Consider the following 72,089-nt stretch of genomic DNA (forward strand, 5'->3'; position numbering starts at 1 on the left):
TTGTTCTAGTATCAATCTGTATTCTTTCGCTTTTCACTGAGTGTTTCATGGTATCCTTTTGTCCTCCTTTACGTACTCTCTTCCTTGATACAATCTTTTCCTTCTTGAAAAGACTAATCTTTGGGAAAACATCAAAATGTCCTTGAGGTGACTGACAAAGGAAGGGTTGCATGTTGCGAAAGTAGTAATAGTACCAATACTCAAGTACCACAACCATGCCAACTAAATTCGTACCTTGGTTGACCAATGGTCGAGATATTTATAGGTATTACCTAATGAAGCTAGACCCCAATCATACTCCCCAACTCTATCTAAATCAGCCAATAACAGAACCCAACGTTTATCTACTTTTCCAGTAGAATGCGCTAGAAGAAAATGACCAAAACACCACATAAAGAATGTTCGTGTCAATGTCACTGCACATTCAATATTATTCTGGCCTTCTCTACTTTCAATGTATTTTTTCAAGACAATTAAGGAAAATGTATTAGTCTTAGAGTCCCATGGACCATAAGTTTTGATATCCGAAAATACAAATCATCCAAAGCAGTATATGTTAGATCACTACCCAACTGCGGCATAACTACTGGTCGTTTACTAGGGTCACCAGTGGGAATTCCCGTTAACATGTACCAATTTAAAGGAAGGAGGCCAATTTCAAACTCCCGAAAATGAAAGCTCCTAGTACTTTTCCACCATCTCTTAGCTATGGCTTCAACTAAGCCTTTATCCCCACTGGAAAAATCAAACTCAAAAACTGAGGAAAAGCCACAATTATCACAAAATCGTTGTGCTACCGGATTATCTTGAACTACAATTTTATAATACTTTTCAACATCTTTCAAACTACCTTTAAAGGTCACACTGCGAGAGTCTTTCATAACATCTTGACATACATGTCTATCACAATTCTTTGACGAAACTATATCCAACCGGTCTAGCAATTCATCCATACTCGTACTACAATCAATAACAAAGATGAAAAAAAAAATCATTATCATTCATTTTCATCCATACAAACTAAATTATCACATTACCAATTCATCCATACAAACTAAATCATCATTATCATTCATTTTAATCATACAAATTATCATTATCATTCATAATCATATAAATTTACCTACAAACAAACTAATCATACAAATTAATTCATTTTTATCACAAAAAAAAACCATTTTTTGTTCATCACACATAATCAAATTAAATCCCCAAAAAATAAAAATCATCACAAATAATCAATTTAAATCATACACATATCATCTACATCATCTAAAATACCAAGTATCAATCATAAATTTGAATGAAATCGTATCAAAAATCAAAAACCCTAAAAATTCAACCTAATACTTGAATTTCTTACCTCGGATGATTTCGTGGATGGAATCGCGCAAAACCACCTTCAATCGATCACAAATCTAATGAAGCACAAACCCATGGAAGGAATTTGAGAAACAAATTTTAGAACTCAAGATCTTTGAGAACCATTTTCGGGAGAGAAAGAAACCATTTTTGTGAAGAAATGAAAATGGAAGAAAGGTCGAGCTTCTGTTGAATGTATCGACTCTCCTCCACGCCGAACAGAGCGGCGCGTCAAATTTGTTGACTAAGGTCAAACGCCGGTTGGTTCGGCGTTGGGATAACGCTTCATTGTTCGGCGTTCAACGCCGAACTGTTAGGCGTTTCGCTGCTAGATTCGCCACCCCATAGGGGTTAGGAGGTTGCCCAATCTGACGTGGATGACCAATCTAGTGGCTAAATATCTAGCCCATAGGACTTAGCCTTAAGGTAACAAGTTCTATCCCTTCTAGTACACACTTATTCTTCGCTGGCGACTGTCTTATACTCATTAGATCTAGATCTAGATAAGCGATACATCTTGCTAGTATTATGGAATAATTTAGTCAATTCTCAGGGCAAGCTGTAAACTTTGAAAAATCAGCTTTAGCTTTCAGTCCAAAAGTGCCATGTCATATTAAAAATGAAATATCCAATATTCTACAGATTAGGAGAATGGCTCTCCAAGAAAAGTATCTAGGTGTTCCATTACTACTTCAAACTGGTAAAATAGAGCCCTTTAAACCTCTTCTAAAAAAGTTTAAAGATAGGCTAGCTATTTTGAAACCCAAACTTCTGAACTCACTTTGTAGGACAATTATGAACCAAAGTGTTTTAGGGGCTCTTGAAACCCATCATACGTTTGTCTTTCTTATACCAAATGATTTGACGGATAAGATGGAGGCTTTCTAAAAAGACTTTTTGTGGGGAAAAATGAAAGAAAGGGTGTCTACCTTAAGGGTTTGAGTGATATTAATCTCCCAAAAAACTCAGGTGGGATGAATATAAAAAAGAACATAAATCTTCAATCAAGCTCTCCTCGCTAAACTAGCATAAAGAATGATAAATTAATCTACTTATCTTAGGGCTCAAATTCTTGAATCGAAGTATTTTGCTAATCCTAACTGTATATTCATATTATTGTTAGCAAACGGGGGTCTTGGATTTGGAATGAGATCAGCAAAGGACTTAACATCATAAGAAAACACTTTATTTAGGTAATAGTCAATGGCAAGTCTATCTCTTTTTGGAAAGACATCTGGATTCAAGCTAGAGATAGTCCTCCTCTGTCTCAATATTATTCCTCTAGTTATAAAATTGTAGACCAGTTTTATTGACCATGTCAATAAAATTAAGAAGACTGAAATTCTGGAATGTCTTTTTCTATACTGATATGGTTAGGCAAATCACTAGAGTTACTCGTACTGAGAAGCTAACTAAGGAATGGTCTGATAATCCACCAGGTTGTATCATGAACCAACTCCACATTGAGATGGAGGGTTTATCTGTTTAAGTATGGAATGAATTTTTGCACGTATCAAAAAAAAAAATTGTTAGGAAAATCACTAGTATTAGAATCCCTCTTTTGGGTGAAGAAAAAATTAGGTGGAAACATACTAAAAATGGTGAATTCAGTGTTAAAAGTGCAACCTTCCAAAAATATGGCCAATGTAGATAGTAAATACTTTTGGAAACGTGGTTTACCTCGTAATGTCAAAACACTTCTTATCGAAATGTATTCACGGGTGTGTGGCCACTATGGACAGACTATATAGATACACCAAGCACAAAAATAATTTGTGTTCTTTCTGTGGGAACCATCCTGAAACAATTCAACATCTATTTTAGGCTAGATCTGAGTATTTTTGTTTCCTTTTTCTTGTTTTCTTAAATAGCTAGTAATTTAGGCGAAAGTTGCTTAAGTTTTGCTTCAATCTCCATTGTGTTTAGGAGATTTTTATGGTTCTCTTATGGGTATTTTTCCTTTTCTGTTTGCGTCTTTTTCTTTAAAGAGATTCTTTATATGCTCTCATGGCATTTTTTTGTGATTCTAATGGAGATTTTGGGTGGCAGTTCAAGTGTGGTGATCAGGATTCAAGACTTTTGGAATATTATTCTCATATTTTTATGAGAAGATCTCATTTTTAAGAAGAAAAAACCCTATCAAAATGGTTGGATTATAACCCGAAACCATTCTCTCAATCTTCGGATTGCTTGGTACTCTTGTTGGTAGTTTGTCACTTCTCTTCGCAAATTACTCTTTGTTAGTACATTTAAATTATATTTCCATCTTTGATCTTGATGTTCTTGAAGTCCATGTAATTTCTATTTTATTATGAATGAAACTTTATGAGATTTATTAAAAAAAAAATAATTAAGGACATTGTAGAAGGAAGGAGGACAACAAAACATCGGCCTTAAGGTTGAGTCAGAATAACACAAATAAAGTTCTCCCCACCTTGGACAGTGCCACAACCTGATTTCATAAAATTAAATTTTGATGCATCAGTTTATAAGGAAACTAAATATATGGGGTCTGGACTAATTGCGGTTAATAGCGCAGGCGAATTCCAAAGAGCCTGGTGTATCCCGCAATAGCAGAGGATGAAAAACGAGTAGAAACATTAACGAAATATGCTATCTAGCCAGGAGGAAGCAAATATCAAATTTACAGTTGGAAGGTGATAGTTTAAATGTTGTTAATCTATTAAAGAGAAAGGAAGGGTCTACTAAATGGACGACTAACTCTTTTATAATGGATTGTCTTGAACTTCTTAAAGCTTTTAATAAGTGGTCAATTTCTCATGTTCGTATAGAAAAAAATAGTATAGCACATGGACTAGCTAAAGAAGCCAGTAGTTGCTACAATATTATTTATTGGAAGTCTTGCACCATGATCAAAAGTCAAAAGTCGCTTTTCTCTCACTTTTCAAGAACTAGACCCATCAATTTCTTCTTCTTCCACTATAAAGATTTCTTGTGTTTAATTATTTTTGTTATTTTCAGTAATTTCTTCGCTATTAGAGCGATTTTTATCTTTGTTATCTGGGAAATTTTATCTACACTTTTATAGTGTTTTTGTCTATCGATTTGTCCGTGTTTGGTTTTCTTGATAAAAATACATCGACGAAGATCAATTTCTTATTCATCATAGAAATAGATCTAGGGTGGGTTAGTCATTGCATATGAAGAATTTTTGGGCATATCACTCCTCTGTCATAAGAGCATCTCTTTTCCAAGAAAAAGATCTATCAAAAAGGTCGAATTATGATTTCGAATACCATTTTTTCTCGAATATCAGATTACAAGATTTATGCGCTATCGTGGTAGATCGATCTTTCTCTTCGCGATTTATTTACGTTTTGTATCTTACTTTGTATTTGTTTCATGTTATGACGTAGTTGTTTCTCTTTAAAACCATCATGTAAACGTTTCTTGTGGAATGAAATACTTATGATTTGATGATAAAAAAAGAAAAAACAAAAAAAAACCTGTTGCACCTCATTGGGTCAGTATTATCAGTTAAAATCAGTATGAATTTCCTTTCTCATTAAAAAAAAAGAAAAGCTAAATTTAACTTTGGATTTGGGTATAATAGGTCACTGTTAGTAGTGGGATTTTTTTTTTTTTTTTTTTATCCAAAGCTATACTTGGGAAGGAGCATGATGCTAGACTAGTTATCAAAGCCGTCCTTGTAACGAAACTAACTCACAGAGTATCCCCAGACACCATGCCAGTTCTCAAACCTATCCTCGTCCTCAGGACAGTTCTCAAAACTAGTCCTCGTCATATTGTTAAATTTGGCTATTATTATTTGAAAAACGCTAAATTCATTTAGCATTCAACTATAACACATATACTATAATCTAGATTTTGCAAGGACCACCATGAGAAAAATTACAACATATATGCCTATAGATGGTGAAATTTGGATAAGGAGCAAAAGCGTCATCTCAAGCCCGTAGGAAAAATTCAATTCTCATGAGAGAGATTAAGCCCTTGGCCCTCAAGGCATTCTTAGCCACGATTTCTAGTATACGTCCCTACGAGACACTGTTGGTCGTGATGCCGTGACTCCTAACGCACATCCTCAACGAGATACTGTTGGTCACGTAGGTTCTGTAGAGCGTAAAACGTCCCCGACAGACTTATGAACCAGAACAACCACAATTCCAGCATGTCTTTGCAAGACGCAGCTGATTGTGATGCCATGATTCCTAGTATACGTCCTCAACGAGATGCTGCTGGTCATGTAGGCTTTGTAGATGCGTAAATACGTCCCCGACGGACTTATGACCCAGAGCGGAGATTTGCATGTCTCTTTTAAGAACGACTCACCCTATTTGAGATCAAAGACTGATTCCTAGTACATCATCGCAAGATACACTGGACATGTCTGCTCTAGGCTCTAACTCGACTTACTGAGGTTTCTGGTAACTCCTAGGACATCCCCGCGAGATACTCTGATTATTCTACCTCTGATCCATTTCAACAGACTCCTAGAACATCCTTTTGAGATACACTGGTCTTGTTGGCTCATCATATGGACACGCAATTGATTCCTAGCACATCTCTACAAGATACGCTGGTCAAAGACAAGTGAGCCAAAGTCTCGCATAGACATTAATCGGGCGTACAAAACCTTTTCTCTTTCTCTCCAGGTCGAGTCCCAGCTGACCGCAGACAGATACGGATCCGTTAAGAAAATCTTCGGAGAGATTTTGATCCGTCCGCAAAAATCTCGGAGAGATTCAAATCTCTCTGCAAAAATCACAGAGAGATTTTTAAGCCGTCCGCAAAAATATCTGAGAGATTCAAAATCTCTTTGCAAAAATCTCTGAGAGATTTTTGAGCCGTCTGCAAAATCTCGGAGGGATTCAAATCCCTTCACAAAATCTCGAAGAGATTCGAATATCTCCTCAAAATCTCGGATAGATTCACATGATAGGCACACACCTTACCTAGTGCTCAAGCCTATTTCTCAGCCTCTCAAATACACTCACGGCTAGTAAATTGAGCTTGAATTATACATGGCTATCCAAAAATGTGGATAAGCTCTCTTGAGCACCGCATGCTCAACAAAGGGACCTACAAACAATAATACGGTTTTTGCATAACATGTGTGACCGACCATGGAGAGAGGGAGATCAGCCTCAACTCCTCTCACACTCTGCACACGATTCCAGAGGAATTCCATTCCTTTTCACGTCACTCATCCTAGTCATTCTCACAAATCAGAGAATATCTCTCTATCTTTGCCAACTCTGGTAAAGAGAATATTTTTCTCTCAAACACTTCATCACAAAGGCTGACTCAACTTCACACAAATGGGGGTATATCAATTAGGGTTATGGTCTGGCGGTCTACGGCACGTGTGAGATATATCCGGCTTATTTTTCACCGTAGAAGAGAATAAAGGCGGTGGAATAATGAAATAAACTCAACCTAGTTTATCCATATTCCTGAAGAGACGGGAGATTGTTTCGCACGGCTCGGAAAACAATCCTTATCTTCACTGACTTGAGATTAGAGAACCCAGCTATAAATAGGTCATCTATTTTCCAAGTTACGATCATCTTTCTCATAACCTCTTAGAGCAAAAACTTGTTCTCTGATCTCTCTCTTCATCTGCTTCCCTCCATAAGACCAGCCCTAATCCTTCTTCCATGTGACTGAAGCAGCCTTTGAACGGCCACTGTGCGTGGTTTAGGCGAAGACTGTTCGTGCTCAACCTCCCGTAAATCACTTTCAGAAGCCATAGATCCCATCTCTAGCCTCTCACCGATTTTAGGTAACTACATTTTGGCGACCACAGTGGGAGGTTGTTCACTCAATTATAGATATCAATCAAGGTCTCTTAGAAAGGAAGACGATTCCAACAATCCGATCACAAAAACGTTCCACTGATTCAGGCTTAATAAATGCATCACATATTTAGCCGAGAGAGTTATCCTTATCAGTAGTTTTCTCTCTTAGACGAATGTTTGACCTTATTGAATAGGTTAGTGCGTCCCGAATCACATGGATCTCTTCCTGCATAACAGAAGTGTTAGAGCATTGCTCGGTCGAACTCGCATGTGTTGATATCTCAAGCATGTTTGTCAATGTTAGTGATCAAAACTATAAGTCTTGATTTCTAGCCTACATAGCTAAAGGTCTCGGACTAGGATAGAAAGTGTAGTTGATCTCAAGAACTCCATGGCAATCATCATATAAGACGAAGGACTACTCAAGGAAATGGTGGATCTTCATCGACTAAAAGGTACGTGGAGACTTGAACTTATCTGTCACTCAAAAGTCTATCTATTCTATCTCCTACTCTTGAGACAAAAGTCGTTTTGATATATCGACTTTCATTATGCACATTTGCTATTTTGAGCCGAGGTTACCTCGCCTGTCGATTTCTCGAAATATGTGTTGGTAAGCTTTCGCTTTAGCCGAATTCATCTTTACCTGATGACGAAAGTCATGTTATGTTGCAATCACTTTGAAAATTGCTCTGACGAAAAATGGTCTGTGAATAACGGCTATATCCGTCCTCTCAGAATGTTTCAATGATTGAAATGAGAGTTTAGATTACATAACCATTGGTAGGATATAAGCATTGTTGTGGAAACACATATATGTATAAGTCCTTATTCCTTGAACCAAAGTTTGCGAACTTTGTTGATCAAGAGAAATGGAAGTGGCATGAGCCAAGTCCGTGAACTGGCGGAAGTTCTCGACCCGAGAATTTCTGATGGAGTTTGTCAACTCCTTCCATGAGCTTAAGTACGCGAACCCAGTCCACGAACTTGAGCAGGTTATATCTAAAACCGATTGTTCTTGAACTCATGTTTATTTAAACTAAGGAATGCTTTTGCAAACCGTGGCTATAAAGTTCATGAACCGATTCGAGTGAATCAAACCGTTTTTGATTCGATTGTGTCTTGTGTAGTTATATAAGATCTAAGCAATTGAACAACTCTCTAACTAGTTCATTTGAGTCATTTGAACTAGTTATGGTGAAGAAGAATATGGTTGATATGAAAGTAATCATATGGGTAACCATTTGGTTAACTATTGTTGAACCAACAAATGTTAATGTTTGGGAACGGTTCGTAAACCCAAAATTGGACATTTCCTTTGTGTGTAACAAGCTAAGTTTTCGATCCAACGGTTGAGAAATTTTAGCTTGAATCTAATCAGGTTTTCATCTAACGGTGAATATTGAATGCTTTTTTACCAAGCTAACATTGATTGCAAACCCGGATTTGAAAACTATACAAGGGAGAACTCTAGCAACTGGGAAACCTAATCCCCACACCTTACGTGTGATACTAGTTGCATAGCTAGAGTCGATTCTCCTTTAACCTTTGGTTTCTTCTTCTAAACCAGATTAACGACTTAAAGACTTCATTGGGATTGTGAAGCCATACCGATACCACTTTTCTTGTATTGTGTGATTTGATCTTTCATCTTCTATCATTATGAGTACGATTGTAATAATTTGCTCGAGATTTTATATCTCCGATAGGCAAGATAGAAAAGTAATCACAAACACTTCGTCTCATCGTTTGTGATTCCACAATATCTTTTTCGCTGCGTCGATTAAGATTATTGTGATGTGATCAAAAATACTAGGTTGTTCTTCGGGAATATAAAACCGGTTTATTGATTGGTTCCTGTTCACCTTGATTTGTCAAAAGACGGAACAAAACTTGTAGGTATATTCGTGGGAGTCGAATTTATCTATTACCGTAGACTTTTCTGGGTGATACAGATTTGTTTATTAAAGTCTTCGACTTTGGGTCTTAGCAACTCTTAGTTGTGGGTGAGATCAGCTAAGGGAATCAAGTACGTAGCATCCTGCTGGGATCAGAGGCGTAGGAGCATAACTGTACCTTGGATCAGTGTGAGATTGATTGGGGTTCAACTACAGTCCAGACCGAAGTTAATTTGGAGTAGGATAGTGTCTGTAGAGGATTAATACAATGTGTGTTCAATCTGGACTAGGTCCTGGGGTTGTTCTGCATTTACGATTTCCTCGTTAACAAAATTCTGGTGTTTGTGTTATTTCTTTTCCGCATTATATTTTGTTATATAATTGAAATATCACAGGTTTTGCGTTGTTCAATCAATTAGAATATCCGACCTTTTGGTTGTTGATTTAAATTGATTGACACTTGGATATTGGTCTTTGGTACCATCCAAGTTATCTCTCTAGTATTTGATAAAGACTCGCAGATTTCTATTTGCTTGAGTATATATCAAATCGAGAGATTTAGATATAAACTCTTTGATATACTTTTTATCTAGATTGAGTATGACTGTCTAGTTGATTCTCTAGAAAGTATATTGGAGTTTGTCCATACAGATTGCTAATCGAATTGTTGGGTGTGTTTGTTGCACCCCCACTTTTTCAATTGGTATCAGAGCAGGCAAACACGTTTAAGACCTTACAAGTGTGTGTTTGTAGCGATCTGAGGATGGACGATAGTATCTCTTATAAACGCGTCACCAGAAATAAAGGCTTTGTCTTGTCTAATTCTATTAAAGAGAAAAAATCCTCAATCTCGAATATAGACGAACCATGTGTTCCAACAAGACAAACAGGCTCCGACAAGAGTATTTTCGATGACCCTTCAAAAGAGTCTATTTCTCTAAATGAACGGGAAACAACTGAAGAGAGTGTCTTGATTATAAATCTTGCTAAAATCCATGCTGATATATTTAATCGGTTAAAACATCTTGTCGATGTTCTACTTGGTGTAATTAGAGAATGCAATTTCATAGAAAATACTGAAGATCATTCTTCACGTATGACTCTTGAGGCTAGCCTCAAAAAGATGCTTTGGAAATTGAACATCGGTTGAGTAAACTCTATATTCAAGGATTCTCTAAGCAGTATAATATACCAAGTACTTCTGCTAAGCCTAAAAACGTTCCAGCTCCAGAAGTAAAATTGGAATCCCTTCCTGTTGCAAAGAATGTGTCTGAATTACCTATTGATCAAGGATGTTCCACATCACATGGAAAGAAGAAATCTCCTAACGAGGTTGTTAAGACTGCTTTGTCTAATTACTTTTGTGATAAGAAATTATGCCTCTTTTGCAATGCAAAAGGCTCTGCTAAACAAAAGAGAAACTCTAGGTTGAATAAAACCTCCTTGGTTCAACTTCAACACACCTTAGACTTAATTCTCAAAGGTGTAACTGACATTCGTATGTCTAAACCAGTTGGTTTTCATATCTACCCTGGGTATGTTACCAGGAAGGTCAGTTCAATAAGTTCCTCAAATGCTCTAAAGCAGAATAGTAGTCTTAACAAGAATCGTCCAAGGAAGGATCAAGTCGTTTCCTCTGGAAATACCATTTCCCTTAATGTGAACGAAATTCCAGGAGAAAAAAGAAAAATTGATGATAACCTGATGGAGATAATCGAAGGATATAAAGAAATTGTCGACAGGTTGTCATCCTCCGTAAGTCAAAATTCTTCTGGTAAGAACTCTAACAATGTCTCGTATTTTGATGACAATAAGTTTTATGATAATTTGTCACACAAAAGGGAATCTCTCTTTAGATTCAGAAGGAAAAAGAGGCTCGATCATAAGCACAGTTCTTTTAATGAGCTCAGAGCTCATACTTGTGCTAATTAATCACAAGGGTTAAGAACTTGCTCATAAAAATCCTGTTGAGCAAGATATGTAAAAATCAGGTATACTATGGCAATTTGGTGTTCTGCTTAGTTGAGCTATCCTCTTATCGTTTATAGCTAAACTAGTGCCTGAAGACAATATTGCCTAGGATGTATTTTTGTTTTATCGTGTCTCTCTTTGCATTTCTTTTGCATCTTTGTGAGCTGCTACAAGTGTGCTCTAAATTTCTCCTATGGTAAGGAACTTGTTGAGCCATTTCTCATGCAGCAAAAGTTCTTTTGTTGTTTTAGTCTTCATGGGCCATATTGTATTCGTATGTGTACACGGGTTACCATCACGAGTCAACGGTTTGCAAACCCTAAAGGTCTTCTTCCCTAAGAAACCATATAAATACCAAACCTATGAGTCACGTTTGCATACTCTAGGTTATTTTGGTTTATCAAGAATGTCGTCCTCTTCACAAACGTCTGGTTTTGCTAAAGGCTTTCTTGATAAAGGTATTGGTTTTGAATCCGAAGGGAGGAAGAAAAGAACCCTTGTAGATGAAGATCATCCTAATGCCTCGTGTTACTATGCATATACTCATGAGAATGTTGAGAAGGATGATATGATTTCTGCTGAAGTGGTCCATGACTTTCTTAAGTATTTTGAGGAAGCAAAACTGCAGCTCGTTGTATTCTGAAAAATCTTGATGTGTTGAAAACTGAGTTGAAAAAGGTTTCAACTGACCTTGGTCTCATAAAATCTCACATCAATGATCTTCATAAAGAGAATCTCTTCTCTGAAGATGTAACTGATGCTGCTAATCACAAGCTCAAAGACGCCAAGACTCGTGAGGATCCTGAACCGTCTATTTGACCTTAGTTCGTGTTCGGACATGGCACTGGAGTCTGCTTTTGTTCCTTAGCTTTTTGATTTCTAATAAATCTTCTTTTTTTCTTATTTTTATTAGAAGAATAACTAGAGTTTGGAATATTCATTATTGTGATTACACATAGCTATGTCCAACGTTTTCATCTTCATGTTTTTAGATTTATTGGTTTAAATTCTAAACTTGTTTGGAAGATGATTGTTGCAGTATTAATCTTTATGGTTTTATATATTGCAATATTGTTATGGGATTTGTGTGTTTACGTCCATGAACTTGACCGTCCAATATCTTGTCAAAAGTAAAGTCTTTTGTATGTCGATATGCATGTATTGATAAAAGAATGAATGGAATTTTGACAAATACAAAAGTTAAGCCTATATTGTCAATTATTGATGGAAGATAGGTTAAAATATTTTGTTTGCAAGGATTATGTCTATTGTATGTCATTGTGCAAATAGTGATGGAAAATAGAATGAGTCCTTGTGTATTCCGCAGTAATTGATCTTCCCCGATCCATATTTTATGTATTACTGTGAGGCTCCGTAAAGTATCTTATGTTGAGCATTAAACAACCAAGTTGGTTATTTTTTATTAGCTATGTGGTTGTTCCGTAAGGTACTTTATGTCGAGCATTTTCAACTAAGTTAATTATCTTGTTTGGTTATTTAGTTGTTGCTCCGTAAGTTTTCTTATATCGAGCATGACCAATTAAATTGATTACTTTTGTGATTAATTTGATTGTGTATTTCAATTAGATTAATTATGGGTTCTCTTGTGATTAATCTAATTGTATCTTTTAAATCTCCATAAGTTCACTTATGTTTGTGCACTTGTCGATTAAATTAATCATGAGTTCTCTTGTGGTTAATTTAATTGAACTTTTTGGATTCAAATTCATACTTGTATGTGATTTTTTATGTCCAAATAAATCCTTCTTTTCTTTCGAAATTAAGGTCGCTCTTGTTGTTCTTTCGGGAATGACATTTAATGGGGGAGAGTTATTTTGAACTTGCCCTTAATTGCCATATCTTTGTGGGGAGTGCGGCTGTGGAATATTATAGGGGTTATCTTGTATCTTTATAAACTCCTTGATGAATGCATTTAGCTTCGGCTTTATGATTGCATCTGAAGAACAAGTTTACATTTTTGCTTTCTTTTGGTCAAGAAATGTCTCTTTCGGAAATTTCATTAGGATCATGTTCTTGTACCTTTGCCAATTTTATTGACAAAAAGGGGGAGAATTAATATGTAGTTCACACTACAAATACATATGGTTTTCGGATCATTATGTAAGGGGGAGTGGTTTCCATGTGAGATGGAGTATTGACTAAGGGGGAGTGATACATATCACCATAGTATTGTTGTTGAAGTTGTGATACAATTGGACTTTGACGCTGTGTAATGATACTATGACACTGTATAACAATGATTGAGAACTATTGTTTTCGTATTGTTATAGCTACGGATTTTCAACAACGATGATGCTAAACTTATAACCTTTGGGATCATTGGAGTACTTGGAAGTGACGAAGATTTTGAGTAATGTTGAAGACTGGCATGTGGAATAGGAGCTACAAAAGTTAATTTATTTATTTTTTTGTATTCCATATGTATTAATAGTTTTTCCACTAAAATTGACAAAGGGGGAGATTATTAGAGCATTGCTCGGTCGAACTCACATGCGTTGCTATCTCAAGCATGTTTGTCAATGTTAGTGATCAAAACTATAAGTCTTGATTTCTATCCTACATAGCTAAAGGTCTCGGACTAGGATAGAAAGTGTAGTTGAGCTCAAGAACTCCATGAAAATCATCATACAAGACGAAGGACTACTCAAGAAACTGGTGGATCTTCATCGACTAAAAGGTATGTGGAGACTTGAACTTATCTGTCACTCAAAAGTCTATCTATTTTATCTCCTATTCTTGAGACAAAAGTTGTTTTGATATATAGACTTCCATTATGCACATTTATTTCTCGAAATATGTGTTGGTAAGCTTTCTCTTTAGCCGAATTCATCTTTACCTGATGACGAAAGTCATGTTATGTTTCAATCACTTTGAAAATTGCTCTGACGAAAAATGGTCTGTGAATAAAGGCTATATCCGTCCTCTGAGAATGTTTCAATGATTGAAATGAGAGTTTAGATTACATAACCATTGGTAGGATATAAGCATTTTTATGGAAACACATATATGTATAAGTCCTCATTCCTTGAACCAAAGTTTGCGAACTTTGTTGATCAAGAGAAATGGAAGTGGCGTGAGCCAAGTCCGCGAACTGGCGGAAGTTCTCGACCCGAGAATTTCTTGTGGAGTTTGTGAACTCTTTCCATGAGCTTAATTCCTCGAACCCAGTCCGCGAACTTGAGCAGGTTATATCTAAAACCGGTTTTTATTGAACTCATGTTTATTTAAAATAAGGAATGCTTTTGCAAACCGTGGCTATAAAGTTCATGAACCGATTCGAGTGAATCAAACCGTTTTTGCTTCGATTGTGTCTTGTGTAGTTACATAAGATATAAACAATTGAACAACTCTCGAACTAGTTCATTTGATTCATTTGAACTAGTTATGGTGAAGAATAATATGGTTGATATGAAAGTAATTATATGGCTAACCATTTGGTTAACTATTGTTGAACCAACAAATGTTAATGTTTGGGAATGGTTCGTAAACCCAAAATTGGACATTTCATTTATGTGTAACAAGCTAAGTTTTCGATCCAATGGTTGAGAAATATTAGTTTGAATCTAATCAGGTTTTCATCTAACGGTGAATATTGAATGCTTTTTTACCAAGATAACATTGATTGCAAACCCTGATTTGAAAACTATATAAGGGAAAACTCTAGCAACTGGGAAACCTAATCCCCACACCTTACGTGTGATACTAGTTGCATATCTAGAGTCGATTAACCTTTGGTTTCTTCTTTTAAACCAGGTTAACGACTTAAAGAATTCATTGGGATTGTGAAGCCAGACCGATACTACTTTTCTTGTAGTTGTGTGATCTGATCTTGCATCTTCTACCGTTACGAGTACGATTGTAATAATTGGCTCGAGATTTTATATCTCTGATAGGCAAGATAGAAAAGTAATCACAAAGACTTCGTCTCATCGTTTGTGATTCCACAATATCTTTTTCGCTGCGTCGATTAAGATTATTGTGAGGTGATCAATAACACTAGGATGTTCTTCTGGAATATAAGACCGGTTTATTGATTGGTTCCTGTTCACCTTGATTTATCAAAAGACGGAACAAAACTCGTAGGTATATTCGTGGGAGACGGATTTATCTATTACTGTAGACTTTTCTGTGTGATGCAGATTTGTTTATTAAAGTCTTCGACTTTGTGTCGTAACAACTCTTAGTTGTGGGTGAGATCAGCTAAGGGAATCAAGTACGTAGCATCCTGCTGGGATCAGAGGCGTAGGAGCATAATTGTACCTTGGATCAGTGTGAGATTGATTGGGGTTCAACTACAGTCCAGACCGAAGTTAATTTGGAGTAGGCTAGTGTCTGTAGCGTCTTAATACAGTGTGTGTTCAATCTGGACTAGGTCCCGGGGTTTTTCTGCATTTGCGGTTTCCTCGTTAACAAAATTCTGGTGTATGTGTTATTTCTTTTCCACATTATATTTTGTTATATAATTGAAATATCACAGGTTGTGCGTTGTTCAATCAATTAGAATATCCGACCTTTTGGTTGTTGATTTAAATTGATTGACACTTGGATATTGGTCTTTGGTACCATCCAAGTTATCTCTCTAGTATTTGATAAATACTCGCAGATTTCTATTTGCTTGAGTATATATCAAATCGAGAGATTGAGATATAAACTCTTTGATATACTCTTTATATATATTGAGTCTGACTGTCTAGCTGATTCTCTAGAAAGTATATTGGAGTTTGTCCATACAGATTTCTAATCGAATTGTTGGGTGTGTTTTTTGTACCCCCACTTTTTCAAAAAGGCCCTAGTAACATATTTTCATAAAAATCTACTTCTAATCCTTGAAAACGTTGGATGCGGACCAAGGAGAACTCCCGGAGACTCAACAGAATCTTGCAAAATCTCAGATCGACATCCAGACTTATCTGAAAACGCCTTTTGAGTTACCAGTAGGGATAGATCCAACAAATCTAGATCGAGTACACGTTTCCTAAAGAAGGAGTACTAAAACTTTTGAGGATATCACTGACGGGATCTTGCCTGCAATCGAACTCACCGGAGAAGATAAAGCTCATTACGAACGTGACAGAGCAAAGGAGCAACCATCCAGCCGACCTTATCACTCTCAAGGACCTCAAGGACCAGATGACGCTCTAAACTTGGAGATTCTGACGAATATTTGTTCCAAATTATTTTAGGTCAAGGGCCCTCAACCTGATCACTGGGGACTCGGGAAGTTTACTTCAGTTTACTATTTTACTTATACCTCTTTAATTCTGTATCCGATTGACCTAGTTCTTTTTACATCGCATTTGTCTTTTCGTTGTCCACAGGATAAACTTGGCAGAAACTTGGAAAGGATCCAAGAAATTCTTGACCTAGTCAAAAGCGTTGCAGAGCCACGTAGGGTCATAAACCGCCAAGAAAGATACATGTTGTCTCCCTTCCTGCTCCAGAGGATCGTGACAAGAACACGACAAAGTATGAGGCGAAACTATATCCCAAGACGAGGCTCAACCAAAACTCAGCTTTATTCGAAGACGCAAGCCGCTGGTCGGTATGCTAACTCAACACCCGTCCTGTCAGAAAGAAAAGGAGTCCTAGCGATTTTATGACTAAGTATCGATGAGCCTCCATCTCGGCTACACCAACGATTATCAGTATCATTTTCCGATGGGACCTTAGTTCACCCAAGAAGGAAAAGGAGAACATATTCGCACTTGTACCTACCAAGGGAAATGAAATCTGAAGTGCCAACAATTCAGATAAAACTCCGTTACTGGACGTACAACTACACCCAGATACTGTCACTGAAGTAAAACAAGAAAATGATCCGAGACCATAGCTTCAGGATACACGTTACTCATTCAGGCGCGTACTAGCAGTTCCCTCGGTCAAAGTCTCTTATATCGAGAAGATCTAATTGACAAGTTATTCCATGAGTCATCCTCAGATGCAATGAGCAAAGAACAAGATATGACGATCACATACAATTTCCTCATGTCATAAAAACGACTCCTCCACGTAAAGAATTACCTAGCAGATTCCCAGAGAGTCCTTCCATCAATAAAACAAAGAAAAATCGACTGCGCAGTTAGACCTGAATGTATCTATTACCCTAATTGTACAAGAACGCATATATTACTCTCAAGTTCGGTTGAGCATCCTCCCAAAAGAAGAATAAATCTCAACGGATAATTTTCCTACAGAAGTTTACATGAATCCCTGTCAAGATACCTTGTAGAGGCGGAACAACAACTTCGTATTATCCATAAAACACACACGACAATATCTCGACATGACTCTCCACAGACATCTCCAGCCCACAGATTATCGTTTTCCCTCCTTGAAGACTCAATCTCGTACGTTACAAGGATATTGCTTCATTTTCCAAACATCCCGAGTCAGTGGGAATCCCTAATCTTATATCAAACTGGAGACTAACAGAGAATCGTGCGTCACATACCTTCATGGCCAACAAGAGGTGGCCCAAAATCCAATTTTCATATAACATATTTAGAAGTGATCAACGCAGGAGTCTTAAAAGATCGGGACACATCAAGACCATTCAACTCCCCAAACCCACATCACAACATATTATTACTTGGGATTAGGTGACTAGAGATCGGTCTTTAAAATCGCGAAGGGGACTTAGCTCGAGAAATCTTGGATCTGGTCTCGTCGAATTATTCTCCGTCAGCATCTGTACTCAATAATTGCAACCATATACCAGATCCTGACTGAAGATAAGGTGTTTTAGGGTTTTATACGCGTGCACCAGAACTATATCAAGTAGAAGAAGCATTCAAATTATGCCTTAATAATGAACGCAAGCAGGAGAAAATTAGGGGTCAAAATCGGTTTGAAGAGGAGTCTATAGTTTCCACTCTACTCAGACGCGACTCATACTTTAGTCATATGACTAGACGAACTAAGACAAATGGGTACAGAATTCGACAACACGCCATTAATATAGTATTCGTCCATGTCTCTCCTACCATGTGTTAAAAGGGCATGTTGTTTCAACACACGATCCAAGAGATATCATCAAAATACTCGAAGGAATTGCTGTTGAATCTTTGGATTCCCGAGTTCAACTTCACATGTGCTTAATACTGACTAAATAAGCTCAAAATCTATATTTTTCACTACTATATGAAAGTTGAGTCTCTTCTGTTCGATAGTTGGGGTCAATCACTAAAATCGGACGTCAAACAAAGAATCTACAATCTCCGGAGTGAAGATCGCGCAAGGAAGGACCTCCTACTACGAATTTTACTTAGGGTTTTCATTCACTCGCACAACAACAGAGCCAGCTAGGGTTTGCAAAAAATTAAGTACTCATGAGAGTCTTTTTCCTTTACAAGATGCATACAGAAAAGGTCCAGAGAGGGAAAATATCAACCTTGAAGAACAAAGGCCCCTAAAGAAAATCTCTTGCTTCATGTTCAGCTGCTTCACTTTGGCCTCTGCATCTCGAGCCAACTGCTTAGCATATACCATCTCTTCATATACTATGTTTCATTCCAGATTAATAAACTCTCTAAAATACGAGGACCTGAACTCAACTCATCTCAACGGACCCTGACAGAATCGAGCCATTCTCGCAACCACCTCATATTGAAAGCAGAGATTCTCACAGTTTGTCACCGAGTTTCCAGGTTTACAAGATCATCAGAATCAAGACTATTTGGAGTTATCATTCTCATGATATAATCCGTCGTCCGCCTCATCCGCATTCTACCAAGGTCGAACTCATTCTCACCATGAAGAGTACTATACAAACAAAGAGAAGATCAGTAATGATGCAAAGTTCAAACTACATAAGTTAAAATCAAGGGAAATACGTTTTCTTCACGAAAAAAGGATATTCAACAATATTTGATGGCTGTGCTCCGTCTCTTCGGGTTTCTTTTACGCGAGAATTACTGAAAGTTGGGGGCTGATGGGTGGCCGAAGCATCGTCAAGAGAAGATATTTTATTGTATTTCCAGCAATCATGAGTCTTTCCCACGTCATGAGTCTACAAAAACAAGATGGAATCAAACAAGGTATATTGAGATATGAAAGTAAAAAAAAACAAATATAGGTTTGGCGACTTCATTGGTTTCACAGGTGGGATTAGGGTTCACGGAGACCAAAGCCACGTCTTATACTAATATAAGGGAATTTAATGAAGTCATAATACCCCAGGAGGCATACTCAAGGCGTCACAACATGCAAAGGATCAAGGAATATGAGAATCCTCTTACAATTAGGATTTTTGTACACTTCCACGAGAAAACGCACTAACTGATGAAAATTCTTAAGGAATTTTGGGGTACTGTCTTGAGCATATATGTTTATATTTTTCTCTGGTACAACTTATCCAAAGGGCGCCTCAAACGGAAAACCGATGTAGTATATGTGGTCCCTACATCGAAGTAAGCGGAATCTGAAACGCTTCTGAAATTCTATACGGGATTCCTGATGACAAAAGTACATGACTGGTTTACTGACCTAAACAACTCCGAATTGGGTCATTCTTTTTGTGTTGAATAGATAATTATTTTCTATTTTCAGATTGGGGTGGGGATCTCAAATCCGACATCGTATGAAGATTTTACAGCCATTCTACGCAAGTCTCTCAAAACTGAAGTTTTGTGACGAACACCCAAACGAAGAGTTCTGATACAAACAAAACGTGTAAAAGAAGGATGGAACGACCTCCATACCTAGGTCACGCACAAAATAGGTGTAAAAGAGTTTTATTTTCAAGCTTAGCTCAAAAGAGAATCCATCAAGAAAAAGGAAAAGGAATTACAACAAAAAGAGGAAATTAAGGCAATTTGGCTCAGATAAGGAAACCTAGGCTTTTCCTCCTTCAAAAAATTCCTCCAAACCGTGGAAAAGACCTTCCCCACTCGTGTAAAAACACTTTCCAAGGACAATGGGACGTCATCCATTCCCTCAGAATTTTTCAGAAGAGAAATTTGAAAAGAGAATTAGGGTTTTTACCAAAAAGCAGTAATTTTAAGAGTTTTACAAAGAAAGGGATTTATCCAAAAGGAAATAGCCAAGCCCCTCACACGAGAAAGGATGCTTCTATAGAGTATTTGGACGTCAATTATTATCCCGGTATTTTTTTGAAAGAAAAAAAAAATTAAAAGAGAATTAGGGTTTTGACGAAATAACCCTAATTCTGGAAAGATGGATGAAAATTGGATTTTTCTTCTTATAACAGGGAGCCAAGCCTCTCCCCATTCTCTTGGAAGATTATCTACACCTACTTAAATCCCTTTTAGCTCATTGCTCTTCAACAAAAACAAGCTGACAAGGAATTTTGAACAAAATACCCTTATATTGTAGTTTTGAGTATTTTCAAAGGAGGAAGCCTTAATGCCGCTAGAGACCGACCAAGATCTCATCTACTCATTTCAAAGGCCTCATACAGGTGAATATTGATTTCTCTAAGTGCCCGAAGAAAAAAGGGATTGAAACAGAATCCAAAAAAGCAGAATGTCAGAGAAAATAAAAGGGAGTTTAGCTAAAACAAGGAAGTTGATCTTAACCAATTGTAAAACACTCACCTAACTATTGAATTTTCGGTATTGATCAGTCAACGACCTAATGCATCAATATTATATGATACAGACCCAAATACATCACGGGAAACGTCGAAAAATAATATAGAAGGGAAAGTTTACTCAAATGTAAAAAGATATAAAAGGATGAGAGCAATATAATTTTAACAGTATTATACCGTCAACGAACTCATGGTATAGGTGCTTTGCAAAATAAAAATAGTCAACTAACTAATTTTTATCGGATTTTGGTTAGTCTACGACCCTAAAGCATCAACTACATGTTTCACGACCAGATCCTAATTAAACAATAAAGTTGCGACCATTTTACATCACTTCTATTCATGGAAAATGAATTATACTGATCATTTTTTCTTCTATAAAGCTAAAAGTTCTGGTTTTGGTATAGATGTTGTGAAGTTCCTTATGTTAACAATATGGGTTGTTAAATATTGTTGCACCACTTTTGTTCAACCTTTACTCTAACTATTTATAATATTGCATTTCAAGTTTTAGGGGAATATTGTAAGTTTCCGTTACTTAAGGGCTTCTACTGATTGCTTGAAATATTCTGTTGACATTAACCCTTATCAAAACCATTAAATACATGTTAAAAATTACTTCAAATACCTTTTCAAATCAAGTCTCTTCAATATCATAACAACCACTTTTTTATTACAATTCTTCAATATCACAATCGCCATTTTTCTATTACAGCTTTTCAATACCAGTTTATAACACCTTAATACCTAGATTCAATTTTGTTTTCTAGACATTTTATCAGTTAATCAACACTAAACACCACCACATAATATCAATTAACCAACACTAAACACCACCACATTTTATTAATTAACCAACACTGAATATTTTATCTGTTAATCAACACAGAAAACAATCAGGTTTGTAGAAAAAGAGAACCCCAGTTCCAACCGTTGGGGTCTTGGTTGAAGATTACTGTCAAAGGAACTCAGGTTAATAAGACCCCAAGTGATGATGTCAACGATTTTGACATCCATTGGCGTGTCTGCTTCAATAGGAAGAGCCGATTTGAATATGTCATATGCAAACGGTCCATTTATGTCCATGCAGAAAGGGGTGTTGTTAGGAAACAAACTAGTCGTGTTCGTGTTACTGGAACATGAATTGGTATTGGGCAAAGGAAAATGTGAACAGATTACATCTCTCCACAATGTCGGTGAGCTAGGATCCAAGTTCAATTGCTTTGTCACACATAATATAACTTGCTGGATGGTAATTATGTATCTTATAGTCTCTGCTAGGAGGGCTACCATCAGATTAACAGATAAATTCATGCATATGTGCCACCCAGTGTCTTTGGAATGCAAAGATTTCTGGTTCCATGGATTACTAGAAGATGGTAGATCTTTTGGCACCGCAAGCCAAAACAACAACTGCAATGATCGATCAAAGGCTAATTATACCATTTGTCTGTCATTCGCCAATTGCCAGCCTTCGTCTTTGATCCATTTTTTTAGTTATGTATGCATGAAACAAAGTGTTGTTAAAAATTTGGACATCCATTAGCGTGTCTGCTGCAATAGGAAGAGACGATTTGAATATTCCATATGCAAACAGTCCATTTGTGTCCATGCAGAATGGGGTGTTGTTAGGGAACGTTGTATCGCAAGCGCTTGAAGTTATAGTTGTTTTTTGTGTTCAATAATTTTTATTAATTTATTGAATGTTTTACATTAGTTTTTAGGTCACGAGCTTATTTATTATTATTATTATTAGTTTCTTTCTGTAATATCTTTTGTTTTAGTAAAATTAATTTCACGCTCTTATCATACTAATTCATAAGCTAATCACGGAGTGATAAAATAGTTTGTTCTAATATATATCACTCGATGCTAGTATCTAACGACAAGAAAAAAATTATTTTATGATAAATGTCAATCACATGTATCATATTTATTATATATACTAGTATAACTCACATCATCTCATGTGCAGAATTGTCAATATTATATCATATACATAATCGTGTAAACTTCGATTATTTTAATTTGATAGGTCAATTTCACAGGATGATGGATGTTTTATGTTTTATAATTTATTGTATCAAAACTATTAAAAATGTAAAGACCCTCAAGCTCGTCAACACTATTAGACCGGTCAAATGTCGAATTAGCAATAGTCTAACGATGGTCAAGAGACGACTAAGCGGCTAATGGCTTGATTAATTAGAGATGAACCTTAATTAATAGAAATTAATTCACAACAATTCAGATACGAAACTAGTATCATTGAACATGACTCTTAAAGTTACGCGGAATGGACTACTCGAACTTGTCAATCGGGTACCGGATGAAGAGGATTTATCAATTTGTTTATGAGGGGTAAAATAATAATTCTGGATCTTAACCTTGTCGCTGCCCTTATCCAGAGCGCTGGGTGTCTTAGTAATTTTGTTGGCCTTATCCCTTGATCGAGAGGATAAACTCTCATTTCTTTTCTCTTCTTTTTCTTCTTCATTCTTCTTTCTCTTTCTTCTTCTCCATTCTGTCTCTGTTTTCTTCTTCTGTCGTCTTATCTGGGTGTATTGATTGGGAAGCATCGATAGATGTTGCTGTATAGGGGAAGAGAGTGGAGGGGTGATAGGATCCAGCACCAAACTACAGAACCCTAATGATAATAATCCTTTGATTTTTGGGATTAGCCGCCGATATTTAAGAAAACTTAATAGATTGAATTCCATGTCTAAACGTAGTTCTGGACAAGAATATTTATAAGCCTACTGAACTCTAAAACAAGCAACAATCCTAAATAAAGATATTATTTATCTTAAAAAAACTAACAGAGAGCTTAATTAAGGAAATATGAAATAAGGAAATAGAGGAGCTTAATCACATAGAGATTTTTAAGCCATCCATAAAAATATCTGAGAGATTCAAAATCTCTCTGCAAAAATCACAGAGAGATTTTTGAGCCGTCCGCAAAAATCTTTGAGAGATTCAAAATATCTTTGCAAAAATCACAGAGAGATTTTTGAGCCGTCCGCAAAAATCTCGGTGAGATTCAAATCTCTCTGCAAAAATCACAGAGAGATTTTTGAGCCATCTGCAAAATCTCGGAGGGATTCAAATCACTTCACAAAATCTCGAAGAGATTCAAATATCTCCTCAAAATCCCGGATAGATTCACATGATAGGCACACACCTTACCTAGTACTCAAGCCTATTTCTCATCCTCTCAAATACACTCACGGCTAGTAAATTAAGCCCGAATTATACATGGCTATCCAAAAAAGTGGATAAGCTCTCTTGAGAACCGCATGCTCAACAAAGGGACCTACAAATAATAATACAGTTTTCACATAACATGTGTGACCGACCATGGAGAGAGGGAGATCAGCCTCAGCTCCTCTCACACTCTGCACACGATTCCTAAGGAATTCAATTCCTTTTCACGTGACTCATCCTAGTAATTCTCACAAATCAGAGAATATCTCTCTATCTTGGCCAACTCGGCTAAAGAGAATATTTCTCTCTCAAACACTTCATTACAAAGACTGACCCAGCTTCACAAAAATGGGGGGATATTAATTAGGATTTTTGTCTGGCGGTCTACGACACGTGTGAGAAATATCCGGCTTATTTCTCACTGCTGAAGAGAATAAAGGTAATGGAATAATGAGATAAACTTAACCTAGTTTATCCCTATTCCTGAAGAGACGGGAGAATTGTTCCGCACGGCACGGAAAGCAATCCTTATCTTCACCGACTTGAGATTAGAGAACCCATCTATAAATAGGTCATCTATTTTCCAAGATACGATCATCTTTCTCATAACCTCTTAGAGCAATAACTTGTTCTATGATCTCTCTTCATATGCTTCCCTCCCTAAGACCAGCCCTAATCCTTCTTCCATGTGACTGAAGCAACCTTTGAACGGCCACTGTGCGTGGTTTAGGCGAAGACTGTTCGTGCTCAACCTCCCGTAACTCACTTTCATAAACCCTAGAATCCCATCTCTAGCCTCTCATCGATTTTAGGTAACTACAATGCTATATTTTGGCAACATTGTGGATGGTCTGAGACCGTCAAACTTCTAAGTGTTGGTTGCCATGTGAATAACATGGTGTGGTTTGCTCTGCTTTTGGTAAACATTAGAAACGAGTTTGGTATATAACTGCGCCGAGTCAGTTTAGTACAAAACTCTCATTTCTGAGAATCTTATAATAATATATACATTATTTCTTAAAGCAACTGCTATGAAATGAGTAACTCCCCTTAAAACATAGTACTTCTATCTCAATCAAGTGAAATGGTAAAGTTGTGTTTATCAGACTTGTTCTTGTTCTAGGAGGTTGTACTTGAGAGTGTGCATAACACTGAGCTAGATTAAGAGTTAGCGCTTGATCTAAGATATGGCATATGGTGAGGCTCAATCTTAAAAATAGCATGTTGTGAACTTATTTTGAGATATAGCCTGGTATAAAACTAGTTTTGAGATAAAGCCAATTTAGCTTTTATCATACACTATTTATGGGACGGCTCGTTGATACTAGTTAACAACGAAAGATAATGAGGAACATGACACAACTACCCTACACAATTATGTTTATAATTATTTTGTTTGTATATGTTAGAAATATTTGTGAAATATAATAACTGGAAAAAAGAGATGGTTTGAATCAATTACCGCCAGATTAAAGTCATGCACTTGCTAAAGAAATTCCCCATCCAAATCAGTTATTAGTAAAAGAGAGCAAAAAATCGTATCAAAAATAAAAAATCAGGCACACTTATAAAAGGTAGTTATCGTTTAGCAAAACTGGACGTGCACACAATTTTATTCGAAGAATTGAGATACTTCTAGAAATACTAATGTTGAACTTATAATAACATGTAACTTGAAGATTAACTGCATCTTTTATCGGGAAAAAAAACATTGTCATTACTAAATAATCCAGAATAAACTTATTAAGCTATATTCTTAATCCAAATATTATGAGGATTAGAGGTAAAACTCAAAAATATCTCAAATCTAAAACTTGATATTGACGACAACCTGATATTAAAACTTGATATTGAAGATGAGATAAGATATTAGCCTTTTTCAGTTATTAACGACACTGCGATGAAAAAGGAAGATAAGCAGAAAAAGATTTCTTCATGTTCCGCAATGATAGTCAATTCTCTTAGGGTGCAGGGAAGAAGATTTCAGCATTAAGCCTCTTTGATCGGAAATGTTGTTCGGCTTCAGGTGACACGTTGAAAGAAGCCTGAAGAACTTCAGAGCTTAATGCTTTCCACACAGATGTCCTTCCGGCTAAGTGGCAGAAAATTGGACTGCGAAATTCCAAATAAAAAAATATATAAGAGGATGAACATAAATTTTTTTTTATCCAAAACAATCGTATTTTTAAGAGAACATAATATAGCTCTTATATAACTTCCAAAAGATTGCAAGTTATATAAGTAACTTACTTGGGAGTAGTGATGATGGAAAACCATTCCATACCCTCCCCATCGGCAATCTTTGAGACAGCAAAAAACCTTGGAACGATGAATAAGTTTCCTGCCTTGACTCTAATCTCCATTTTGCGCTTACCATCAATACCAACAATCTGAGCACGACCACTTCCCCGAACAATGTAAGTCACTTGATAAGCTGAATCACAAGAGAATCCTGGTGAGCACATTGATCCGGCATCAATCCTGATAAGAATTTCGAGAAAGCATGAGTACATGAAACAATTAAAAAAAAAATTGATACTGATATTGAATGAATTCAAAGAAGCATATATTGAAGGTAAAACCTAACCTGACAAGATCAGCACCAAGCCCAACATCTTTAACCAAAGGCAAACTTTTGGTATTCAGAAGCACAACACGTCCACCATTTTTAATATCAACATCTAAGGGTGCTTCTAAGCAGTTCATAACCATTCCTTTTCTATCTTCCTCCTTAGGCTCAGGCATTTTGAACCCGTCTTTCAACTTAATAATTCCAGTGCCTTTTTGACTTTCGACAAGCTCCTTAACCTTGTCTTCTTCCAAATCCCAGGCTCGAGCAACAAACTCGGTAGTAAATCCAGTGAAGAGACCATTAGCACCGGTCAAAGCGAATTCGGTGAATTCACCAGCTTTGTGACCTGTACAGGTATTTCCCATGAAAAGAATCACGAGTTCGTTATCATCTTGGTTGAACCACCATGTAGTAACACCAAAAGGTAGAGCCATCGCATCACCCTCTTTGATTGATACAACCTTTTCCTTCTCAGCTTCATAAAGGTAAATTCCAGCAGTACCTTTTCCTGAAATATATATGCAAAGTAATTAATAAAATCTTATCGCACTGATAGTAAAAGATTGACAAAAAAATGTCGAATTTTACATGATTTGTTATATAAAAATCTATTTATTGTAGATGCCTCAAATATCGAATTCCTTAATCGATCTGCATAATAATGATGATAATTTATAACTATAATTTCTTCAAAAATAAGATAATATAATTGTTTAATTTGATTTTTTCTAATAATATCAAATGATATTACCAATTGTAATATTACTAAGGAGGATAACCGATTTACTCCCTCCACCCATGTTATATTGACATAATATTATTTTTTGGTTATCCGTTTATACAGGCATTGATCTATTTCCCAAATGACCTGTACTTATGATAGAAAGAAGCGTTACATTAAAAATAAATTAACATTTCTAGTTTCATCAGAAAGTAAAGGGTAAAATAAAAAAAATTGATGGATTTTTATAAAATCCATGTACTTTTCATATGTCTGCCAAATGTCTCGAAATGAATATACAATGGTGAGTCCAGATGTCTTAAACTACTTTCGAACATCTTTAACAAAGTTTTCAATACATCTTAATTCAATTTCAAGCAAATTCCTCATCTTGATATATCTGAAACCATTTTTACCCAATTTTGATTTTCTTTCTGCTGATTGTTATGATGATTGAGCTTTGTTACGAAAAGGGTTCACTATACAATGACTACATGGCACGTGTCCAAAAAAAGTAATCAAAATTTAATAAAAAAAATGGTTCAGGTAATTTTTGACATCAATAAAACAATGTGCATCAGCAGACGTGCAAATCAATGACACTTGACTACTAGAACCTCAAAAGGTGATAAAAATGACTAATGTTGATGATGATGCATGACAGTGTGCATCAACAAACTTCATTGCTAATAAATAAGATTACCAGATCAGAACACCTGAAACAGAAGGTAGTTTATTTATTTTTTAAAACGGAAAATGGGTCATTTGTCCAAATATTTTTAAATCACGGTTCAAATGGACGAGTAAAAAATAGTTTGGGTGAAATGGACAAAAAAAAATAGTAAGATGAAAATGGTTTCATAGCAAGGATGAAACTGGATACATCCTGTGTAAATTAAAAATAAGAAAAAATATTTGAAAATGGGCACGATGAAACTGGTTACATCCTGCCTATTTTTACATTTTTGTCCATTTAAACAGTATCAAAATCTAACTGTCCATTTCACCCAGAAATTGTTGATTTTGGTCTTTTTAACCAATTTTGTGTTTTAAAAAACCCACAAAATTACACTGCCAATTTACCAAACAAAAATTCAAATTAAGAATATAGATGGTGTTACTCTATATATACCTTGAAGTACGTAAGCGACCTTGGCAGAGTCCGAGTAGCTAGGCATTGCTAAACCATTCTTCTGAAGAGCAATTTTTGAAGCTCCAATGTTACCTTCTTTAAGCATTGGAAGATCAGATGGCGACCATGAGAAATATGATCCACCATCACCTCCATATACAGATTTAGACACCTTGGGAGTCAAATCAACATCCATTTTTCTCTGATTAAAATGAAATACCACAAAAAAAGAAAAATATTCGAAGAATAAAATCAAGAAGAGAAAATACTGGGGAGTGAGACAGTGATTGAGAGATTAGCTGAGGGTGTATTTATAGGCTTATAAGACCGAAAGAATCATGAGAAATAAAACACTTGGCAAATTAAGAGATAAACGAACAAGAATTTGATTAATTATAGGATTTTGTTACAAATAAGATCCGAAAACCAAACTAAAATTTTGGGTGATGAAAACAAGATCAATACACGTAGTGGTAAGTTAGTTATAGATTTTATGGATTTCCCTGTCTTGTGCTGTACCTGAGCCATGTCAACACCTTTGCCTTGGGTAACCCCTATACGTGGGGGTGATCATTTTTCAAATCTCTCTTGTAATCCGAAGGATGTCGGGGTCTGGTTATAGTCTTTGAAGGCCGGAGCCTCCTCGGAACAATCTGCACAGTACAAGGTTGTTTTAAACTCCGAGCACTATAAACATCTAATTATAAGAAGTACAAAGAACCTAATTATGTAACTTGAGTTATAGAATGAGCCTCAGTCAGTTAGTTGATGCTTAAGGTGTAGGAGAAACTGTTTTCAAGCGTAATACATTACTTGCATGAGCCGTATGGCCCTTATGGCCATATGCAATGGGACACAGGGACAGGTTTTAGGGGCTGAAAGAACACTAAAACTTTGATGTTCGTGGGGAAAGTCCTACAATGATAGGGTACATCATCAAATGACATCCTTAAATTCTCTCCTCAAATGAGCTAAGAAGATGCCGGTATTTTTTTAGGTTTTCTTCTTCTCCAATCTCTCAAAACCAAACCGCAGACCAAATCTCCTTATAAACAAATCAGCAATGTCGCGTTGAAGTATAGTAGTCAAACGCATCATCTCTCCACTCTACTCATCATCTCGTTATATTCTGAAATCTCCTCCAAATATAATCCCCAAACCAAACCCTAGTTATTTCCCACTCCTCCACTCCCTTCTAACTCCATCAAACTTGAGAATATTATCGTCGCGATTGGCGTGATGAATATGATAATCTCATGGAGACAAGATGGAAAATAAATCTACAGAATATGATGATTTAAACTACAATTTCATCGAGGCGGAGTTGCGGATCATGGAAGATCCCGGCGGAAGCATTAGAAGAAATATAATGAGCCATGCAGTTAAAGCTTTGCAGCCGACGACGACGTGGTAAGTGTTTTGAACAAACTAACCAACCAGATTAGCTGGTATAGTTGTAGCATATTACAGGTTCAAAAACTTCATTATGCGTCCTGCTTATCTTTCTATCAAAATTGACTGCCAGATGCTGTTCTTGCTAGTTTGGTGCATCTTGCGTAGATATTGGTCTAGCAATTAGTTGGGTTTACACAGAGAGGTTTGGTCAGTCATCCTCTTCTTTACAACTTTTATTCTCTAGCTATAGAAGAATCTGTACCGAGAGAGCTAAACAGTTTCAATCAAGACTTGGAGAAGATCTTGCTCCCCATGTCTTGATTGATACTGTTGAGCTCTCTCTGCAGCTAGCGGTTCTTCTATATATCTAGAGCATAAAAGTTGTAAAGAAGAAGATCACTGACGTCCAAACCTTTCTATGTAAACCCTACTAAGAACGTGCTTCTCTAATGGTTGTTTTATATGTTTCATCGTCACCTGCATGATCTTTTTGCAACCAAATTCTATTCGAATAGTTAGCTGACATACCTAGGTATAAACTACAACTATACATAATTCCGTACTATTATGAATCAACATCCCTAGTCCTAGGTACAAAATACAACATTATAAGATACAGTACTAGTCAAAACAACGTCCCTGCACTACTTCCTGGGTATAACTACAACATACAACACTACTACATTTCTATTCAAATCAACGTCTTCGATTGTAAACTATAACTATATTACTACGAAAATTTGATGTACAAGAATAAAAGTCCTTGGGTATATTGAGATTTAGTTCATTTATATTTGAAGATTCCGTATAAGCAATTTTTGAGATGTATCAACAGTCACTTGCAAATCTAGAGTGGCTTTACAAGTTTTCAAATATCTGTGGGGTTTTGTAATAGCTGATTTTGGATTTACACTGGAATTTTTAGCTGATTTTGGATTTACACTGGAATTTTTCCTAAAATGGTGTTAAAGTACATATTTGTCTCATTACATACATGCCCCACTAAAATCATAGGATTTTATCATCAAGCAAGAATGCTAAGAATTGATGTTTGACAAAATACCGAACAACACAGAAAAAAATGACATGAATTATTCGACATATAAGTGAAGAGATAGATCGATAAATACTCCTACAACATTCCATGTATTTAAGAAACAATATATTAGCAAGAATAAGTTAACAAGGAAACAAGGAAAAGAGGTTGGTACTCTCTGACTTGCATGAGTTGAAGAATAAGTTGGCTCCTTGACTTGCCGGAATTAGTGAGAACCATTGGTTAAAAACTTCAACTTATTCTCCAAGCGCTCGGGGTACGAACTTCCATCTTTGCTTTGTATTCATTGAAAGGAAACTCGGTTCCACATAATTCATAAGGCCCACAATGTTCTGCTCCAGCGTCTAGAAAAAATATAGTCAATTGGTAAAATACTCTAGAGAAAGACGGACAAAAATAAGAACGAACAAGCAAAAGGAAAACACCATTTTTTTTTTATCAATAAAGAGTCTGGTGCTAACGAGTTTCAAACTAATATCATTGATGTCATCATCCAATGGCTTCAGCACTGTACTAGGGTTGAGCATTTGGTTTCCACTACTTTTTCTTTTAACATTTTTTCCATTTGCTTCATTTTACTCTTGTTCATTACTACTAGCCCAGGCTAAAATAAGACCGTAGGAATTTTGGCCATGTCCCTTACTCCATGTGAGATATCCCTCAAGCAGGTAGGTGGATTGTGGTGAAGAATGTGGATGCATCATCCGGCCGGCCTTTTGGATTGTGTTCACTTATTTACCCATTTTGGTGTTGTATATGCGTCTCTTTGGCATTCCTTTTCATGATCCTACTAACTTTCTATGCATGTCCCGGTCTTCTGTACATTCAACGGATAATTATATCTAATATATTCTTATTCCAAAAATATTTAAATTCCTAGAATGAAAAAATATGAATTATGAGATGAAGATGCAATTTCAACTTCAAGTATCTAGGAACCTAGATCATCATATGGGAAGAATTATTCAAAAAAATCTTGTTATTAATGACAATGCATATAAAACAACTATTAGAAAAGCAGGATCTTTGTAGGGCTTACACAAAGAGGTTTGGTCACTGATCTTCTTCTTTTACAACTTTTATTGTCTAGCTATAGAAGAATCGCTATCGAGAGAGCTGAACAATTTCAATCCAGACTAGGAAAAGATCTTATATGCTCTCAAGTCTTGATTGAAATTGTTGAGCTCTCTGCAGCTAGCGATTCTTCTATACCTAGAGCATAAAAGTTGTAAAATAAGAAGATAAACCAACCAAACCTCTCTGCGTAAACCCTACTAAGATCCTGCTTCTCTAATGGTTGTTTGATATGTGTCATCATCACCTACATGATCTTTTTAAATAATTCTTTCCACATGATAATATAAATTCCTAGATATTAGGAGTTAAAAAAAATTTCTCCACATCATAATTTATCTTCTTTTATCCTAGGAATTGAAATATTTAATAAGATATTAGATACAACTATCCGTTGAATGTACAGATGACACGTACATGCGTGGAAAAGTTAGTGAGATTCCGAGAAGGATACATCAAAAAAAAAAAAAAAAAGATTCCGAGGAGCGCCAAAAGGACGCATATTTATTCCATTTCCACAACTTGTAACTAGGATGCTTTGATTCACACATCCATGTAATTGTTTTGAGTCTCAAGTCATTTTTCTGGTGACTAAGAGTCCATTTTTAAAGAATTTGCCCATTGTCAAAACAAAAAATGAATGCGAATATAGCTAAATGCAGGATAATCCTAGAAAGAGAATTTGAATCCCAGCGATTCGGTAATTAAACTGTAAAAATTACTAGATTTATTTCAAAATAAAAGTTAAAACAAAAAAACTACTACAGTAACAGGTAACAGTACCTTGATAATTACTACATTGCTCCTCCTCCTCTTTTTTTTTTCTTTTTTTTCAAACGAGAAAATGAAAACGATTCAATGAACGGAAGCTGAGAGCTAGGGTGAAGGAAATGAAGGAGGGTATCTGAGATCGGTTCTTCTACTGCAGGTACAATTTCCCCCAATCTCTCTTTCTTGGTTCATCTTTAATATAACTATATAAGTATTGATTTGAAACAGGTGGTTTAATTGAAAATTCTAGGGTTTGAAGAATTTCTTAGGTTTTTCATATTTGGGGTAATTTAATATGGGTGTTTGATGTTTTCAAGTCTCATTGGGGTTTTAAGATTGTTTGCTTTTTCTGCTTGTGTTTGTTGCTGTAGAAATTCTGGGAGGGTCCTTTTTGCTTAAGTTTTAGACAGTGTATTGTGCAGAACACAAGATGGCTTCTACATCAACTAGTGATCATATAGATGATGTTCGTACATGTCACCGATTATTGAGGATTATTTTGTTGAATTGAAGTCACAAATGGGCTACAAACCACTTTGGAGAAGTAAAAGTGGATAGAAATAGACAATGCTATCTTTACTAAGTTTGGTAAGAGATACATTGTTCCGAAGTTGGAAACTTGATTCCATTGTTTGTGTAAGTTTCATAAGGAATTTGAGAGGCTAATGTCGTCTCATCCCGATATTGGAATCAAGTAGAATAAGGTGGCTTGGGAGTTAGGAGCCTGTAATGAATTTGTTTTTAGAATGTGAATTTTTTGTTCAGCGTTTGTGGATTTTTGAAGTAGCCATTAGCTAGATAGTTTATGATCATGTTTTATTTGGCTTGTTTTTGATCAATTTATGATCGTGTCTTCTAGGAATGTGTTTACCAATACTGCAGAAACTTGTTCGCAGGGTGAGTGAATCATTTTTTGCTTTTGATCAGTTTATGCTTTTGGTCCATGATGCGTACATGGATCTCAATCTTTGTCTTGTTGTACATGTAAATAGAGCTTATAGTTGTTTCCATTCTAATTTTGTGGTTTACTGGGCATTCTTTGATTTGATCACAAATTACAGAGGTTAGCTTGCTCCTGATGTGGAGATGGTTAGTTAACAGATTATCAATTCTAGTACTTGGCTTATTTGTATGATTTCTATTTTAGGGAGCATTGGCCGCATCAAAATTTCATCTGCCTATCTAGATTAAGTGCACTGCCATAAATTGAATATATTGATCCTGCAAGAAGCACGTTCAGTTCCATAACTGGCCTCATCTGGTAAGACCCACTTTAATAGACAATGTTTCTTTTTATCCAATAACCTCCATAATAAAGGATGTGAAGTCCATTAAGAGTAGAGTGGTAAAAACATTTGAAATAAATCAACCATAAACTAGAGGGTACACATAATTTTGGGATTTTGACAAATGCAGTATACTGTTTCATCTATCCAAGTGATAAGCCAAGTACATTTCCCTTGCTCATTTATTTGGAACTCATTCTAGTACTCACACAGACATAAACCACACTGTCAATGCATAGGATGTGCTTCCCCATAGTACACAACTAGTCCAACTAAAATGGAGGAGAAACAAAAAGAACTGATTTCCACCAACTACTTTGAAAGCTAATTTATTTAGATTAACCAGACATAGCACTCAACGTAAAAACTTCATAAAACTAACTCTGCTTATCATATCTTCTTCCCATTGGCTGTTCTCAACTTGAATAAATACTGGGGCTTTGGTTGATCGTGGGGCAGCTCATTTTGTTTTTACTTTTTAGTGTATACTATTATGACCCTAGCACTGGAAGGTACTCTTCTTTAATTCATTGGTTCAGATTAGTTCTGCCCGGTAACTTGAAGGGGCTTACTCCATGATGTTTGTTACCAAAGATAAGTTAGTTGCAGTTTGAGACCCACGGCTTCCTTCCATTAGATATGGGCAGAAGAAGAACTTGGTTAATGATACCTTAAGTGTAGACATCAGTGTAGACATGTTTTAAGCTACTTTGGCTTGTGTGTCTGAGTAGTGAGCTTAAAGTTAAGTGTGTTTAGTGTGTTCATCTTATAGATTCTATTCTCCAGTTGGGTTTGATGCTTGGTGAGCTATATATATGGCCCATCCCTTCCATGTGACCAATCGGCTTTATGTCCTATTGCTGTTATTACAATAAGAAACAATTAATGGATAGTATACTTGAAGTTATGAAGACGAGAATGAGAAGTTTCTTCAGAGACTTAGAAATCCAATCTATAGGTTTGTGACTTTGTTATTTTGTTTTTGATTATTTTTTGGTGCATACTACTACTTGATTCTTGGTGAACCAGGGTTGGAACTGATATTCCGAAAATTGTGCGATTTAAGAACTTTTTCGGTAGAGGCTGATGCTTCTTATCTTGCTAGTAGAGCACGCTCCAAAATTGTTCAATGCTACTTTGAATGCATTTGTGGTAATCATTCTGTTTAATTTTTAGATGCAACTTGGAATTTTGATAATAAATGGGAAATGCCGTGCTTATTATGTTTATGCATAAAACTGTCAAGTTTCGTTTGATTTTTGCCGAGGTTTCGATATTTGTATTGTCAATTGGTAATAGCAAATGGTTGAGTTGTTCAGCAGTCTAATCAAGTGAGATTTGGGAGTCTGAGGATTCTGAGCTAATGTCTTAAATTTTGTGTCTCAAAAATGTGTATAAGCTCTTTATGGTATTGCTGTTATTCTGTTAACTTGTTGGATCACAGCGAAATGAAAATTTGCCGGTTTCATATTTTAAGGAGATAACTAATAATGTTTTCCGATGTACCTTGTTAAGGTCGATTGACGATGCTTGGTTTTGATGCGATGAGCACCATCCACGAAGCAAGTGAACAAGATCCTTCAACAGGTAACTGGAAAATTCACTTACCCTGAACATGAATTCTCAGAATTCATCTCTCAAAGAACCTCTGTGTTCATTAGTCAGCATGATTTCCACTATGCACAAATGGTAGTCAGGGAAACCTTTGGATTTCTCTGGGCGCTGCTTAGGTGTTGGAATGAGATCCTGAAGCGTTTCAGAAAGCAAAAGCAGTATAATTACAGATTACACTCTTAATGTTCCGTCTCTATTCACGCAGTTACCTTCTTTCGTCCATCTATTAGGAAGTTAGTTGGCAAATCTAACATCATTCCTTCTTTTGCTTCCTAATAGATACTTTGGCTGGATATATCTGCTGATACTGTGGTGGGTGGTGCCATCATGTCTAGGGATTTCTCGGGTGGACAAAAGAAGCGTATGCAACAGCCAACAGGTATGTGTATAGTACAGTAGTAATTATCAGAAATTGCACTTTGTGTAGTTACTACTTAAATGTTATAACTATATTTGTTGATCCGAAATGCAGGAGAAATTTTGGTGGGGCTAGAAAATGCTCTCTTCGTGATTTCCTTTTCTCTAATACAGCGTCTACCCGGAGTTGATCCTGTCACTGGTCAATCCACAGTCGGAAAGGCCCTTCTCAAGTCCAAAGGCTTGTTTCGGATTTGTGTTGGGCACTGTTTGCGTTTTCTGATCTCTTCAACGTTCTTTTCATGCTGGCATTCATTTAAGCCGTAAGCCATCTTTTGTATTTCATATTATTGGTGCCGTTTTCATGTCAGGGACAAAAAATCTGTATGCTAACTACTTGCTCATGAAATTGGATTTGCAGCTTTTGGTATGTCTAAAGTGTTGATTGGGAATGAGGATGATGATGACAGTAAGAAGTCAAAGAACATCCGATTGCAGGAGATTACTGGTTAAAATGTAACAGAACCAAAAAGAGGAATAGTTCTACCTTTGCAGCCTCTTTTGGCCATGTGAATTACTATGTCGATATGCCTGCTGTAAGTCACTTATCAAACAAACAGCTTGTCCGTTTGTTTTTCAAAGTGCGCCAATCTCACTGAGTATTTTGTCGTTCAGGAATCGAAGTCCCAAGGAATCCAAGAAACTCAGTCTCCAGTTTAAAGATGTTAGCAGGGCTTTCAGGCCAGGTGTATTGACAGCACTAGTTGGTGTTAGTTCTAGCTGGAGAAATTATCGTGATAAATGTTCTAGCTGGTAGAAAACTGGAGGGTACATTGAAGGAACATTGGAACAGTTACATATCTGGATAACCATACCAAGTAGCATTTGCTCTTGTTAGTGATTACTGTGAATAAAATGATTGTTCATTTACATAGTTTCGTCCAGCTGCACCTAGTCTACGATATGGGTGCAGGCAAAAAAGCTGATATGGGAGAGTTTAGACTTTTTTGTGATGGTTTGTTTTTAGAAATTGATATGGGAGATCCCGAGTTTAATTTGCCTTTGGACCCAAGGAGATACCAACACAACCTATACACTGTATAAAGTTGAAATGCTAAAGAGAGGAAGCGATAACAAATACTACAAAAATGATGAGACTACAAAATGTCCGAATCAAATCATGGAAATCAACCTAATATTTCTAGTTACACGATAAATAAAACGTTATAGAATATTATGAATGCTGCAAAGCAGTGGCAGCCTGAGAATGTAGCTGCAGACAAGGAAGAATTTTATGAAAGAGATAAAATTAAGAAAATGACACAGAAAACAGCGAAAATACATAGATTTTAAATTCAACGTTTGGTCTCAGCAATGGATACAAGGTGAACAATCTTTAATCGACACCACCTCTTCCCACCTTACCACTGTCGACCCGCTCATCCACTCCACCACCTGGAACACTGACCTTATTCTATCCATCTCTAATCACACCACCACCTTGAAAAGTCTGCCTTTATCTTCAATTCCCACACCAGATAAACTCATTTAGTTCCACACAATATCAGGAACATACCCAGCCAAATCAGCCTACAGCCTGTTTCACCAACCAACCAAACCAGGCCCAAAACCCTTCATGCCCAGAAAATGATGCACCAAGGTCTTCCAACAAGGGATGTTCTTCTGTTCTTCACCAATGGCAAACCTATAACTCTCACCAACTAAGGTCATTTTTGCAATGACTTGCCTGAAACCATCAACCATTTGTTATTTCAATGTTCAAAAAGTGCAACTAATTTGGGATCAAATTATACCTTCTTTACAACAGCAGTTCCCCAGATCACCCACCAATTACCATACCGTGTACTTCCGTTGAAACATACCAATGATCCCCCAATACCATCAAACTGCTTGTTTCAAATGGAGTGTCAGATTCCATATGGGCTTAACAACATCAACCACCACTGGCTCCGGGACTATCTCCGGCTTAACAACATCAACTACCACTGGCTCCAGGACTATCTCCAACAGCACACACCAACAATCCACAGCACCACAGGCACGCAGCTTCAATAGAGTGGACACCTCCACCATCAGGCCAAACTGCAATGGCGGGACACGGGCATTTCTATCGCAGGAGCAATTCTTAGGAATGACACAGGAAAGATACTCTGTGCAAATAGCAGAACCTCTCAGCTTTACATCTGATATCATGGCAGAATCAAAGGCATTGCTTATAGGTCTTCATCAAGTTCGTATTATGAACATCTCATCCATCACCATTGAGCCAGAGTCTGTCCCTTGTCATGTTCTCACCACAGAAGCAGCACCTCCTCGGTACATTCGAGAACTACTGCAACATATACCTCACTGGAGTATTTTTCACATCTATCGAGAAGATAACCAAGCTGCAGATGCGTTGGCTAACTACGGTGCAGACAAAACTCAAGCTCTTGATATGCACCCACCCTTTCAAAATACTTTGTAAACAGGACCAATTAGGACTCAGTTTCCAACGTCTACTTCCTCTTTCATCAAATTTCAGAACTTCACAAAAATATAACAAAATAGAATTTCAATAGAAGGATACGATACGAGTTGCTTAAGACAGGACACAAAAGTCTAGCAAAAAAAAAAAAGACAGGACAGGACAGGACAGGACACCAAACATAATTTCATACCTATTATATGTTATATATCAAAAACCAATAAAAATGGAACAGAACACAGGAAATGAAAAAAGTGAATTTTATTTTACTGTAAGGAATAACGATCCATTCTCATGTTTTTCTTCTTAGGATTCTCTGTCTCAATTGGTTCCTCTATGTGTCCTTTCCTCGCATAGGTACCAGAGTTAACTGAAACTAAGCTTTCAGAATAACTCGCTTCTGACCTAAATCCCCTTGCTCTACCCATACCTCGTTCAATAGCATTTCCATCTTTTGGGTCATATAAAACTAACTTACCAGACTCCGTTATTAAAATCTGACCATTCTTAGAAGACCACATAAACCTCAAAGAAAAGGAATGATGCATAATGTTCCTAGCAATTATTTCATGGGTGATGATATAACGTTTAATCCAAGATTCTCGAACACCATAATCTTGCAGTACCCATACCTCAACAGGACCATGATCATCATCACTACCATCACCATCATCACTACCATCACCGTAATCATCAGTATCAGTATCAAACACGACGAGTACACATAGATACCCTTCTAACACTGCTTCAGTAATAAACCAATGTCCATTCTCCCTGAGTTTTATTGGCACTTCCATTACTTTGAATCTCTCATCGCTAATATCCAATGAGACTATGAGTCTTCCTTGCTCGGCTAACCAATGAAAATCTCCATTAACAAGTACCCCAGATTTCCGATTAGAATAGAAACAATAAGGGATGGTTATGACGCTTCCCCATGAATCAGATCCTAATGTATAGACTTGGACTACAGAACCAGTGTGAGTAGAATCCAAACCAATTACCAATTTGTAATCATCATTTTTGTGATCACAACCAAAAGCATAGATCCCGATATTTTCAAAAGCAATTTTATTTGTTGGTTCGCGTACCTTCTTGTATTCATGAGTGGCTGGGTCCCAAATACAGAAGAAGAATTTTGTGCAAAAACCATTACCATTACCAAAGAATCTTCTACTGTTATACATAAGGCAAACAAGACCATTACAAGAACCTAATAATTCAACTGCATAACGTGATGATATATAAGGGTACCACATTTCAGAGAGAGTAATTTCATTCTCCTCACACAGAGATGGTCCAAAATCTAATGAATCACAACTTACTGAGTAGATTGCATCGAAAGAACAACCTCCAAGGATGAGATTGTTAGAGATATTTCTATGCGGAGTAAAATTAAGATGCATTCTAACAAAATCACGATCAGAAATTAATGGAAACCATGTCTTACAAACACACTTACATACGAAGGTTGATTTCAGCGGTAATCGTAACAAGATTTGGAGGCAAATCTCTTCTGGAATGCTTGACATCGTTCTTCTCATTCTCAATTGATCTCAAAACTGAACTGATTTTGGATACCACTGATTCAGATAGACACCTAATTTGCAGATGAGTATGACACAGGAAAATAATACTGGGGTTTTACGTTTTAGGATTTTAGAATAGTAGAAGAAGATGAATTGGTTTGAATAGGACTGAGTAACAGAACCTCAAGGTTTAAATAGGCTAAATCCACTTACTGTTATTTACAGGCCTTTGCATGCTAAGGGGTAAACAAATGCAATAAGGAACTTCAAGGTTTGGAACAAGGAGAACCACCAAATCAAATTTAAACAACACATCCATTGGCTGAATTAAAAAGTACAACCATTAGAATCTTTTTTTTATTAGATAATTTGTTTGGAAAATTTTAAAATAAATAAGTGGAAGATTCAGGTTAGTATTCTAAGTCAAGGTATCCGTTCCTTTAAATTTAATTAAAAATTTGTTAGAGCACTGCTCGGTCGAACTAGCAAGTGTTCCTATCTCAAGCTTGTTTGTCAAGTTTAGTTGTCAAAATTATAAGTCTTGATTTCTAGTCTACTTATAGCCATGTCTCGGATTAGGATAAAATGTGTAGTTGAGCTTTAGACTTCACGGGGCGTTTATCGATTGAAGACGAAGAACTACCAAAGGGATCTTGTGGAACTTCATCAACAAAAGGTATGTGGAGACTTGAACTCATCTATCACTCAGAAGTCTATTCTATTTTATCTCCTATTGAGACAAAGTCGTATAGCTATATAGACTTTACATTATACACATTTGATATTTCGAGTTGAGTTTAACTCGCTTATATCTTTCTCGAAATATGCGTTAGATAGCTTTTTGCTTTAACCACGTTCATCATTATTCTTGACGAAAGTCAAAATATGATCATGTGAAAATTACCTGGTAATATCTTACATGATTTGTGTGAGACAGTCATTTGATATAGACTCAGAATGTTTCGTATTGATTATTCGATCACTTGAAAATTGCTTATAAGCTAATAGTTTGTGTGACACGGATATAATCATCTTCTAAGAATGTTTCAATGATTGAAATGGGAGTTAAGAGCTAAAACCCATGTTTGGATACATTACAGTTTGTGTACTAAGTGTGTGAACTGTTTTGTTGGAATTCAGGATCGGAAGTTAAGTTTGCATACCCGTTCGCAAACTTATTCAACTGTTAAGTCAGTGTACTTAAGTTTGCGTACCCGTTCTCAAATTTATTTAACTGTTGAAGTACGGGAACCAAGTTTGCGTACCCGTTCGCAAAAGGTTTCAATTGAGTTCGGTCTGGAGGTAACGTTTGCGTACCCGTTTGCAAACAGTCGACTTGTGACCAATATCCGGAACTTAAGTTAGCGTAGCCGTTTGCAAACTTAAGTGTTTCACAGTTCTAAAATCGGTTAAGTATGATTTTATACTCATGAACAAATACATTTGTATATTAAGGAATGAAATCTTTGCAAACCGTGGCTAAAATGTTCATGAACTGATTCTTTTGAATCAATCCGATTTTGTTTCAATTGTGTCTTGTATACTTCTATGAGAGTATAAGCAATTGAAAAACTCTATGAGTAACACAATTAGATTCATTTGATTATCAATTGATCTAGAAGTGTTAAAATGAACATGGTTAATACAAAAGTGTTTATATGGCTAACTTCGCTTAACTATTATTGAGACAACTCAATATACACGTTTAGGTACAGTTACCCATATCTAAATGAAGGTATATTTCATTTGTGTGTAACAAGCTAAAACCATCTATATAAGGGAGAACTCTAGAAATTGGTAAACCTAATCCCCACACCTCCCGTGTGATACTAGTTGTGACTAGAGCCGATTCTTCTTTAACCTAGGTTTTTCCTAAAACCATTATAGGTTAACGTCTTAAATACTTCATTGGGATTCTGAAGCCATACCCAACTATTTTCTCTGTAGTTGCGTGTTCTAATCTTACTTGTTCTATCGTATTAAGTCTTCTCTAAGATTTGCTCGAGATTTATCTCCGATAGGTAAGATATAAAAAGTAATCACAAAGCTCTTCATCTCATTCTTTGTGATTCCACAATAACTTGTTCTACTACCATATAGTTAAGTTATTGTGAGGTGATTGATATTTCTAGGTTGTTCTTCGGGAATATAAGATCGGATTATCAATCGGTTCTTGTTCACCTTGATTTATCAAAAGACGGAACAAACTTCGTATGTATTTCTGTGGGAGACATATTTATCTATCAAGAATAGACTTTTCTGTGGGATACAGATTTGTTTATCAAGTCTTCGACTTTGGGTCGTAGCAACTCTTAGTTGTGGGTGAGATCAGCTAAGGGAATCAAGTGCGTAGAGTCCTACTGGGATTCAAAGACGCAAGGAATGCGACTGTACCTTAATCAGTGTGAGATTGGTTAGGTCTCAACTACATTCAGTCTGGATTTAACTTGTAGTAAGTCAGAGTCTGTAGCGGCTTAATACAGTGTGGTCTTCAAATATGGACTAGATCCCGGGGTTTTTCTGCATTTGCGGTTTCCTCGTTAACAAAACTTCTAGTGTCTGTGTTATTTCTTTTCCGCATTATATTTGTTTATATAATCGAAACATCATATGTCCAACCTTTGGTTGTTGATTGAAATTGATTGACACTTGAAAATTGATCTTTGGTACCGTTCAAGTTGTTTCTCATAATAATCAGGCTCACGGGTTTCTATCTGTTTGATTTGCTGATTACATAGACAAACAGAGATATAACTCTTGGATATATTTTTCTTGATTAAGTCTGACTGTCTAGTTGATTCTCTTGGAATGATACTGGAGTTTGTCCATATAGATTGCCTAAATAAAATACTGGATGTTATTAGACCCCTGCTATTTCAGAATTATTGGTCGATCTCATTATCTTTTGGGTATAAATATATCTCATTTTATAATTACTAAAACAAAATTAAAAACAAAATCAGAATATTATGAGGACGTTCTTAAAAATGTCCATGAAATCAATATTTCATAGTTAATAGTGCAATTAGTATTTGATGATGAAGTAATTTAGTTGATGTGGTAAGAAAAAATGTGTGAAACAGTGTAAGATCACATTGCACCTGGCTAATATACAAAAAGCCTCACATATCGTCCTAAAAACGAGGTAAATCCTTACGTCGAGTTGAGGTTGTCTGAAGTATCCAATCCAATTTTCATCTGATTTTCAGGTAACTGGTAAAACCTCGAATTACAACTAGAATATAAAGACTACAAATTACTCGTATAATAAATCTAGAAGGATTTTGATGTTTTGGCCACGCCAATTAAAAGACGAGACACCCTCTCACAAATATTAACTAAACTAACAACAACTAGATTATGGTTAATTTGAATGACCCGTAAACCTACAAAAATAAAAGTAACACAGGTAGCGCACCGCAGTCATCAGCTTGCAAACTTTAACGTGGGGACAATTTTTCTTGTATTTCTATTTCAAAAAGTCAAACCCCTTCGTTTAACATTATTATTTTCGTTGCAATTTAACTTTTTCTCATGGTTGTTTTAAAATGGGAAAAGCTGGGATTATATTCAGAAATAGGCATGATTTTTACCCTGATTGACAAATCGAAGCCCTTTCCGTTTTTTTGCACTTTGAAAATGCAGGCATATCGTCAACTATTCCATCCATCTTGGTTAAGTCCCGCAGAAGTTTAATTATTCACCGTATACTCGTTGCCATGTTGACCCTCTACGTCATTTTTTAGGGTTCGTCGATCTTGGTTCAGGATCGTTTCACCATTTTCAGGCTTGTTACATCATTTCCCAAATGGGTTTATCATTCCCAAGTGTCTTGGGGGTTTTCGGTTGATAGGAAATCAACCTTCTAAAACATTGTTCAGATTCCTCGAACCCGGTTCAAGATCATTGCACATCTTTCAGATTCATCGAGCCTGGTTCAGGTTCGTTATATCGTTTTAGGATCGTTGAACCATTTATTTACTCTACCCATCAAGAAGATTTAGTTTGTGTAAATAACACTTTTTAATGTGTGGGATAACTGTGACCTTGCACCTAACTGGATGGAATCAAAAGATGGTCAAAACAAGCCTAGATTTGCAAAGTGAAAAATAAAAGGGGCCTAGATTTGAGAAGCGCAAAAAAAGAGAAACTTGTTTTCGTATAAAGCCTAAAAACATTCTAGCCCACTTCATCCGACTAAACTCTCTATGTATGCACGTGAGTCCAATCATGATTTAGTAAATACTAATATACAGTTAATATACTACCAGATAATATATAATTGATTAAGTATATTATATATATTAACATAATTTATTTTTGTACCAGATTTGAGCAAGATTTTTTATTTTTAAAGTTTTAATTGAATAAAATTAGTCTTGTTTTGTTGTTCAAGTCTTTTGACATATTTCTTTGCTATTTGAGAAATTTTTCTTCGCCATTTTTAAAAAAGCGGGGTAAAAAAACCACACCCAATAATTCATTCGGCAATATGTATGGACTAAACTCCAATATAATTCCGAGAGCACCAACTTAAAAGCGACCCCAATCAAGATATATATCAAAGAGCTTTATCTTTATTTCTCAATGCAATCAGCAAATCGAACAGATAGAAATCCGTGAGCCTGATTGATATGAAAAATAACTTGGACAGTACCAAAGACCAATGCCCAAGTGTCAATCAAGTTATATCCAACAAACAAGGTCGGATTTATCAACTGATTGAACTACGCACAACCTGTGATATTTCAATTATATAAACAAATATAATGCGGGAAAAAAATAACACATACACTATAAATCGTGTTAACGAGGAAACTGCAAATGCAGAAAAACCTCGGGACCTAGTCCAGATTGAACACCACACTGTATTAAGCCGCCACAGACACTAGCCTACTACAAGTTAACTTCGGACTGGAATGTGGTTGAGCACTAACCAAGTCTCACACCAATCAAGGTACAACCGCGTTCATTACGCCTTTAGAACCACGTCGGATTCTGCGCACTTGATTCCCTTTGCTAATCTCACCCATAACTAAGAGTTGCTACGACCCTAAGACGAAGAATTTAATAAACAAATCTGTCTCCCACATATAAGTCTATTCATATGGATAAATGTGTCTCCCACATAAATACCTACGAAGTCTTGTTACGTCTTTTGATAAACCAAGGTGAACAGGAACTAATTGATAATCATGTCTTATACTCCCGAAGAGCATCCTATAAATATCAATCACCTCACAATAACTTAACTATATGGTAGTAGAAGAAGTTACTGTGGAACCACAAAGTCTGAGACGAAGAACTTTGTGATTACTTTTTATATCTTACCTATTGGATATAAATCTCGAGCAAATATTAGAGAAGATAGTACTCAACACGATAGAACAAGTAAGATCAGAATACGCAACTACTAAGAAAATAGTTGGATCTGGCTTCACGAATCCCAAACTTAGTCTTCAAGTCGTTAACCTAATATAGTTTTGGAAAAACCTACGTTAACGGAGAATCGACTCTAGTACGCAACTAGGACACATGAAAGTGTCGGGATTAGGTTTTCTGGTTGCTATAGTTTTCCCTTATATAGTCTTTCAAATCAGGGTTGCTTACAACCAAAATCTAAGATATATTAGTAACAAAACATTCAATATTCACCGTTAGATGAAAACCCGATTTAAGATTCAAGATAAGTCTGCTTAGAAATAAAGCAATTAATCTCCACCGTTAGATGGTCTTAGCTTGTTACACACAAATGAAATATACCTTCATTTATATATGGGTAACCGTACCTAAACGTATATATTGAGTTGGCTCAATAACAGTTAACTGAAGTTAGTCATATGAACACTTTTGTCTTAATATGATGATCAATCAATCATGAAAGATAATCAAATGAATCTAATTGTGTTCCACATATCATCTTTTGACTTAATATTTAGTTTCCAACAAATGAATTGTTTCCATCTAAACTCGTCAAGAATAATGATGAGTGTAGTTAAAGAAAAAAACTTCCAACACATATTTCGAGAAATAGATAAGCGAGATACACTCAGCTCGAAATATCAAATGTATACAATCTAAAAGTCTATATAACTATACAATTTAGTCTCATTAGAAGATAGAGTAGAATAGACTTCTGAGTGATGGATAAGTTTTAGTCTCCACATACTTTTTATAGATGAAGTTCCTCCAAGATATCCTCAGTAGATCTTCGTCTTCAATCGATGAACGCCGTGAAGTCTAAAGCTCAACTACACAAACTATCCTAACCCGAGACATAGCTATTAGTAGACTAGAAATCAAGACTATAATTTTGATCAACTAAACTTGAAAAACAAGCTTGAGATAGAGACGCTTGCGAGATCGACCGAGCAGTGATCTAACAATCTCCCACTTTGTCAATTTTAGTGACAAAACTATCCATACATATGGATTACAAAATAAATAAACTTTGTAGCTTCTCAGCCATCATGCTTAATTTCCTTGGTTCTTCGGCATTCCTTGAATCGTTCGCTACTCCAAGTACTCAAGCGACTCTGAACGTGTTCAACTCAGCATCATTGTTGTTGAATATCCATAGCCATAACAATAAGAAAACAGTTGTTCTCAATCATTTTTATACAGTGTTATAATATTATTAGACAACATCAAATTCCAATTGCATCACAACTTTGACAATAATACTACGGTGATATGTATCACTCCCTCTTAGTCATTACTTCATCTCACAATGAAAACCACCCCCCATTACACAATGATCCGTAAACCATATGTATGTAGTGTGAACTACCAAATAATTCTCCCCCTTTTGTCAATATAAATTGGCAAAGGTACAAAAACTATGGGATCATAATGAAACTCTCAAAGAGATAATTCATGACTAAAAGAGAAGATATCAACTTTGTTTCGATGATTTCACATAGTCGAAACTTAGTGTATTCATCAAGGAGTTTATAAAGATACAAGATAACTCCTACAATATTCCACAGCCGCACTCCCCATAAAAATTTGGCAATTAAGCACAAGTTCAATTAAGAACTCTCTCCCATAAAATGTCATTCCTGAAAGAACAACAAGAGCGACCTTACTTTTACAAGAAAAGAAGGATTTCTTTGGACGTTAATAAACCACATGGATTTGTATCCGGTAAACTCGAATAAATTGATCACAAGAGGACCTTATAGATCAATTAATTTAATCAGAAATGCTCAATGATCGCAGTCGTATGCGTCAAAAATAATTTCACTTTCTTACTTAACTAAAATAAATGAAGTATGTGATAAGAAAGAGTTCGTTTCCACAGAGAGGCAATTGTTGTTATGCAATTTTCAGATTCTTAAGTAACCAAGGGGGAGTTTTGTTTATCAAAGCAATAAAAATAATTAAAAGCAAAGTAAATAATAGGAATAATCAACAGAAGAAGATAATGGTCACGGGATAGTATCATTCACAAACATGTATTTTCATCAATGACTAGAATTGATATTTTAATCTCTCATTTATTAAAAGTCCTAGGATACCTTGATCGCAAGTATATCCCGCTAATTCCCTGATTTCATCACAACCACATTAAAAGATGCATATGTGAATTCTTCCTAGAAAGCAACCTAAAGTGTAAAAGCACAATTAAGTTTAACTCCCTAAAAGATTTAAGTTTTATGGAATAAGACTAATCAAAGCAAATGAACGTGTAAAAGCATTAATTCATTTTAACAAAGGTTATGATTCATATGCAATTGAAGAGATGTATCACTACAAGTAATAATGGCACTATGCTACTTGCAATCAGGAATAAACAACTTTTTCAGTATTGAAAACCCTAATATAGCTTTAGAAATGAATGCAAATCGAATTGATTCCGGACTCAACCAAACAAACAATCAAATCCTAAGACAATAAAAACCATGAATCATAAACAATAAAGTTGAGACAAAACTAATTCATTGAATCAAATATCATTTGTGAAATCCACTTTATCCCATAACCAATAATTGTATTTAGTTACTCATAGCTTTTGAGTTCATCATAATCATAATCAATAATAAATGAAGAAGATGAAAAATAAACGAAAGCAAACCCTAGACGCCGTTCTCCAAAACTCCAAGTAGAAAATACGTGATCCCAAAGGAAGTAGAAACTTTCTCCTTTTGTAGCTTTTCATCTTTCCAAAACTAGGTCTTCAAAGCCCAAAGTTCGTATCCAATGAGGTCCACCAAGCCCATGTGTGTGAAGAACCCATGTAAAAATCGTGCCAAAAATATGTCGCCGGAAAACTGGTGCCATCGCCGGAAATTGGCCGTGAATAGCAGAAACTATCTCAGATAACCGGGAAGTCAAACTGGTGGCCGGTCAACCGATCCAAAGAAGAGTCAAACCGAGTTAACTCGGGTCAAGCAGACCGAGTCAAGTTGATGAGTCAGTCACCAAGTCAGGTAGTCAGTCAGGTGAACTAATTAGGCTGACTGGTCTTAGTTGATCAAGCCAAGGCCGTTTTGCACAGGCCAGAGCTACTATTGCGACAGCTTGAGCCATTGCTCAGGTCACTACTTCTGTTGCACTATCATGGTTCAACACTGCTTTCTTGGTCATTCTTAGCAGCAACACCTTCTTGTTTGTATCTTCTCAGCTGCAAATCCCATATGTAACTCATACAATATCTCACGCCAAGACCGTAACAACATCAACATTATCAAACCAAACCTCCTAGCTTCTTCATTACAGTAGCAGCAATCCAGATCTGCGATTCCCATCAACATCAACTTCATCACATGTACTGCAGTCTCATCCCCTGCAACGCCAATTTCTGCTGCTTCTTGCACTACTAATTTTAAGCCTCGGTACCACCAGCGTTTCAGTCATAGCTTCAAAACCAACGGTTCATTCTTCTCTATAACGCATTCCTAGGCATACATCTACAGTTCAAATCCTCTCTTCTTCATTGCAAACCACCAGTTCTTAACTGCAACATTATCGCTATCCATTTCACCTTCACCTGCAACATGAACCCAACAGACTCCATTGCAATCACCATCTTCTAATCCTGCGCGGCAACAACTCAACATCTCAGCCCTGCCGTTGTGTTGCTCAACATCATCACTCACTCCATTCCCTGTAGTGAACAACATTCTTCTTTGTAATTTCCCAGCCACGACACCTGCAACTGCAATTGCTGTAGGATCAGACTCTCGCAACAACTATGTTTCAGCGAAATTATCAATGACACAACACTTAAGCGTCGTAAAAAAACTCCAGAAATAATAAAATAAACGACGTTAGCTAAGAACACGAGAAAGGTATGATAGTCCTGCGAAAATTAGAGAGTTTGCGAAAATGAATATTTGTAAGGTTGCGAGAATGTCGCAAACCATATCCGAAAATAAAGGACAGATTAGCTGTCATCCACTATGTATTTCATTATAAATAGTCATTCGAGTTGTAAATGATAGACACATTTTTGTGTCTAATTTGATCTCAATACTATATATTGTTGGCACTCGATTTTGTACTAATTTTGTTATTTTATGTATTTGTAGGTATTTTTTGGAAATAAACATTTTTGGAAAATTCTGCTCGAAAAGTTGATTTTGTCACCCGGAGGACAAGTGTTGTTCGGACTCTCGCTTTTGGATAAGGGGTAACCTAATTACTAAGGGGCACCCCCAGGTCACCCCAAGGCAGCTGCTATTCGCACCCAAGTTCTGGTTAGGGGGAGGACATCTTCTTCCCAAATTCAAAAAAACAAAATTGGCGGGAAAAAATTGTTATCAACTGGCAGATTTAGGGTTGGAAGTTTGGACGGGATTAAAGGAGATTCAATGGCCCAAATTAAATGGGTTTGTTCCTAGGGCCTAGATAGAGCTGGTATGGGTGTTGGATTCGGTAAAAATTGGTTAGATAACCGGTGGTAATCAAATCAGGGAAGATATTCTAAAATAAGAAAAATATTCTATTCTTGGAATTCTTGGATGGAAGAGACGTGCATGGGTTGATTTTATTGGCTGGAAACAATACCTACAGCTCAAGGATGACGCGTGAGAAGAGATAAAACATGGAACAATCCGTAACAAATCAGAGAATTAAAGAAAAAAATATCGGGAATATTTTCATTCACTGCCGAGTAATGGGAAGATTTTTTGGATTAATGGAGGAGATTCAATGGTTCAATTACGTATAAATATGTTCCTAATGTGCTACAGAGAGGCTGTCGAGAGTTGGGAGAAGAGAGGAGAGCCACAGACGCAGAAATCAAGAGTTGATCAAACTCTGCTGCTGCTGCTGCTGCTGATGAAGAACACCAAGAACACGAAGAACGGACTCGCAGCAGCAGTCGTTTATCAACAGTGAAAATGACTCACATCCGTTGGTCGTAGGTGTGGGTCGTAGCGTTTCAGCGACAACAGCACCTCAGCTTTGTCGTTCATTTTGGACGCCTTATGTGGGTCGCAGAATCCTGTTTTAGAACATTTACTTATCTTTCTCTTTATTGTAAACATCAATTGAGCTTAATAAAATATTTTGAGAGGTTTTCCAACATGATGAGTTAATTCCCTCGTAACCAAGGCAATGGAGGAAGCTATTCACGCAACATAAATGGGTAACTATTTCATTTAATTATATAATTCACCTAATCGCTGCTTTTGCAAAGTTTTAAATTGTTTGAATGATTGTCTTAATTATTTGTTATTCAGTTTGATAGATTATGCTTGGTTTAATCTCTTGATAATCTATGCTTAAGGTTTACAAATAATGTTTGAGAATTTGTATGATTGATAGTGAATTAAAGATAAAAGAGGACTTAAGAATTGAATAGAGTTTTAAAATATTTATCATTCAATCTTGCGTAGTAGTGGAATCTAGTGTCTTGGTTACCTCTCGCCCAAAATTGTTAATATTTTGTATATATATTTTTATAAGTCTAAAAAAATCCTTTACCTTCACAAGTCTTAGAGTTCGAACCTTTATTACTACAACCCACGAAAAATCTTTAATCATTTTGGCGCCGCCGACGCGGATTTGTGCTTAGGTAGAATTTTTTTTTTTTAGGTTTATTATTTTTTTTTAGAATTGTTTGTTCCTTTTTACGTTTCTTTTTGTCTTTATTTTGCAGGTTCAAAGTGAAAACTAAGGACTTGGAGAGGAAAAAGCTTAAAGCGAAAAGCGAAAAGAGAAGAAAAAAGGACAATTTTAGGATTTAATTTTTTAATTTGTTTTTTTTAGAGTGTGTGAGGAAAACTGTAAATTTTTTTTTTTTTTATTTATTTTGGACTTTGGACTTTATTCTGGACAATTGGACTTTATTCTTTTTTTAACCCTACGGAAGGGTATTATTATAAAAAAAAAATTATTATATAAACTGTGTGCAGGGAAGGACGACGATTACTATATCGTCTCGGCCCCTCGGGTTCGCACACGGCATAGGAGTCGTGGCCCGAGTCGACGACAACGGTTCATCGCCCGTCTGGTACGGGAGGTAAGTCCAATCGAAACACCCGCGAATCTCCTGCAAGCGGGTTACTGTCTGCCTTAAGGTGATCATTGATTGAGGACGAATTTGGACTGTTTTTAAATTCCTAGTAAAGGGCAAGGCCTGGCCAATATAAGATAAGGGTTCGGATTTCATCACCGCTCCCTTCTTGCCCGCCTTAGGAAAACGAAACCTAACGCGAACCCAAGCTTAAAATTTGGAATAGAACGAGACCGATAGGGTAACGAGCTTAATAGGAAACTCGTTCGAAAAATATTGGTTGTTCTTTAAGCACACTCCAAAGTTCATGATGGTTTCTGTGAGTTGAATGCGTGATTGCGCCGCCTTGTGATAGCGGTGAGGCCTTGGGTATCAAAGCTCCACTGAGCTTCCCTCGCCTCAATTCAACTTACTTTGACTCGGATTGATTCCAGAGAGGTTTGCTCAAATTGCAACGAATTCCCTTTCGAAAGATAGAAGCTGGTCTAGAAACAATCTAAGTGGAGCCATCATGCTTTTTGTTTGCTAGAAATATTTAGGTTTGTTTTGGTGGAGTCGAGTCGGCCTTGTTTGTGATTGTGTAGAATTCCCTTGCAATTAATAATGTCGAACTGGTATGATAGAAGCCAATACAATGAGTATCGACCTGATTTTGATTATGGACATCATCCTTTTTATGACCATGTTGGGAATAGTGGTTGGGAACGCCATCCTTTGGAAGGATATGGGTCATACCCTGGTGAGCCCAATTACTATCCACACATGCATCAGTCTTACGAGCAAGAAGATTATAGTACTAGTTCTTCGTCTCTAGAGGATACAATCAAACTATTGAAAAGTAGTCCTTTTTATGATCCTTATGATAATTCCTCTTTATTAGAGTCAACACGTAAGTTAGCTGAGTCGACGCGTAAGTTAGCTGAGATGAATAGTATAATTATAGACGAAAGAACAACAATAATGAGTGAACCTTCTTTAGAAGACCACCTCAAGCGGATAGCTGAGACGAACGAAAGAATTGCTCGAAATTACTTGAATTGCCAATATAGTGTATCCAATAATACCCTTGAGAATGAAGATAGTTATTTACACAATCAAGAGAACGAGGTTATAATTGGTAACACTACTTATTTAGATAAGGTTCAATCATCTTCGTACTATTATGATGATGAGGATAGTAGTGATGAAGAATCTGAAATATGTAGGCATAGTGATCAGGAATCTAGTAATCCAATTGAGCTTTATAGTGATTATATTATTTCTACTTCAAATCCAAATAATTTTTATGATTATTCACCTATTCAAGAGGACGAGGATTTGATTAGGAATACCACCGTTTTAGACGATGTAGTATTTCCTTTTGATTACGAAGCCGATAGTGGTTTAGAGGAACGGGTTTATTCTGAAAATGCTGTTTTAGAGTCTAGCGACTCAGAAACAATAATCTTGAATGAAGAACATAGACTCGTAGAGATGAGTAAAGATGCACTACCTGATAAAAACTTAGAAGAATTAATTGACCACTTCCAAGAATCTGATGATCTAGATATTAGGGAGATTGTGACTAGTCTATCTAGAGACAAAAACTCTAAGTTTGGGGGTGATTATCACTTTCCTAGTGCTTTACCTTTAACTCTCAGAAAGTCCCCTCACTAGGACTTAATATCCATTCCTTAACCATCTTACAAGATTATCTTCATACTAGTTTACCGAACCTAATGATGTCCTGAAAAAGTTCAGTTATTAGAAACCCATCCTCTGGTTGATGTGGTTTGCCCAGGCTATGATACTCAGATTGACTTTGTTTTCCTACCAAATAGTTTTCTTCCAACTGTGGGAACGTTTCAAATGAGTCGAATATTAAGTTCTGAGACTAAGCCTAAGTACTTTAGGTTAATAGAATCGACACATTTTCCTAAGAATGACCACTACTCTCACTGTGGTCAACTTTGTAAGTCATATCTGATTGACTTAGAGGATCCGCAATTATTTAGGTTATTACTTCGTGATTCTAAGTTCGTATTTGAGTTTTTACAGACTCTAAGACCTAATAATTTGGATCCAACCTATGAAGAAACATCCAATGAAAATATTCTATTTAGACCCTTTCATAGAACCTGAACCTGAACCACAATTAGCGATAGTTATCAGGAAACTAGGTAAGGGCATGCTAGTGTTTTTCATTTCGTTGGTTCACTGCAGTTTCCTTTTGTCAGCTCTTTTTGGTTTTAAAGACCCACAGTTATTCCGGCTACTGTTATACGGTTCGAGTTGACTAAACCTTTCCTACGTCTGGCTGAAGACTTTAAACTTAGCACTTCTTGGGAGGTAACCCAATCTCACACGGTAATATCCTTCCTTATCTCTTTTGCTTCAAGTGGTAACAGTTTCTCCTTGTTCATGCTTTTAGTTTCATCTTTAGAACATTGAGGACAATGTTAGATTTAAGTTTGGGGGTATGGGAGAAACTTTTTAGTTGCATAATAAATAACTCCAAGCCTAGAAATTTACGCCTATTAAGGATAGCACTAACCAATCTAAGTGGATGGAAACATTTTTGTTTTAGGAGTTGAGGAACCAATCTGACTAGATGGAAACATCTATAGAGTCTATTCATAAAAGCACAGAGCTCAGGTGTTAGAAATAACATGATAGTTTCGCCATATCTTGTCGAGTCCTTTTCACTTTCTATTTTTAGTTTTCTTTTATTTCAAGTGATTTGGTGGGGCACACGATTCAAGTTGTTACCTTTGCTAGGGTGAAATAGAGTGACTGAGTTACCTTTTAAAAAAAAAAAAAAAAAAAAAAAAAAAAGACCGGACCAGTTAGACCAATCGGAATAAGTATTAACACTTGGATAGCAATATGCGTGTGTTCTCCCTGTTTCCGTCGCCTAAGCAAGCGTGGAATGCAGGACCCGTGGGAACTATCGTGTAATCTGCTGACAAGAAGCATGCGCTTGGATCCAAAAGATCTATTCATGCCGTTAAGTTAAAAAAAAAAAAAAAAAAATGGTTATTGTTATGTGTAGTCAACTGCTGGTTCCCTTGTATTTGCCAGTTTGTTGATCTAGATTTAAGTTATTGACCACTGGTTCCCTTGTATATGCCAGTGTGTTAATATTAGTCAGACCGGTATCTCAGTCATTTAGGTTAGGTTCACCTTGGCAGAGGCCTTCAGACAGATATGGGAAACACCGTTCACTTTTCAACCATCTACATTTTTCTTTTTCCATCTTCTTAATCTTTTCATGTGATTAGTCTGACTCCGAGTATGATGTCCATCGTGAAACTATCTTAGTAGAGCTCTGTCACTTATATGAATTTTAGTATGCTTGAGTGCAAACTCGTGTACAACAATTGGAATTTCGCATCAGGGTTCTTCCTCTTAGAGTCAATAATTGTATGCCAACCAAGGAGGTTCTTTAGTGCTTTCCAAGGTTCTGCGTAGATAGCTAGGGTCTGGAGTATTGGTTTTTGTGGGTACACCTCTGATAAACCCACCCGAGATTAACTCGGTCACTTTTCAAGAATAAATTTTGCTCGAGGACTAGCAAATAATAAGTTTGGGGGTATTTGATAGACACATTTTTGTGTCTAATTTGATCTCATACTATATATTGTTGGCACTCGATTTTGTACTAATTTTGTTATTTTATGTATTTGTAGGTATTTTTTGGAAATAAACATTTTTGGAAAATTCTGCTCGAAAAGTTGATTTTGTCACCCGGAGGACAAGTGTTGTTCGGACTCTCGCTTTTGGATAAGGGGTAACCTAATTACTAAGGGGCACCCCCAGGTCACCCCAAGGCAGCTGCTATTCGCACCCAAGTTCTGGTTAGGGGGAGGACACTTCTTCCCAAATTCAAAAAAACAAAATTGGCGGGAAAAAATTGTTATCAACTGGCAGATTTAGGGTTGGAAGTTTGGACGGGATTAAAGGAGATTCAATGGCCCAAATTAAATGGGTTTGTTCCTAGGGCCTAGATAGAGCTGGTATGGGTGTTGGATTCGGTCAAAATTGGTTAGATAACCGGTGGTAATCAAATCAGGGAAGATATTCTAAAATAAGAAAAATATTCTATTCTTGGAATTCTTAGATGGAAGAGACGTGCATGGGTTGATTTTATTGGCTGGAAACAATACCTACAGCTCAAGGATGACGCGTGAGAAGAGATAAAACATGGAACAATCCGTAACAAATCAGAGAATTAAAGAAAAAAATATCGGGAATATTTTCATTCACTGCCGAGTAATGGGAAGATTTTTTGGATTAATGGAGGAGATTCAATGGTTCAATTACGTATAAATATGTTCCTAATGTGCTACAGAGAGGCTGTCGAGAGTTGGGAGAAGAGAGGAGAGCCACAGACGCAGAAATCAAGAGTTGATCAAACTCTGCTGCTGCTGCTGCTGCTGATGAAGAACACCAAGAACACGAAGAACGGACTCGCAGCAGCAGTCGTTTATCAACAGTGAAAATGACTCACATCCGTTGGTCGTAGGTGTGGGTCGTAGCATTTCAGCGACAACATCACCTCAGCTTTGTCGTTCATTTTGGACGCCTTATGTGGGTCGCAGAATCCTGTTTTAGAACATTTACTTATCTTTCTCTTTATTGTAAACATCAATTGAGATTAATAAAATATTTTGAGAGGTTTTCCAACATGATGAGTTAATTCCCTCGTAACCAAGGCAATGGAGGAAGCTATTCACGCAACATAAATGGGTAACTATTTCATTTAATTATATAATTCACCTAATCGCTGCTTTTGCAGAGTTTTAAATTGTTTGAATGATTGTCTTAATTATTTGTTATTCAGTTTGATAGATTATGCTTGGTTTAATCTCTTGATAATCTATGCTTAAGGTTTACAAATAATGTTTGAGAATTTGTATGATTGATAGTGAATTAAAGATAAAAGAGGACTTAAGAATTGAATAGAGTTTTGAAATATTTATCATTCAATCTTGCGTAGTAGTGGAATCTATTGTCTTGGTTACCTCTCGCCCAAAATTGTTAATATTTTGTATATATATTTTTATAAGTCTAAAAAAATCCTTTACCTTCACAAGTCTTAGAGTTCGAACCTTTATTACTACAACCCACGAAAAATCTTTAATCAATAAAGAAAAGGGAGATCTTTTTGAGTAAGAATTAAGTAAATAGGAGAGAGAAAGTCCAGAGCAGAGATCATTCTTGACTTCTTTATCTTTCTTGAAAGAACATTCAAAAATTAATCAATAAAATTAAGAGTGTAAACCTAAAAATGAGTTGATCAACAATGAAATCATATGAGGGGTGTAGTGTAGGGTTTCCTGCAACTACATAATGGCGCTAGAAACAGGGAATGAAGATCGAAAGTTGAAGATTGTTGATTGAGAATATTCAAATCAAGAAAGTGATTAAATAAATCAGTGAATCAGTTGGAAGAAAGATGAATAGAATTAATGGAAATGGCAAAATATTGGAGTGTAATATGATAACAAAAAGCTTGATTAATGAATTCCATGAAAACATCAAAGGAAGAATACATAAACAAAATTTTGAAGGAAAGAAAGTTATGGCGGTAGAAAAAACATCACCCTTGAAAGATTGGGAAAAGCAAAAAATTACATTCATGCCGGAAGAAATACCAAAAGAAAATTTGAACCACACATCTTCGTTGGTCATTACAGTGCCTGTTACACGAAAAGAGAAGGAGACAACAATAAAATCCACAGGAGAATGGATGTTGAACAAAACTTTGAATTATACAGGAAGTTCAGTTGATATAATATTTTATCACGCATTCCGGGGAATGGGATTTAAAGATGAAGAAATGTTCAGTTCAACATATTTTGTTCACGGCTTCGGAAAATCCACAACAAAACCTAAAGGAGAGATAGTGGTACAAATTCCACTTGGAGAAATCGAAACACATGTAACATTGTGCGTGGTGGATATGGAATCGCCATATAATATGTTATTAGGAAGATCATGGATACATGCGATAAAAGCTGTGGTATCAACGTTGCATCAATGTATTAAATTCCCCACTCCAAATAGAATAGGTGAAATCAGAGGAGATGTTGACAATGCGAAATTATGTCATCAAATTGAGGTAAAACATTATGAAGAACAAGCAAAAAAGAAACAATTTCACAGAAAATTGGCAAAAGAAGCAAAGAAGGAAGAAGAATTTAGAGTATATATGATAAGGGAAAAAGAAGGCAAAGGAATACCCAGCGAAATCTCGGAAGAAGAGGAAGAACCCATAAAAGCAATAAAAGAACCAACGCTAATGAGAGAACCTAAACCCAGTTACACTGCCCCAGAACCAACAAAAGAAATAAATGTTGGGACTGTGGAGGAGCCTCTAATATTGAGAATTGGAACTAAAATGGATATAGAAGAAGAAGAAGAAGAAGAAAGAACTGTCAACTTGTTGCGAGAATATAAAGACATTTTCGCAGGAAACATGGATGAGATACCAGGAATAGATCCATCAATTTCTTTCCACAGATTGGAGATTAACAAAAATGTGAGACCATTTAAACAGAGAATAAGAAAAATCGCAACAAAAAATGCTGGAGGCAGGAATTATAAGAGAAGATAAATACCCAGAATGGATAGCGAATATGGTCATTGTCCCAAAGAAAAACAAGGGAATCAGGATTTGCATAGATTTCACTGATTTGAACAAAGCTTGCCCCAAATATAGTTTTCCGTTACCCGATATTCCTCAAATGGTGGAATCTGCAGCGAAAAATGATAGGGTATCATATTTAGATGGGTACAAAGGGTATAACCAAATTCCTCTCGCTGAAGAAGATCAAGAACATACTGCTTTCTTTGCCCCAAGAGGTTTATATTGTTACACGAAAATGCCATTTGGTTTGCGAAATGCGGGAGTGACATATCAAAGAATGGTAGAGAAGGTGTTCGCAAAATGGATACATAAAACATTAGAAGTATACGTGGACGACATGTTAGTAAAGAGTAAAGAATCTAAAGACCATGTGCAAGATTTGAGGGAGATTTTTTAACCAATGCGGCAGTATAACATTAAATTGAATCCTGAGATGTGTACTATTGGAGTTGCATCGGGAAAATTTTTAGGCTACATTGTATCAAAGGAAGGAATACAGGTTGATCCAGAAAAAGTGCAAGCAGTTCATGACATGCCAACACCATCAATAATAAAAGATGTACAGAAGTTGAATGGGCTTCTAGCTTCGCTGGGGAGATTCATTTCCCGATCATCAGACAAATGCAAATATTTTTTCGATATACTCAAGAAGGGTGCGAAATTTAAATGGAGTGATGAATGTGAAAAAGCTTTTCAAGGAATCAAAGAACATTTTATGAATACAACTATTTTAGAAAAGGCAGAACCAGGAGAAGAATTATTGATTTTCCTTGCGACAACGTCGCATGCATTAAGTGCTGTGTTATTGCGAGTAGACGCAGGAGTGGAGAAACCCATTTATTACATTAGCAAAACTTTTAATACTACTGAGAATAATTACTCAAAGATTGAAAAATTAATCTTAGCATTGGTTTATGCATCATTTAAGCTCCGCATATACTTTCAAGCACACAAGATAAAGGTATTAACAAAAGTGCCAATTGAATCAGTGATGAAGAATTCTAAAATATCAGGAAGGGTAGAGAGATGGAATGCACAAGTAGGCCACTTTGATATTAAATATGAAATTTTGTCTTCACCAAAATCACAAGTTGTTGCGGGTTTCTTGGCAGAATTTCCTTTAGAAGAAGATGAAGCAGTAGAAGAAATGATGGATGTAGAAGAAGAACATGGAGATCCAAAAGATTTATTAACAGAACCAAATAGATGGGAAATATTGGTAGATGGATCATCAAATGGAGAAGGAAATGGAGTTGGAATTGTTTTAATTTCGCCAGAAGGAATAAAGATGGATTTTTCATTCAGATTAGAATTTGCATCCACTAATAATGAAACATAATATGAAGCTGTGATACATGCCTTAAAATTCGCAATAGAAATGAAACTAGAAAATGCCAGGATCACTAGTGATTCGCAGCTAGTTATTCGCCAAATAAAAGGAAAGTATACTACAAATGAACCATCCTTGAAGAAATACAAGAAGATGGTTAAAGAATTATCAGCGAAAATCCCAAAGATAAAATGGAGGCACATTTCAAGAAAGGATAATAGACTCGCAGACACTTTTGCTTTTATCTCAAGCATGATGACAGATCCAACGGCGAGATGCATAAAAATACAAACACTTCTGTCACCATCAATAAATAAAGAAGAGGAAGATGTAGATGTGATGATAATAGATAATGAAAAAGAAGAACAAATAAACAATGTCCCAGACTGGAGAATGGAACTTCATGCATATATGGCGAAAGGAGAAACACCAAGAAATAGATTGGAAACACACAAGTTAAAAGGTCGAGCAACGAATTATGAATTAAGAGATGGGTTGATATACCGAAAATCCTTTAGTGGACCATCACTCAGATGTTTGACACGAGAGGAAGGAGAAAAGGTACTGAAAATGTTACATAGTGGAGATGCTGGCAATCATAGTGGAGGAAGATCTTTGGCACATATAGCAAAAATGCAAGGTTATTATTGGCCGTACATGCATGAAGATGCAAAACAAATATCAAGGCGTTGCGAATATTGTCAGCGACATGGAAAGAAAATACATGCACCAGGAGCACCATTGTCATCTTCAACCAGTGTGTGGCCCTTTGGAAAATGGGGCTTAGACATTGTGGGGCCATTTTTACCAGGAACTGTACAAAGAAGATACTTAATAGTCGCAACAGATTATTTCACAAAATGGACAGAAGTGAAGGCAGTACAACATATTCGCGACAAAGATACCTTTACATTCATATTCGAAACTATCATTTGCAGATTTGGAATTCCTGCACAGTTGGTATCTGATAATAGGAAACAATTTGAAGAATAAAATATATAAATGTTACTTAATGCATTCAAGATAAAATGTGGAAAGTCCACTCCTTTGTATCCACAAGCTAATGGGCAAGTAGAAGCAACAAATAAAACAATTGCAGATATATTAAAGAATAAATTGGAAGGACATCACAGATCATGGTGCGAACAAGTACATAATGCAGTATGGGCTTATAATACAACTAGAAGAGAAGCTACTGGAATGTCACCTTTTTGTTTAACATACAGAGTTGAAGCGGTGTTACCAACAGAAGTTTTTATTCCGACAACAAAAAGAGAAGCTTGGGAGAAAAATCTTAGTGTGGGCTTAATTCTAAACAAACTTGATGAATTAGAAGAAAGAAGAGAAAAAAATTTACAACATATGGAGAATTATCAGCGAAGATTAGCTCGAGAATATAATAAACGTGTCAAAGTACGCGAATTTCAACCAGGAGATTTAGTTCTGCGAGAAACACCAATATATCAGCGAGAAAATGGTGGAAAATTAGCGAAAAAATGGGATGGACCTTACATCATTAAGGAGATAGTTGGAACAGGAGTTTATAGATTATTGGATCCAGAAGGAAGAGATGTTGGTCATAGATTATACAGACCATGGAACAGGTTGTATTTAAAAAGATATTATCAGTAAGAAGCTTTGAGAAGTTATGAATTCTGAAAGAATAATTGCAGAATTACTCATATCAAAAGAAGATCATGATGTGAGAAATTGTCGCAGAGATAATCACAGAACAATGACATAAAAGAAAGGGGCGAACCTTTATGGCGTACACCCTAGTTCGCGAATACAATTTCGCAAGAGGCAAATGTAAGACCTAAAGTACGTCATATTAGGGGGTACCTATTGCATGGCTCAGGGAAAGGCTACACCACCACCGGAACCTGAGTCATGGAGATTTGGGGTCAATAAAGCCCATCCGGAGAGGCACCTTGGATTCTCAACTTAAGCATATGACTTAGGTTGGGCGACTAAGGTAATAAGGAATCTCTCAAGGAGTGCAGAATCTGATCAAGGCGACGAGGTAAACGGTTGAGTCAAGGATGCCGGGGGCGTTTGAAGCGTCCTTGCCATTCTTGACAAGTCTTGGCTTATACTGCACTCGGCCTGAAGAAAACCCCACTTAGGGTGTAGTCTCGTAACCATAAGCCCTATAGGAAAAAGGGATAAGAGGCTGCGAAAACAACTGGTTGTTGTTAAGACTGGATGGGAGGAGCTAACCTTGTATGGTAGAAGTACGCCTCCTTGAAGGGGCAACCAGGGGGGAGATAAGGGCGGCACCCTCCATTAGGGAGCTGATAAGTGTCTTAAGACGCAAATGTCATGAGGCTTTTTATTCGCAAGGATATTAAGGATTGTCATATTTGTGCAACAATCCTGAAGAGGCAATAATACAAAAGAAAAAGATAAGACGAGATCAATGGGTTTTCGCATGAAAGTGCGAAGACGTCCTGCGATTTCGTCGCAAGACGACAATGTCACGTGGGTTTATTTTCTCAAGAATATTTAGGCCTGTCATATTGTCGCAACATTCTTGAAGAGGACATAATACAAAAGAAAAGGTTAAGACAAAATCAATGGGTTTTTGTATGAAAATGCAAGGACGTCCTGCGATTTTGTCGCAATGACAAGAGATGGCATAATAAGACCTTTAATTATGAAGGAAAAATAAGACCATATGATAAAACAAATTAATGATAAGCATTCACAACAAATTATTTTGTGCAAGAAAGATAATGAGAGGAAAGTATGGGAATCGATATACAAGAAACATTATCTTTCTTATCAACAAAATATTAAAAGGAAAAATTAACTTCAAAGTTATTGAAAAATGTAACTCTGAAAAGTGATAAAAAAAAAGACAGCTCAAGAAAACAAAGCTAGAAAAGAAACTCAAGCTTCAATATTAATATCAGTAGCAGGAGATGACAGAAATTCTTCTCCAACATTCTCGCAAGCTTCTCTTTCATTTCGGCTTTGATCTTCACCATGACTTGCATTTTGATTATCGCCCGCAATTACTTCTTCAGGAGAAATTTCTTTCTCATTCTGATTAACACCAGCAGATACTTCTTTAGAAGGAACCTCTTCTTCATCTTCTAGGAAATTATCCTCCGCACCGCTTTCGTAATCATAATCACTATCAGCAGGACGAGGAACTTCATCATCTACTTCTAGAGGATCAATTGATGTAGGAGGAAGAGAGTTGGACAGTAAGATGTCATTTACAAGGACTTCAGCCCGGAGATGAACTTGGCGAAGAAGTGCTCTTTGATGATTCCTATCTTGAATATCTTTAAAATAAGCAAGATAATCAAGTCTTCTTTCTGCTCGATCGCGAGAACCAGTAAGGGTAGAGACGAGCAAGGCATTCTCTTTGCGAATTTTAGCATATTTAGCCTCCAAGTCAGAAATAGAGAATGAAGATTCTTCTCAGACTCTGCGAAAAATAGAATACAAAATTTTGTTAAATAAGGAATTCAGAGAGATATGACAAAGAAAAGATAATTAAGGCAGTCAAACTATTATGACTACCTTCCTTTTGCGAAATAAGGTGTTGAATCAAGGATAGACAACTATTCTCCCAATGGTCCATTGCGTCATCAAATTTATCTCCAACTAAACCTTTAAGTCGAGACTGAAGATTTTTCTCTTTAGAAACAAGAAGGCATTTTTCTTCGCAAGAGAAGAATAAGATTCTTCTAATTTGGAATATTGTTCTTTAAGCTGATTTGCCTTCACACTTAAAGTATTCTACCTTGAATGAGTGTATCTCTTTCAGCGATAGATGATTCTGTTACTTCTTTAAGTTCATTTCTTAAAGAGCGAAGAGATTTCTCTTGGTCAGCACATACTTTTTGGAGAATATTAAGTTGTTGCGAAGATATCGCCATCTTGTTTAAATAAATTCGCTTCTCTTGAGATAAGGTTTTATTCTCATCTGATAAAGTTTCCATCCCTAAATTAGCTTTGGTTAAAGAATAAGAAAGACGAGATACTTCATTACTTAATAGATCTTGTCTTTGAACTAATTGGGTATTTTCATTGGTAAGATTATTTATTTGATCAAGAGAATATGAATAGAGGTTATCTAATTGGTTATATTGATCCATTAAGATTCTTTATCAACACGGGCTTCTTCAACAACAGATTCAAATTGATATCTCTCCATTACTCGTTTCTGATTTAATGCTTAACATGCGAAAGAGGGATTTAAAGGATAATTAAACATGGGAAGGATAAAACCATCGAAAAGGCAAATTAACATAGATAGGAAATCATACCTCTTAATTCATCATTCTTTTGCGAAGATTGTCACGATCCAGCAAAACATTCTGAAGTTTTGATTTTCAAGACGAAGAGCATTACATTCTTTTTCTAAAGCTGTCTGCGAAGCAGCTTGCAGAACCCAAATGCTTGCTCAGAATTTCGCAAACATTAGACTTGATGGGATCAGTAGAAGACTTCTTGCCATCATCCAGAATTCAGATAAAACTTGAAAGCAATATCTATCCCTTCCACGGTTTCTTTCGACAGAGGAAGAGACTTGGGTAGAGAACTGGTAGAGAAGGTTGAGAAACATTCTCAATGGGAAGAGAAGAGGTTTCATTCGCAGAAGGATCCACAAGGGGAATTTCAATCATAGAAAGATCAATGAGAAATGAAATCAGAGGCAACATTTTCGCGAGTTGGAGATAAAGGTTTATCTTGCGAAGATCGCAGGAGATTTGGAAGAAATGAAATCAGAGGCAGCATTCGCGAATTGGAGATAAAGGTTTATCTTGCGAAGATGTCGCAGGAGATTTGGAAGAAATGAGTAGGTGGAAGGGAACAAAGTTGGAACAGTTTAGGTGGCGAGATTTCTTGAGGTTTATGAAGATCTTTATCACCCTGCGAATTACAATCTAGATAAGAAACAGAGGCAACAATATTGTTATTAGAAAAAGATAGTGTTTCTTACTACCTTCTCATTCGCAGACTTTCTTTTATGTGCGACAACCTTATGCTGTGATTTGGGATTGTTAGGGTTCTGAACTGTAAATTTAGTGTTGGAGCCGCTTTTGCTGAAATAACAAGAGTATGGGAATCACATAACATAACAACATCAAATAAGGCAATAAACAAGATCAATTTCAATATAATTTCAGCAAAACTCATAAAGAAGAAAAAGAAGACTAACCTTGATGAATCCATGAAAATAATAGCAGGGAGATTGTCTCGAAGAAATCACGAACTATGAAGATCTAGTATGAAGATGAAGAAGAACTTAAAAAGGTTGAAGAAGAAAGAAAAAGTTGCAATAAGGAATTTGCAGAAGAACGATGAAGTTGCAGAGAGAATAAAAGGAAAGAAGAAGAGATGAAAAAATATATATAGAGGGAATTTTTCCTCGAAAAATAAACACGGTTAATACGGAAAGATATAAGCGGTTAAAAGTAACGGTTACAAAAGACGTGTCGAGAAATAAATGGAAGAAAGAATACGTGTGATAAATGCAGAATATGAAAAGATAAGTAGTTGCGGCATTTCTCACATCATTCTCTACTTTGCAGAAAGATATGAGAAGAGGCAAGATGTAGGATCAGAATCTCGCAACAATATGTTCAGCGAAATTATCAATGACACACACTAGCGTCGCAAACAATCAGAAATCGACGTCAGCAAGAACGAGAAAGGTATGATAGTCCTGCGAAAATTAGAGAGTTGCGAAATGAATATTTATAAGGTTGCGAGAATGTCGCAAACCATATCCGAAAATAAAGGACAGATTAGCTGTCATCCACTATGTATTTCCTTATAAATAGTCACTCGAGTTGTAAAGAAAAGGGAGATCTTTTTGAGTAAGAATTAAGTAAATAGGAGAGAGAAAGTCCAGAGCAGAGATCATTCTTGACTTCTTTATCTTTCTTGTAAGAACATTCAAAAATTAATCAATAAAATTAAGAGTGTAAACCTAAAAATGAGTTGATCAACAATGAAATCACATGAGGGGTGTAGTGTAGGATTTCCTGCAACTACAATTGCACAATCATCATTCTCAGCCCAAACAAATTTCATTTGAATCCTCAACAGCTGCACCTAATTTACTCCACTTGCAACTGCAATCACCAACATCACCAGTAGTAGACCAACTGCAACATTCTATTCCTCCAGCTGAAGTCACAACCAGCACCACTGCAATCTGAATTCATTCACAAGACCCATTCAATCTCAGACCACATCCAGTGCCAACTTCTGCAGTTGCACATCACTCTACCAACAACATTCCCTGTAATACAACAACATGAGCATCCAATTGAACATTCCCTGACCCTTGCCGTAGCTTCTCTGCATCACAACTCAAAGCAACAGCAACAACTCCTGCAACTTGAACTCAAACTCGAGTTTCAATCACCAGAACCACAACAACGATACTTGCTCTTCCCTGTAATCTCAGCTGCAAAGAACTTCTCCATCACCAACATAAACCAACAACTACAATTTCCAGTTTTCCTTCTTCTCAGTTCAACCATCTTAATCTTCATAGCACCACCAGCTACCTCAGTTGCAACCACTGAGCAATTCCATCTCACATCTTCTGAGTTCAAGAACATACCCATTCAATCATTTCAGCTCACAACCACCAACAACAAAACAATCACCTTCAGCTCAGATTTCCTCTACTTTGCTTGAAACTGCAATTCAGCACAAACCCTTCATAAATCGATCCATCAGACCCTTCTCAATCTCAGACTCAGACACAAATTGAGAAATCCTAACTACACCATCTCAACTTTAAGTTCTGGTCATCACCCATCTCTGCAATTTAGTCATAACAAAGAAAACAACTAATTTCTCATCCATGTTCATCACTGATGTCTCAGTATAAACTCCATCTTCTTCTCCATTAATTTCAGATCTTTACAGGAGCAGCAGAAATCATTCTTCCTTCTCAAACCCTAGTTTATGTGAAACCCCCAAATCAACAGCAAACCCCGTTTCAACAGAACCCAACTTATATTTCTTCATCGATCTAACAACCAACAGCTTGAATTTCTTCTCCCACTCTTCTGTGAATTTCTCGATCTGATTCCCATCACTAACTCCTTAATTCGTCTTCTCTGTATTCTAATGATGCCAAGCTTTAGATTCATCATATTCTCCTGCTTCAGTTCCTCCTCTTCCATGGCAAGATCATCTCCTCGATCTCATTTCTTTGAATTTTGTCAATTTCATCTCTAAATTTCTCGATTTCTCTGAGAAATCGTGCCGCCATTGTTATCAGGTGGAGTGGAAGACATAAACTCTAATGATGAGTGCCTCTGATTTTTAGTTTTGTGTAGGAAAAGGAATTCATATTGACACCTCGTTTTAGTGGTTAAGGGGTAACCAGCTCACACATGGCCTGTCGATCCCAGATAATCGACAACCTAGTTCTCTGTTCAGACTGTCAGTTATGGGAAACTGACAGTTCATTCTCCACCTCTTCCTTGCGCAACCTAGCCTGCTCCAATTGTCGCCTGGGAATCAATCTTTTTGCCATTTCCGTTCCAAATGGACGTTTTTTCCTTCTTTTGCTCCCAAGGACTCCATTGCACCTAATAACTCAAAACTAAACATAAGAGATGCAATTCACAAGGATAATAGCAAAGAAAGCATAAATACTAGATATAAAATTAGGTGTTTTAGAACACCTATCACTCAACAGAAGAAAACTTACGGAGCCACACAGTACTTTCACATAGGAGTGGATCAGAGAAAGATCAATACTGCGGAATTTTCGAAAGTTCATTATATATTTTATCAATATTTGCATAAAGACACAATAGACTTAACTTTTGAGAATATATGAGATAATCATAGTTCACGGACGTAGACACACATATCCCATAAAATATTTTTGCGATACATGAAACCAATAAAGATTAATAATGCAAAATCATCTTCCACATAACTTAGAATTTAAACAAATAAACATAAAAGCATTGCAAGATGAAAATCATTAAAATAGTTATGTGTAATCACAATATTTGCTATTCCAAACCCTAGTTATCCTTCTTCAACATAAGAATAAATTCTCATAAGAAGTTTCCTGGACAAGATAAAAAGTTGAGACTTATTTGATAACTTCATACCTCTCCATTACTCCATCATAAAAGGTATTATCGATATCCTTGATCCTTTTGACTGTACAAACTCTATGTTCATGAGTTAGAACATTCACCTTTCGATCAACAATGCAAGCTAGTTTCCTGGCCTTGATGCAATCAGAGATGAGATTCTTCTGGTTCCATATCAAGACCTTTTAATTTTCAAGGATTTTGGTCTAACCATCAATGAGATGATTTATTTGCAGTTGTAGATTTGAAAATTCGACCTTAAACTCATTCTGAAAATGAATTAAATCCTTGACTGATTCAGCAATCCAAGAGTTATACTCTTTCCTTGCAATCATCTTCGTCATAACAAGTTCTTAAACCGAACTGCATCCTTTGATGTCTTCTTTCATATCAATATTTACCACTTCTTGAGGTCTTGAAGAGTTCTCCATATATATATATTTAAATAGGGATGGAAAGAAAACAATATAATATTTATATGTTTGTAAGCAAGAGAAGGAAACCCTTGTTATGGAAACCCTATAGAAACTCTTAAGAACAAGAATACACAAACGTTCGGGACAGGTTATGGAAAGTTAATGGGTCATCAAGGATCCAAAATAAGAAAACACACTCTGTTTTCGGATATCTCATATATTTTCATAGCTCGATAATTTAGAAGATTCACTTTTAAATTAGAGCACATGAAACGATCAACAAGGTACATCAGTTACTAGGAGTCAAGATATGAATCAACATTCATGTTTGGATGGTAAAATATTTTCACCTCCAAACACGGGTCTGATGGTGATTAAGTTGATGATCGAACTGCTGCCTTTCTCTCTTTGTAAACAGAATATTGGGGGGTACGTGCAAAAAACCCTCCGATGCTTAAAATAGCAAAAAAAATTCACATGAGTTTTAGTAGAGAAGATTGCTTAGCTTCTAGGGTTGTGAGCCTATATATTTATATGTTTCAAATCATGGTCTTACCCCCATTTCGAGGTAAGCATGAATTGTCTTAAGTTTCCCTGCATGCCTCCTGACATAAATTGCATTAACTTCCCTGCATGCCTCCTGGCATAAATTTCATTAACCTGCCTGCATGCCTCCTAGAATGTTCTGTATGAGTTGGTCAATAAACCTTCCAGAAACTTCCTCTAGGGTTGCGAAATTAATCAAGAAAAATGGTGTAAAGGTTGGCCCAAACAAATGGGTGTAATGCCAAGCCCACATTTGGGCGTCCAAATCCGCAAGACCAACAGTATGGGGTGGGAAAATCCAGTGAGCCATTGGCTTGGCTCGGCTAGCAATTCTGTTGGACGAGTCAACTCGGATTGGCTCGGTGAGGTGTAAACATCCAGCAGTTTGAAGTAGCGGGGCAGAAAAATCCAAGGACCGCTGAAGTAAGTTACGCCGAGAATCACAGGAGGAAATCATGAACGACGGACAGAAGTGACGCCAGAACTAACCGTCGGACAAGGCTGTCTGTAAACCGCTGCTGCTGACGTTGCCGGAGAAGATAACTTCGCCTGAGAAGATGACGTCGACGTCATGCTAACGACGTTACTAACAGTGACATAATATTCCCCTATTGGACAGATATGCTAACGACATTACCGACGGTAACAGAATATTCCTCCCTACACCGAATATGCTGACGCCGTTAGCTGTTGCTGACATCATCGTTGTGGAGTGACTGGTTGCTCTTTCTGCTGACGTGGCATCCGTCGATTGGTCATGCCAGTTGACATGGCATTGTGGACGTGGCAACGCTGACGTGGCATATCAGTGTTGACGTGGTATTTAGTGCTGAGGTGGCAGACGATGATTGGTTATTATTGCTGGCGTGTCAGGATGACGTGGCACTTTAGTGCTGATGTGGCAAGCTGACATGTCATTGATGATGTGGGCCCTCCTTGCCTTGACTTGGATTTTTACACATGGGGTTCTATGTGTATTGCTTGTGAGGCCTAGTGAGCCATACTTGACTAATAAGAAGAGCAAATTAGGCCCAAGTTAGCCTACTTCTAGTGTAAATTATTAGGGTACAAACAATTCATGAAGAAAACAATTTTATTTCAGACACAAGATCAGACATATCAAACAACGAACTTGAGTATCCCACTAATATTATCCTTGCAACTCTCAAGCTAGTTTCAAGGATGACTTTACCTGGAACTAGGTAACAGGGTGAGATGTAACCCCACTACGAATATTGAGGGAAGAGTTGTAAATACCTTCTGAATGTTTGTGTCGTGTATTCCTTACCTTCCTTCGGTTATATCTTATTCCAGAAGAATTAGATTTAAACCTTTTTGAATATCCGTCAAAAGAATTTTTCTGAGAACTAAATCTAGGACCTCTTGAGATCCGTTCCAGGGGATAAGAACTATGAGAATCCCATTTCCTAGACTTAGGTCTGCCAGAATTATTCTCATAATCACTGGGAACCTGAACATTTGTGGCGTATGTATTTACAACATTAACGGGTACACGATTCCTGTAGAGATTCCTGGATGAGTGACCTTGAAAACCTCTTTTATGAGAGTTCTGGTTTTCTGCAGGATTGAAATCCATTGTAGATGTCGTCGGAAAATTCACTCTGTCGACTGTAAAAAGAAGTTGATTTTGAAGATCAGAAATCTGTTTCTAGTAAAACAATGTAGAACATGATGATTTTTTTCCCCACAGAATGAACAGGTTCATGGACAAGAAACATTGGATGAATCAATTTTTAGACTCATAGAGTTTTTGGAAATCCACAAGTCACACAAACGTTTCTTAGACGACAATTCCTTAAGGAGTAATTTTCGCCATGCTAGGTAATACCGCATGAGTATTAAAGATAAACACTAAAGAAGACTTACTCACTAAAACAGATTTTTTCCTTTTCGAGGACTTGCACTGTTCTTGGACTAGTAAAAGAGATGCAACAAGTTTCTCTTTTTCAACACGAAGGTTGTTTAATTCTTATAAACGAGTCTTGATTAAACGTTCTTCTCTAATTGAGTCTTCTTTAACAGTATCTTCAAGCATACTAACATGTTCATGTTGTAGAGTAGTTTCTTGAACAAGGTTTTCGATATTGTTAGAAAAAGACTCAATTATATTATAGAGTTCCCGTTCTCTATCAAGAGACTGCTCAAGTTCATCAGTGAGCTGAGCATAATTATCTTCAAGATATCTAATTTTAGAGATTTGAACATCAAGAATCCCAGCTTATTTTTTTAAATTTCTAGTGAGCTCCATTTTAGATTCAAACATAGTGTCAACTGTCACTTTAGAGGAAATGTTATCAGAATCTGATAGCAAAAATTTTCTACCTCGTGATTTGGAAGAAGCAACTAAGGAGTTATCATTTGAGGTAAGCCCAAGACATTTGACATAATCAAAAACTTTAGAAGACATCACTATGTGCGTAAAAGCGAGACAAATTTCAATCCACAAAAATCAGATTGCTATAAACACATACTTATATATATATATGAGGTCTTAACGTGTTTGCCTTCTCTGATGCCAATTGATAAAGCGAGGGTATAACAACCACACCCAATAATTCGTTCGGAGATTTGTATGGACTAAACTCCAATATAATTCCGAGAGCACCAACTTAAAAGCGAGCTCAATCAATAGATATATCAAAAAGCTTTATCTATATTTTTCAATGCAATCAGCAAACCGAATAGATAGAAATCCGTGAGCCCGATTGATATCAAGATATATCCAACAAACAAGGTTGGATTTATCAACTGATTGAACTATGCACAACCTGTGATATTTCAATTATATATAAAAATATAATGAGAAAAAAAAATAACACAAACACTAAAAATTTTGTTAACATCCAGTAATTTTCAAGTGATCGAATGATCAATACGAAACTTTGCAAGTCGACATCAAATGATTGTCTCACACAAATCATGTAAGATGTTTCATGGCAATTTCCACATGATCATTTTTTTAGTTAATATTTAGTTACAAACAAAAAATTGTTTCCAACTAAACTCGTCAAGAATAATGATGAACATAGTTAAAGCAAAAAGCTTCCAACACATATTTCGAGAAATATATAAGCGAGATACACTCAACTCGAAATATCAATTGCATTAATGTAAAAGTCTATATAGCTATACGAATTAGTCTCATTAAAATATAGAGTAGAATAGACTTATGAGTGATAAATAAGTTTTAGTATCCACATACCTTTTGTTGATTAAGTTCCTCCAAGCTCTTCTCAGTAGATCTTCGTTCATCAATCGATGAACGTCGTGAATCCTAAAGCTCAACTACACATTCTATCCTAATTTGAGACACATCTATAAGTAGACTAGAAATCAAGACTATAGTTTTGATCGAATAAACTTGACAAACAAGCTTGAGATAGCTACGCTTGCGAGTTCGACCGAGCAGTGATCTAACAATTTTGGGGAGTTTCTCTTCGCTTTCAAAGCTATTTATTCAAACCTTGATCGTTTGTTTGTGACTTGTTATTCTCGATTCAAGAACATTGACTCAACACGGTATTGCTTTGAATCCATATTCAATCCAAGAGATTTAGGGCATCCGGGTTTGTTTGGATCTACCAGATTTTAGGAAAATTACTTCTTTCCTTTAGGAGCATCTAATATTGAAGAAGAAGAAAATCAGATTAAATGGTAGGAATCGATACCAGATTATTATACCATCATCTTCTCTACTACATTTACAAAAATTGGATATCTTTGCAGTTTATGGCTATTTTTCTTCGTGATTTACCTGTAATTGATATCTTCATTTGTACTAAAGATTTGATTATCAT

The 72,089-nt window shown here is 36.4% G+C and overlaps 2 protein-coding genes and 1 long non-coding RNA gene across 3 annotated transcripts; 1 reads left to right on the forward strand and 2 right to left on the reverse strand.

Annotated features, from left to right (window-relative positions):
* Positions 1-25,481: 25,481 nt before the first annotated feature.
* On the reverse strand, positions 25,482-28,484 carry LOC113338110 (glutelin type-D 1-like). Its single transcript, XM_026583631.1, has 4 exons — positions 28,215-28,484; positions 26,377-26,869; positions 26,040-26,270; positions 25,482-25,901 (listed from the first exon to the last, which is right to left on the reverse strand). The coding sequence occupies exons 1-4, from the start codon at positions 28,408-28,410 to the stop codon at positions 25,751-25,753; spliced, it is 1,071 nt and encodes a 356-aa protein (XP_026439416.1). The 5' UTR covers positions 28,411-28,484; the 3' UTR covers positions 25,482-25,750.
* Positions 28,485-32,575: 4,091 nt separating this feature from the next.
* On the forward strand, positions 32,576-36,781 carry LOC113337864. Its single transcript, XR_003354466.1, has 7 exons — positions 32,576-32,668; positions 32,883-33,772; positions 35,313-35,384; positions 35,691-35,790; positions 35,884-36,091; positions 36,190-36,364; positions 36,444-36,781. It is a non-coding gene; the product is annotated as an uncharacterized LOC113337864 (long non-coding RNA).
* A 1,741-nt stretch (positions 36,782-38,522) lies between these two features.
* On the reverse strand, positions 38,523-39,662 carry LOC113337987 (F-box/kelch-repeat protein At3g06240-like). The gene has a single exon (XM_026583514.1). It carries the CDS (start codon positions 39,660-39,662, stop codon positions 38,523-38,525), a length of 1,140 nt encoding a protein of 379 aa, XP_026439299.1.
* Between the last annotated feature and the right edge of the window lie 32,427 nt (positions 39,663-72,089).

The sequence above is a fragment of the Papaver somniferum genome, unplaced genomic scaffold, assembly GCF_003573695.1.
Source record: "Papaver somniferum cultivar HN1 unplaced genomic scaffold, ASM357369v1 unplaced-scaffold_18, whole genome shotgun sequence".
Classification (NCBI taxonomy): Eukaryota; Viridiplantae; Streptophyta; class Magnoliopsida; order Ranunculales; family Papaveraceae; genus Papaver; species Papaver somniferum.

Excerpts from the sequence above, each read along its gene's own strand:
- LOC113337987 (XM_026583514.1), bottom strand. The coding sequence starts at position 39,662 with ATGCATCTTAATTTTACTCCGCATAGAAATATCTCTAACAATCTCATC.
- LOC113338110 (XM_026583631.1), bottom strand. The coding sequence starts at position 28,410 with ATGGATGTTGATTTGACTCCCAAGGTGTCTAAATCTGTATATGGAGGT. Across the intron at positions 26,870-28,214 it reads GGTCGCTTACGTACTTCAAG|GAAAAGGTACTGCTGGAATT; the intron begins GTATATATAGAG and ends TATATATTTCAG. Across the intron at positions 26,271-26,376 it reads CTTGGTGCTGATCTTGTCAG|GATTGATGCCGGATCAATGT; the intron begins GTTAGGTTTTAC and ends AATTCTTATCAG.